We start from the raw sequence: 60,948 nt of genomic DNA on the forward strand, positions 1-60,948 counted from the left end.
TTATTTAGTTAATTCCACCGTCGCTATGCAACGCCTTATTATACATTAATCATTCTTTATAAACAAGTATTCGCCATGTGGCTGAAAGTTTTAACTATTTGCTGTTTGAATGAAGCCAAAAGTAGCGAATATCACAATGTAAAGCTGGTAAGATTTGTTAGGAGAGGCGTTCGTGCCCAGAGTGCGAGAGACAGGTGTAGGGAAGAGCATTGGCATCCAAGAGTAAATGTGGAATCTGGCAGTACGGATAGTAATGTTAATAGAAGGTAGGAGACGAGATACTAGCAGAAGTGAAGCTGTGAGGACCGGGCGTGACTCGTGCTTCGGTAGCTCAGATGGAAGCCGGCCGAAGTGGCCGACCGGTTCTAGGACTTACAGTCTGGAGCCGCGCGACCTCTACGGTCGCAGGTTCGAATCCTGCCCGGGCATGGATGTGTGTGATGTCCTTATGTTATCCGCCGGCACGGTAGCTCAGCGTGTTCGGTCAGAGGGTTGGTTGTCCTCTGTAATAAAAAACTCAGTTAATCGATCAATAACGAACTTAAACGGATGTCTTACGACGTCCGCCCCGAGCAGATGCAACGAACAAAAGCGAACAAAATGAGATTAAAAAAATAAAAAAAATTGGTAGAGCACTTGCCCGCGAAAGGCAAAGGTCCCGAGTTCGAGTCTCGGTCGGGTACACAGTTTTAATCTGCCAGGAAGATTCAGTAATGATAATGTTGCAATAGCGGAACCATTAGAGGAAGGTGCCAGGAATGAAGAGCGAGAGAGCGACGTTGTTTTTGAGTTCATGTTTGATGGAACTAAGCAACATGGACAACCCTTAATGTTAATCGACGGAGAAGTTGAGCTCCTCGAATCTCGCGCTGAATGGGCAGACGTTGAGCGCATGTGCGAACTGTCGGTTCACGACAGATTGCTTGAAGGTTCTTCGGGTTAGCAGGTAGGTAAATTTCAATCCGGAAATGTTAGCATTGTTCCAGAATTTGGCAGACGAGAGATAATTGCCGATTTGATAGCAGAGGAGGAAGCCATTCCCATAGTCGCAGATAGTGAGCCTATTGTCGAGGTGCAGGTTGGAGGAGTGGTAAGTCATGTGTTAGTGGACAGCGCATCGGAAGTTTCCGTAATTTCGGAGGAGTACTTTGCGAGTTTGCCAGAAAAAGAAGACATGACAGTGTGGCCGGTGCCTCCAGTGAAAATATTTGGTGCTACTGGAAAGTTGTCAAAGGCTATTCGACAGGAAGTAGCGATGCCAGTGCAGTTAAGAGGAGTAATGGTAGAACAATCCTTCCTTCTCATTCTTGAGTCGAATGTAGAGTTACTAGTGGGCGTGGATTTCCTGAAGGCGTATAAAGTAGAACTAAATTTTTAAGACAGTGAGTTGAGATTCCACGAAGGGTGTAGAAAACTAGTGGTCCCCTTTCTTAAGAGAAAGGAGGGATTTAATAGTCCTAAGGAGGCACAGTATGTGGTAGAGGAAGGCGTTGCAGCAGAGGTGAAATTAGTAACGACACATAGCTTGAGTCGGGGTAAGGATGTGGTGGTCCGATACAAGAGAAAATACGAGAAAGGATGTCAGATTTGGGGAGTTTGTCTGAACAACATAAAAGAAAAATGAGTGACATTTTTAATCGGAATAATGGAGTCTTTTCTGGTGCATCAGTTGAGGTATAGAATTTCGAGTACAGTTTAACTACTAAGCCACTTGAAGTCTATGCCCCCAAGACTTATGTAATACCGTTTGCCCAGAGAAAAGCAGTACAAGAAGTGATAGATAGAATGTTGTCGTGGAGGTAATTGAAAGAGCAAGTAGTCAATATATCAATCCGTTGTTCCTAGTACCCAAGAAGGATGGAAGTCTGCGACTTTTGGATGTGAGGAGATTGAATGCAATTGTGGAACGAGAGACCCATATACCAATACCGGTAGACGAACTTTTCCAGAAGTTCCATGGAGTATGGTTCTTTTCATCCATGGATGTGACCTGTGGATATTGGAATATAAGGTTAGCACAACAATCTAGGAAACATACAGTTATCAATTTTACGTCTTGCCATTTGCTCCTTACATTGCTGTGTGTGTCTTTGTAAGAGCCATGTACCAGGTGTTGTGACCTCAGCTAGTGGACAAGCTTACTGTGTATGTCGACGATATATTAATAGCCACAGAGACGTGGCGGCAGCATTGTGCGTTATTGGAAAAAGTGCTGGTGGCCACGCAGAAAGGAGCAGTGAAACATAAGTTTAGTAAGACAGATAACTGGAGGAAAAGATTAAATTTCTGGGGTATATCATTGATCAAACAGGAATACAACCAGATGGTGTAAAACTTAGGGCCATCAAGGAATTTCCTCAACCAAAGATTAAGAAAGACTTGAGGACTATGTATGGACTGTTAGGGTTCTATGGGCGTTTTGTGCCATTACAAGGATTTAATAACCCTGTATTGAATCAGTTGTTGAAAAATAATGTGCCCTGGAAGTGGTCAGAGGAATGAGAGGTGGCTTTCCAGGAACAGAAATCGCAACTATTAAGTAGCAAAATTCTGTATCATCCAGATTTCAGTAGATATTTCTACACGTCTTCCGGTGCTTGTGGCTACGGCATTGGGGTAGAAATATTTCAGAAGGGAGAACCCCGCCATCAAACCATCGCATTCGCTAGGAGAACGTTTATAGCAGCTGAAAGGAACTACTGTGTTGCAGAACAGGCTATATTGTATGGGTTTCAGAAGTTTGAGGGTTATTTGTCGGGTCATCACACAATAGTGCTTACTGAACGTCGGTCGTTAAGCTTAATGAAGAGATGTCGTTTGCGTAATAATAGACTGGGACTTTCGGCGATGTATTTACGGCAATCTGATATGGAAGTTAGATAAAGGACGGGACACCATTATTGCAGATGCCTTATCCAGGATGTCGGTAGGTGGAACAGAGCTTGAGAAAAAGTGAAACTTGGATAGTTTGCGGGTGTTGATGATGAGAGGATCGAAGCATGAGGCCGTAATTAGGCGAGTATGTAATGATTTAAGAAGACAGCAGAATCAGGACGAACATTTAATATGTGTTAAACAAATTTTAGGATCAACGCAACATCGCAAAGTGAAAATATTTTATAAAGTTCATTAAGGGGTGTTGTTTAGGAGGAGGAGAGAGGATCAGGAGGAGTGGGAACACTGTTTTCAGCAGCAATGTGTAGAGGAATTAATAGACTTAGTGCACGAAAGTTATGGACATTGTGGGGCACGAAAGTGCCTTGCAAAGCTAGAAGAAATGGTTATCTTTGAGAACATGTGCCGAAGGGTGCAGAGACGAGACAAAGCTTGTGGTCAATTTCAAAAGGTATGAGCAGTTACGGTTCCCATTCAAGGTTTGCGATAGAATCTACAAGTAGAAGGACCTCGAGAATTGATTGCGATGCACTTGTTTGGACCTCTCCCAGTATCCAGGGGTGGTTGCACCTATATTTTTGCAGTTTGGGAAACACGTAAAGTTGTACCCAATCAGAAGGGCGAATTGACTGAAAAACTGGAGAAAGATTATTTTGCGCAGGTGGGGAAGCCAGCTGCTTTATTGTCAGACAATGGTCCTCAGTTAACAGCTCACAAGTTTATAGAAAAGTTGGAGCGACATGGACTGTGACATGTTATAATTTCGCCATATTTCCCTCAGGGGAATCCCAGTGAACGGCTCATGAAGGGGTTCAACCGGTTATGTAGGACTTATTGTCACAGGAGAAATACAACTTGCGCGAACTTTATTGTAAATTTTGAAGAGATGATCAGTAATGTACGGCATGAAGCAACAGGTTTTGCGCCATGTTATTTAATGGTTGGGCATAAACCAGCGAATGATATTGGGGGCGAAGCAGTTTTTTCGGGGAGCAGAGTTCTAACTAAAGATGAAATAGAAAAGTTGGCCAGAGAAAGAAAGCGTCGACGGGCAGCTGAAAGGAAGAAAAGACATGATGCCAGGGCCCAGGCAACTGTGTTTAAACCAGGGGATTTGGTACTACACTCATACTCATAAATTAAGGATAATGCTGATACATGGTGAAACAACGCTCTGGTGGGCGGTTTGCGGGTTTAAATCACCTCAAGGTATGACCATGCGGTGCATTTGACCTGCGGTCGTCGCACGGTGACGCTGACAGCAGTCCACATACGCAGAGGTGTGTTGGTGCTTGTCAGAGTACGGTGCAGCGAGTAAGTGTGCAGACGTTTTCAGACGTGCCAATGGTGACTGCGTGTTCAAAATTGCTCAAAGAACACATATTGATGACGTTACGAGGGGTAGAATACTAGGGCGACTGGATGCTAGTCAAACGTAGCAGGTTGTAGCACGGGCCCTCCATGTGCCACAAAGTGTGGTCTCAAGATTATGGCAACGATTCCAGCAGATAGGAAACGTGTCCAGGCGCTACAGTACGGGACGCCCACGGTGTTCAACACAACAAGAAGACGAATATCTCACCATCAGTGCCCGCAGATGGCCGCGGAGTACTGCAGGTAGCCTTGTTCGGGACCTTACCACGGCCACTGGAACAGTTGTCTCCAGATACACAGTCTACAGACGACTGAACAGACATGGTTTATTAACCAGGGGACCTGCAGGATGCATTCCACTGACCGCTGGTCACAGGAGAGCCCGTAAAGTTTGGTGTCAAGAACACAGTACATGGTCATTGGAACAGTGGTTCAAATGGTTCAAATGGCTCTGAGCACTATGGGACTCAACTGCTGTGGTCATCAGTCCCCTAGAACTTAGAACTACATAAACCTAACTAACCTAAGGACATCACACACACCCATGCCCGAGGCAGGATTCGAACCTGCGACCGTAGCAGTCGCACGGTTCCGGACTGCGCGCCTAGAACCGCTAGACCACCGCGGCCGGCATTGGAACTGTGGTCCCAGGTTATTTTCACGGACGAGTCCAGGTATAGTGCGAACAGTGACTCTCGCCGGGTTTTCATCTGGCGTGAACCAGGAAACAGATACCAACCCCATAATTTCATTCAAAGGGAGGTCATGGTTTGATGGTGTGGGGTGGGATTATGATTGCTGAGCGTACACCCCTGCATGTCTTTGACAGAGGAACTGTAACAGGTCAGGTGTATTGGGACGTCATTTTGCATCAGTACGTCTGCCTTTTTCAGGGGTGCAGTGTGTGCCACCTTCCTCCTGATGGATGATAACCCACGGCCCCACCGAGCTACCATCGTGGAGGAGTACCTTGAATAAGAAGATATTAGGCGAATGGAGTGGCCTGCCTGTTCTCCAGACCTAAACCCCATCGAGCACGTCTGAGATGCTCTCGGTCGACGTATCGCTGCACGTCTTCAAACACTTACAACACTTCAGGAGCTCCGACAGCCTCTGGTGCAATAATGGGAGGCGGATATCCTAGCAGCTGCTCGACCACCTGATCCGGAGTACGCCAATCCGTTGTGCGTCCTGTGTGCGTGTGCATGATGATCATATCTCATACTGATGTCGGGGTACATGCGCAGGAAACAGTGGCGTTTTGTATCACATGTGTTTTGGTACCGTTTTCTCAACTTTACACCAATACCGTGGACTTACAGATCAGTGTCGTGTGTGTTCGTATTTGCCTACGCTATTAGCGCCAGTTTTGTGCAGTGCCACGTTGTGTGGCATCACATTCTGCAGTTATCCTTAATTTACGAGCATGTGTGTAGTTAAGACCAAAGAGCGATCGAAAAAGGCGTCCCAAGAGATAAAGAAATTTCTGCTAGTTTTATCATGGCCCATTTTCGGTGGAGACTTTACCACATATTAATGCGTATCGACTCGTCTATCCGAGTTTTTGAACTAAGGAACGTATAGAATTGAAGAGATATGCGAGTGGAGAGAGTGATAATTAAGTTTACGGAGTCTCTCTGTCTTTGAGAGACTTCACAGTTTGCAACTGTGAGCACCTCAGCAGTCTGAAGCAATTCTTCCTTTCTGTGCTTCAGTCTCTTCTACTAACCATTTGTCTATCAAAAATTCTTCACTGGGGTCTGTAAAAGGATGTAGGACCATAGTCCGAGTGGGGAGAAGTAGTTGTGGAAACGCAAAATGGCAGAATTACGTGCGGTAAAGGGATATTTAAAGTTATAGAAAAAGTTTAATTTGTAGGATGAAGGAAGATGGAGTCTAGTGCTATATGCACGGTACTGACAGAATGTGAGACGAAATGAAAGTAGACATCAAAGATGAGGAATAATGATCAGAGCCCATGGAATGCACTGATTGTTAAAGAAGAATTACGTATAAGTTTTTCTGTAGTAGTATTTAAGGTAGCAAGACGCTATGACGTAGTTGTAAGATGTGAAAGGAGAATCCTGCAAGATTCGTGGAATGGACTAAGTAGCCATGAGCGCCAGACATCATTAGAATAGTCTTGTACATATATTAGGTATATTAAAGTGATTCAAAAATTTAAGAGCACAAGAGAGTAGCTAAAGTGCGGTTCTGGTAGACATACAAAAGTAACATGCCAGTGTGAAGGTTGTGAATAAAGGGGTATTATATAAGATAAAGTAACAAATATAAGCCAACAGAAAAATAAGAGTAAGATGGGGCATGAATGATGCTGAGGCCTCAAATCCGGTTTGTAAGTTCACAGTTGGTGTGACAGACAACCAAAGACAGGAATTAGAAACTGGAGTCGCGAAATGATATTAATCATAATGCAAAGTTACTGTCTGCGTAGTATCTAATAAGAAAGATATTGGTGTCTAGTATTTACTTGACAATAACTTTAAGTGGAATGGAAATTGGTGTGTGGGGGAGGAGAAATGAGAATCAGTAGTACTAAGCTTAATCATCGAAAAGGCAGACTGAAGGTGTACCTAATGAGAAACAAAGGAGTGAAAATTGAAATTGAGTAGTCACAATGGCATAATTTCAGAGCACTACAGAGGTAACATAATTATGTGTATTGTTTCTGAAAAAGGCAAGCTTATTTTACACATACAATGGAGGCGGAGTGAAACGTGGCAATGTGCTGTGCACGAATGGCCACGCTTCAGATAAGCAATAGTTTTAAGAATTCATGTGATACCTAAGAATATGAGGTGGCTTCAGAAAGGAAGCCGGTTGTTGTACGGGCAATAAAATTAAAGTTCTAGCCGTTTTTTAATTAAGCGAGCGCCCATTAGCATGCAGCGAGATGGCAGACAGTGCCGAAGCGTTACAATAAGAGCCGAGTCGGGCGCAGTAGGCCAGCACGGTAACTTGCAAGAACGTGAAGGCGGAAGGACACAGAAAAGCCAGGGGTAGCTTAGAAATACGACACAGCATCCACAGGTGGACACCCCTTGGGGATGGAGAAGGTGGACTGGTCCGACCAGAGGCTCCCGAAGGGTAAAAATGTAGTTCGTTTGAAAAACTTTATATTAGAGCAGAGGGCCAGAGTAAAATTTGCAGAATAGTGTAAATCAAAAGTGTATTTGCCCAGAAAGCAACAGGGAAAGCATAAGGTAAAATGTGTCTGTTTTAAGGGCACAGATGGTGGCGGACGTCACAGGCGGTTTAATGGGGGAGAAGGAGCGCACAGCTGGCCATGGTTGAGCACTAGCGACTAGACTGGGGAGCAGTACGGATTGCCAATCCGGCAGTTGCGCTTCCGCAAGATTCCTAAGCACTGCTTTTTGCCTAAATCCGCATAAGACCGTGACAAAGTATCGTTCACGTAGGTGTTGGAGTTATTTTAACTGTGAATGAATGTTTATCTTAATATGCGACAATTACTGAGGTATAGACGCAAATAGTTAATTGAGCAAAGCTTAGTACATGCAACAATACGACAGTCATTTAACATGGTAAGTCAGTTGCTGTCCTTGCTCCTGCTGTTGCAATTCTGTCTTTGTTTTCTGCCCATGATCTTTATGACCAATTGATTATGATCATGCTTATTTTTGTGTGTGGTATCAAGTGTAAGTAAAACCTGAGCCCCAATGGCATCCGGTATTACAAGATCTTGGCCTTGTGCACTAAAAGACCCGCATGGCAGCTGAGTGAATGATATGAAAACGATCACAATTGGGATTAGCCTTATTGCGATAACAACAAAAGGTAATTGGTACCTGACAGTGGTGTTAAACACACTTGGAAGGTCATATCCGTCTGACAGCTATCTGACTGGAATGGTTCAAATGGCTCTGAGTACTATGGGACTTAACAGCTGTGGTCATCAATCCCCTAGAACTTAGAACTACTTAAACGTAACTAATCTAAGGACATCACACACATCCATGCCCGAGGCAGGATTCGAACCTGTGACCGTAGCAGTCGCACGGTTCCGGACTGCGCGCCTAGAACCGCGAGACCACCGCGACCGGCATTGGAACTGTGGTCCCAGGTTATTTTCACGGACGAGTCCAGGTATAGTGCGAACAGTGACTCTCGCCGGGTTTTTTATCTGGCGTGAACCAGGAACCAGATACCAACCCCATAATTTCATTCAAAGGGAGGTCATGGTTTGATGGTGTGGGGTGGGATTATGATTGCTGAGCGTACACCCCTGCATGTCTTTGACAGAGGAAATGTAACAGGTCAGGTGTATTGGGACGTCATTTTGCATCAGTACGTCTGCCTTTTTCAGGGGTGCAGTGTGTGCCACCTTCCTCCTGATGGATGATAACCCACGGCCCCACTGAGCTACCATCGTGGAGGAGTACCTTGAATAAGAAGATATTAGGCGAATGGAGTGGCCTGCCTGTTCTCCAGACCTAAACCCCATCGAGCACGTCTGAGATGCTCTCGGTCGACGTATCGCTGCACGTCTTCAAACACTTACAACACTTCAGGAGCTCCGACAGCCTCTGGTGCAATAATGGGAGGCGGATACCCTAGCAGCTGCTCGACCACCTGATCCGGAGTACGCCAATCCGTTGTGCGTCCTGTGTGCGTGTGCATGGTGATCATATCTCATATTGATGTCGGGGTACATGCGCAGGAATCAGTGGCGTTTTGTATCACATGTGTTTTGGGACCGTTTTCTCAACTTTACACCAAGACCGTGGACTTACAGATCAGTGTCGTGTGTGTTCGTATTTGCCTACGCTATTAGCGCCAGTTTTGTGCAGTGCCACGTTGTGTGGCATCACATTCTGCAGTTATCCTTAATTTACGAGCATGTGTGTAGTTAAGACCAATCTGACTGGATTCCTACTGGATTCCGGCGTGCAAACTACGATTTGCAACTTAATTGTAATAATTTGTTTCAAATTATTTTGAAGCCAATGAGTCTCTAGAAAATAATTTCTTTTATCAAAGCTGCGTTTATTTATTTAGTAGCAGTGGAATTCCTCTCCAAAACCTTGGTTCTACGTGTCTACTATCTCCAGAATCCACAGGGTGCCGAATAACATATAAGCGGCTGAACGGCAGGTAAGGGCAGGTAAGCTTACAGCTCGAGGAAGTGCGGAGACACACTATGCTGCCACTGCGCAGGTAAGTCACAAAGAGTACCTGCCATGCACCCTTGTAAATCTACCGCTTACCAGGCAGTCCAAGGGTGCACAGCATTATAAGTTAGGGGTTGTCATTTCGCAAAGGGGATGTTACAAAGTGGTACATCGGCATAGGGAATGTTACAAGCCCCTGCTGTAGTTCTCATCTTATCATGTATTTTGGACAACTACATATTTATTTAAGGGTCATTGCCAATGTATCTGCTGGTGTGTAACAGTTGGTAGTCACATTTAAATTGCATGTCCTCCCAGCTTATCCTGCATTTAGGGCAACTGTATATTTATTTAAGAGTCGTTGTCAATATTTCTGCTGGTGTCTACCACTTGGGAGTCACATTTAAATCATATGTCATGCAAGCTTTACTTGTATTATGGGGGATTCTGTATTTTATTGGTCAATGAAATTTTATTAATGCTTGTACAATATTAAGTGTTTTCCACCGGCCACAGTCAATGGCGTGACTTGCTATCTTTTCTGTATTTTCGAAGGACGTTATCCACTTGTGTAGCGTGTCACCATGCTTCGGAATTGTTAGTATACTCGTATTTAGTGGCAGCCATTGTAATTCGTTTTACCGATAAAGTTCATTTTGTTGAACTTGCTTGTAGCCATGCCTGTTTGGTGTGATTTGTTACTTCTATTTGGGGACTGTATACCACTGGTTTTGAGCCCTGCTCTTAATGGTGTATATTGTTAAGGTTTGTTATTAGTGAATTGAGCCTATTGAAGTTTTTTAAATGATTGTCAGTGTTGTTATTATTTTAACAAGTTTTTTAAATTGTAATTATAATAATGTTGTTAATCAGTAAAGTATATTCCATGAAACAACAAATGACGACATATGTGGTTCCACCTTCTATGATTTTTTCCTTAAAATTATCCAGACCCTTGTTGTGGCACATCTTGTCGGTAGTGCTGACACACTAGTCCACCAATTAGGGTATTCAAAGGTGTGTGCCAGCTGGGTTCCTCGCACGCAAATAGAAGACAATAAAGAGCAAGAAAGGACCATCTGTGCAGAGCTGCTTGCCTATTATGCACCTGATCAAGACAATTTTTTGTCAGCCATCGTCACAGGCGGTGCAACATGGGTTCATCACTTCGAATTGGAAACAAGATGGCAATTATTGGGGTGGCTCCAAATCACGTTTCTCCAAATTAGAAGTTCCAACACACAATCTCTGCTAGTAAAGTCACAGCGACAGTTCTTTGGCAGTCTGAATCACTTCTTCTTTTAGACATTCTCCATCATAGTACAATGATTAACTCTGAAGTTTATTGAGATACCCTCAGGAATTTGAAGAAACAGCTTCAGCGTGTTCATCAGCACAAAAATGCAAACTCATTCTTATTCTCCATGGCAAAGCAAAGCCTCACACAAGTCTGTGCACGGAAGAGAAGCTCACAAAACGTAATTGGATTTTTCTTCATAGTGCACCTACAGCCCAGATCTCACGCGTTCTGACTACCATCTGTTTTGCCGATTGACAGGTGCACTCTGTGAGAAGCACTAAGTGGATGACGGGAAGGTTACTGATGCAGCAGGACACTGGCTCCGACGTCGACCAGTAGAGTGGTACCATGTTGGCATACAGACCCACCCAGTAAGGTAGCATAATGTCATCGCATTGATCAGAAATGATGTTGAAAAATAGGGTTTTATAGTCAAAAGAGAGGGGAATATTATGGTGTACTGGACTCTTGAATAAAACTAACCTGCTTTCAGAAGAAAAGTATTGCAATATTTAATGAACATCCTCATATTAGTTTTATTTTAAATTTATAATTTTGCTAATACTCATTATTTTCCTTTATTATTGGATTTTGGTTTTCATTGTTTTATTTTTATAATTCCAGCTTTTTTGGTAAACAGATGTGCTTTGGCTGCCTTTGACTTCCTAAGACACATGCAGAAGCTCCAATTTCTGATAATATAATTTTTGTTAGGATTTTATTGCTACTGAATTGATTTTGATATTTTTCTATGGTAAAGGCTACCTCCAATTTGAGTTTAAAAACTCTTGTTTATTATCTTTGTGGTTTATTAATTTGGTTCTGTCAAGCTGATTTAAAATCTTTTATTATTTATTTATCTTTTTGTGATATAAGAATGGTTATTTGTGGAATATTAACAATACATTCATCACCTTGTAAGGGTTGATGGTCTTCTATCACCGGATGTAACATGCATTTGGGATCATTTTGTTGCCGGCTGAGTGACTGAGCGGTTCTAGGCGCTACACTCTGGATCCGCACGACCGCTACTGTCGCAGGTTAGAATCCTGCCTCAGGTTTGGATGTGTGTGATGTCCTTAGGTTAGTTAGGTTTAAGTAGTTCTAAGTTCTAGGGGACTGATGACCACAGCAGTTAAGTCCCATAATGCTCAGAGCCATTTGAACCATTTGATTATTTTGTTCATCAAATATTGTATTAACTTTTAAATAGATGAAGATTATTGATTAATAAGCTTATATGTAGCATGTCTCTTTAATGACATGTTCTTAAATCTGCTCCTCCCTCTTTAAATTTGTTGGTGAATTAAATTTGCTTAATATTATTATGTCTTGATTGTATTTTGGATACTTTTCATCGATTATTTATTATTTTTAGAGCTGTTTATTCGTTATATATTCTCAAAACAATTATTAGTTTTTGTGTTTTTATTCTTGTTCGCTTTTTTATATGAACATAATCATCTTTTTGCATTAATTAACTTCAAATATTATTTGTTTAAAGGCTAAATATTTTTTGTTTCATCGCTAAAAACATTCTTTCCTGAGGTCAATGACAAGGCACTATTCGTCTAGATCTGTGTATTTTTTATATTTTTATATAGAAAATTATTTTTTATTTTGATTTTTTACTATATAGTAATTAATTATAGAGTTTTATTCTGTTTTATATGTTTAATGTAAATTGTTCTATTGGAGTAATAACTTCAAATATAGAGTGAAGCTGACATATTTTCATATATTTTATTGTATACACACTAATGAGCCAAAACAGTATGACCACCTGCTGAACAGCATGTTCATCAACCTTTGGAACACATCACAGCAGTTATTCTGCAAGCCATGGCGACTAGGTCCTGGTAGGTTTCCTGAGGTATATAGCACTAGATGTCTACACACAGGCCACATAATTCTTGTAAACTACTGGCTGGTGGTTTTTGGTGCTGAGTATCCGAGATGTGTTCCATCAGTTTCAGATCAAGATGGCCAAGATGTCAGTGTGAGTTCACTATCAACCCCCTCAAACCAATTTTGCACCTAGAACCACTGGTCTTGACCCACAGACAGTTATCCTGCTGGAAGATAACACTGGAGTTGATATCAAACATGAAGGGATTCAGTTGGTCCACAACAACATTCTCATAGTCCAAAGCTGTCTTGGTGCCTCTGACTGCCACTGTAAGTTCACCAGAAGACAAGGTGAAAGTCACCCATTCATGGGACAGAGAATATTTCGAGCAAGTTTTTACCTGGATGATAAATAACCTGGGCACGACCATTGACTTAATGTGAGAAGAAATGAGATTCATTCAACAAGAGGACACATTTCCATTGATTCATGGTCCAATCTCGATGGTCCTGTGGCCACTTCAATCATAACCAATGATGCCATTGAGTCGATATGGGAACTTAACAGGGGTCATTTGCTCAGTGTGCACTGAAAGGTGTGCTCCACAACACTTGTGTCTCTACAATGTAACCTGTTATCAGATCCGCCTATCCAGCTTTACAGAGCGGACAGGCCTCCAGCCTCACATCTGACCCTTCTCGTAGTCATGGTTTCACTGTCCTTCAACAACATTCCATGGTAGACCATGAATACCTCGCCAGCTTCGCAATTTTCGACATGCTCGCTCCTTATATCTGTGTATTTTCCCATTTGTGGTCCACATCGTCACTAGAACGAAACCCGATTTGTCTTTGTTCTCCTTATATGGTCTCATTACTGCATCACGTGTCTGTGATACCACCTCATATTCAACATAGATCATTATGTTTTGACTCATTAGAGTATCTCACCTTTAGTTCTTCAACATAAAGAGGGTTATGTAACTGGTGAAAAGAATATGAACGATTTCGCTATTATTACTTCTATATTTATTCTTTCAGTGAGATCTTTGATTACTAGCCCAAATTTAATTAATATATTAGTTTAAAATTCATCCCTCATCAGCCCTCAGTCAAATTCCAATTGAGGCATTCACGAAAATTTAAGAGTTGAACTGTACTGCAATCCACTGAATAGCAAGAGGTGTACTGCCAGTCTCATGCTGCCTATACAGTTGACTATGACACAAGGCCAGTCGCCACTGCTGCCACTGGTACAGAGTGAGCTGCTTCTAGTACGAAGGATTTGAATGAGCACCTTTATGTATGCTCACTTTGTGAGCATACTATCATCCGACCTTACGCAATGTTTGAACATCTCACTAGTGCGCCGCCACTTGCAAATTGATTTGAAGCACTGTCGCCGGAGCTGGTCATTGTCGCCAGCACGGACGCGAGACAGTTAGTGTGTGTCAGAACCAACATGAGCAGCTAGAGCCAGATTGTGCCATATCGGATTGTAAATAGTGTTGAACATCAAGTGATAATGTTTGTGCTAATAATTTTTTGCAGCGTGGTTTCTATATTGTGAAGAATCTGCTGAAAGTATTTTTATAGAAGTTTGTTGTACTCACCAACAAATACAAAGTGTTGGCGTCCACAGTCTTTAAGTACACGCTAACATGAATAATTATGAAGATATTTTGTACTGTATCACTGAGAAACTGCAGAAACTTTACGAAGCTTAACTGTTCTTGTGTTTAGCAGTCCTACATAATTCTTTGTACGTATGTTACTGAGGAATCAGTTTTTATGTCATCCTTATAGTGCTATTGAGCTGATTCGCATCTGTCTAATTAAATTACCTCATCGTTCATGCCAGATTATTGATGCTCGTAGTGTGAAGTTTGATTTAGAATGTTTTCAGAGTTTGTTATAGGAATTGGAATATGACATTGAGAAGTAAAATTTTCAGATAGGCATTTCAATCAAATGAATAGCTGAACTCAAGGTTTCGCCAAGGATGACATTATGATGGCAGGAGGAATGATTCACGAAATATCAAATATGGGGATGACAAATGGAAGTCAGGGAATTATGTAATATGACGAAAAAGATTAGCGAAGTTTTACAGAAGTCTGAAATGTAGAGCAAACGTCAGTGCAATATGCTTTTAATACTTTCCACTACAAAACTCTATCTCGAAATCTGGCAGAAAATCAAAGGAGTTTCTGGTCGTATGTAAAGTACACCAGCAGAAAGACGCAATCAATTTCTGTACTGCACCATAACAATGGTGATGTTACTGACGACAGGGACGCTAAAGCGGAGTTATGAAATACGGTTTTCCAAAATCCCTTTGTGAAAGAAGATGAAGTAAATATTCAAGAATTCGAACCGAAAACAACCGCCAACATGAGTAACTTAGAAGCAGATATCCTCAGTGTAGCTAACCAGCACAAAACACTTCATAAAGGCAATGCTGGTGGTCTTGATTGCATACCCACTAGATTGATCTCTGCATAGCTGGGTGGTAACGTGCTCGCCTCTCATGCAAGCAAGGCCAGGTTCGATTCCCGGCCGGGTTGTACATTTTCTCTGGTCAGGGACTGGATGTTGTGTTGTCCTCATCATCATTTCATCCTCATCACTGGCGCGCAAGTCGTCTAATGTGGCGTCGACAGCAATAAAAATTGCACTCGGCTGCCGAACTTCCCCGGATGGGGCCTCCTGGCCAACAATGCCATACGATGATTTCATTTTTTCTCTCAGGATTTGCTGATACAATAGCTCCATATTTAGCAATTATGTACAAGCGATCACCTGTCGAAATATACGTACCTAAACACTGGAAAGTTGCACAAGTCACAACAATACCCAAGAAAGAAAATAGGAGTAATTTGCTGAATTACATATATAGGAGAGGAGAGAGCGCCAAGGATATGATATGTGAATTGGCGTGTCAATCATTAAAACAAAGGCCGTTTCCATTGTGGGAGGAACTTCTCATGATATTTCAACCACCAGCTTTCTCCTCAGAGTGTGAAAATACTTTGATGGCGTCCACCTACACAGGGAGCAATGACCATCATAATAAAATTAGAGAAAGCTGGGCACAGAAATATTTAAGTGTGTGTATATCCCATGCACTGTTCAAGGCTGAAGCAGCAGAGAAATAGCTTGAAGATGGTTCGATAAACGCTCTGCCAGGAAGTTAATTGTGAATTACAGAGAAATTGTGTAGATGAAGAGGTTGAATAACAATAATAATTACGGGAGAAGTATGAACAACTGGTGTGGTAGAGCTCTCAGTAGTCAATGTAATGGAGGTGGTAACAGAACCAGGCACTGGAGTGATAAAATATCAAGTCTGGAGACCATGTACATCAGCACGCCAGATCCTAGGAATAATGTATGGACAGGGACTATGCCACCACAAAATTGACAATTGTATCCTACACCCGCATTGGGTGCTGCCAACGAAATGAACCATGGCTATGAACTGGTGAAAATGTTGAATTATCAGGATAAGAGGGAAATTTTATTTCATGAGGAACATGAAAAGATGAATACAATAATGAGTCCAGAACTTCAGTTAGTCATCACTAGAATTGTATGAATTCGTAGTGTCTGCTCTTTTGGACTCCGCAGCAGTGATACGTATTATGTAAATTGAAGGTAGATGGGGGGGGGGGGAGGGAATAAATGAAAGGAAAGGGAAGGAACTGATAATATCAGCTTTATCGGCACTTTATTCAGAATCAACAGCTGATTGAAAATGTGTGCTTGACTGGGACTCCAACATGAGATCTCCTTCTTAGCAGGCAACTGTATCAAACACTGCACAACCCAAACACAGTGTTAATCGCAAATGCGCTAACTATCTTGGCATGCTCCTTAACTAATCCATATTCCCATCTAGCGCCTTCACATATCAACCGTCCCTGTCCACATCCCTTTCTCGTTAATTTCAGATTCCTCGTGAAGATCAAACAGAAATGTGCATCTGCCCTAATGATTGCAGATTCATAGCCCATCAAGGTGTGTACATATTTTCTCTCATCGCCACTCATTCTGTATAAAGTCCTGATGCAGCTGATAGTCATCATTTCCTTCCGCTTCCTTTCTCCCCCCTCAACCTTCAGTTTACATAATATTTATCACAAATGCGAATACCCTGTGGTGTCTGTACTTTTGGACATATCTGAAGAAACAGACACCACGTATTCACGTAACTGATATGCCTTGATGGACTATAAATCCACTACATCAGTGCAGATGCACGTTTATCTTCGACCTCCAGCAGAAGTCTAAGATTAGCGAACACACAAGACTTTAGCGAACACACAAGACATGGATGTGGTGCTAGTGGTGCTAGGTGGGCATGTGGCGCAGCTGAGGAGTGTGCCGAGATAATCCATGCATTTGTGATTAACGCTGTGTCTCAGTGTTGCAACGGTTAATGCATGCGGCTCTTAAATCTAAATCTCTATATGATGTGTTATTTTTTATATAAATTACAACAACGTCTTTCCCCAGTATAGTTCTACTGTGAGGTGTTGCTAGAGAGTAATCACTCAACCGCTTCATTTCGACCTCATCTCTTATATGATGTTCTCTAAAACATAATACATGAGCTTTGTTAATAACGTCAATATCGTTTACGTTGATGGACAGTAAATCTAAGTTGTTATTTAGCTCCATTTTGTTTTGATAATAAACACTTTCACTGTTTACACTGTTACTACTACAGTTGCTGCACTTTTTGTATAATTTAAATTCCAAGAAAGCACTATATCTGCGGCCTGACTTGTCAACACAATAACTACTGTGATGATTATTTAACTGATTCCGTATTTCACAGCCTGGATTTTCTTCAAGTGAAAGGAATTCAGCCTCATCTGAGCTACAACTTTGAACACTGAACATTTATCCTTATAAAAAGTTTCTAGGTTGTAGCGAAGGGCAACTGGACGCTCCTCATTACTGTCATTGTCGTGCAGTTGACTTAACAGGGATACTATCTTGGCCTTTCCTTATTTGTTTAAATGCAAACCATGGCTTGTGTCATCATCATGGTTCAATGTACTTAAGTCTAGCAGATCACATAGTGAAACTTATTAGATAGTTTTTTTTGTCTCAGAGCTGTAGTAACGAATTTCTTCATTAACACATGACCACTGTGGCAAGTCATGTCGCACTGACACGTTTCTGATAACGACGCTGTTGGCAACGAAAACGAGACGAAGTGTCGCAATTATGTTAAACTGTGGTTCCTACACATCTATTAGGGAGACATTTGTGCAGCATTATACTTTCTCGCTAGAGATTCGGCTGCAAAAAGCTCTTGACAAGGAGCAGTTTGGCAACCGACTGGCATCGCAAACGTTGCAAGCATTAGGTGCTCTCGTTGGTCCGGCATAGTCACTACTAATGTTATGGCTGTTCATCAAGATTTGTCATTGTGGAAATTAGAAAAGAAAGCAACTATCCTTCTGAAATTCCAGTCCGTGTCAAAATAGACAGTGTGCCTACAGTGTCATACAAAGAGTATTGCAGGAACAAAAGTTAACATGAAGGCAAAATCACATGCAACGGTCACAGATGATGCAACCCAAGAAAGAAGAATGTAACTGTTGGAATATGTATATGAAGCTGTCCAAGCAACACAGCACGTTTTGACGTCACTACGAACCTGCTCAGGAACATCGCAAAGGCAATGGAAGGAAAATTGATGCAGTTTTGACCCGACTTCATCACAATGGTGCTGGTACCACAGACATTTCGGGGAGGCAGCTCGGCAGTGAACCAATCCCTGTAGCCGACCAAACGTCCATAGACGAATGTTAGAGGATGCCAATGTTCGTCACCAGCTTTGTAAGCGTCGCATGGCAAGGTTGAAAATCGCCATGCTAATGCAACATTGTCGGCGGCTCAACGGTTGCTGACTTTGTTTGTCTATGATTATACATCTGGTAAAATTATCTCACTGATTCGCGACCGGGCGTGGGTGTCTACCTCAAATGGCTGTGCACTACTACGAACAGACTCATGCAGCATACGCTCACTGCCCCTACCGACTCCTGCGCTAACACTTATACTGAATAAACAATGACATTGGATCTAGGACTTCCTCATGAAATTACATGCACGTTTACTCTTGCTAATGTTACCAACCCTGTACTCGGCACAGATTTTTTGCTGAATTTCCGTCTGTTCCCCGGTTGGTCAACAGCCATCTGATCGAAGTACTGGTACATGAAGATTCAAATGAAACTGGACTACGGAACCAGAACGTATTTTGGCCAATGGAAATGGTCACAGCAGTTCAAGAAGTTGATACCTTCCATTGGTACCCGTCACGTCACCATTCATGGGAAGAGATACCATACGAAAGTGCACCACATTCACCCTTCACTAGGACAATCTGTGGCTGCTCGGCTGAGGACGCTCCTGCCTCAGAAGCTTCTGAGGGCAAAAGCAGGTTTCGAATAAATGCTGAAATCAGGTACCATGAACAGATCTAATAGGTTGTGAGGTTCTCCATGCCATGTGGTAGGCAAAAACGATGTTTACTGGTGATCGCGCAGGCACTGCAGGGACCTTAATGCTCATACAATTCCTGATCAGTACACCGTATCTCTCATGTCTGACTATAGCTACGTCAGCAATCACGCTCACGTATGTAGTGTAACTGACTGAAAAAATCCACATTTACGAATTCTGGTAGCTTCAGAAGATGTACAGAAAACCGCAGTAACAACACCTTTCGGCCTTTTTCAATACAACTCACGCATTATTTTGGGTTGTGAAAAGTTCCACAAACGTGACAACACCTTATACATGGCGTACGTCGCTGTTTGTCATTTCTATTTTGTTGCAAGGACGACATCCTCATATTCTCTGCTACCACAGAAGAACATATCTCACACCTAAGACAACTTTTTCAGCGTCTACAAGAGTATGATATAGTTATTAATGCAGCAAAGTGTGGTTTCTGCAACACAGAGGTCCAATTTTTAGGATATTTAGTCTCAGCGGAGCACGTCTCAACACTTCCGTTTTGGGTCACAGCAGTGCAACACATGCCTTTGCTGACAACCTACAAAGGGCTGGCCAGGTTTTTAGGGATAGCCAGTTTCCACTGCCAGCAAATCCCTTGACTGGCGAAGCAACAGGAACCGCTTAGCACACAGCTTTCTGGCCAACAAACATCTGGTAGCGCAAAACGACTTGCACCCCAACGAGTGAAGAGGCATTCACAAAGTCAGACGAGGTTAAGCAGCATGGTTGATTAATCTATGCACTAATGCATATGATCCAAACCACTATTCGAGCAGTTCTGCACAGAAAGTGGACGGCCATTGGCAACTGCTCACATTTTATTCAGAAAACCCTATGCCGTGACAAAGAGAGATCGTGAGTTGCTGTCGATTCTTGAGGTAGTCAAGGATTTCAAGTCATCAGTGAAGGGCATGCATTTTACCGTTTTTACCAATCACTTGTTTCTTCCAACGTGCAATAGATCATGGATTGTTGCATCAGTGTAGACAAGCAGAATACATTACTTAATTTACAACTGATATGTCCCATTATAAGTATACAGTGGGAGACCTAATTGTCGATTAATGTTGCCTCTTGTAGGTGCATCACCTGTCGTTTATCTGAAAATGTTCGTGATAGGATTGTATCTCTTAATAAATGAAAATAGAAGTCCAGCAATTTATTCCACATAATCACACAAAATCACTTTGCATATTTATGTACAGAGTTCGATGCCTATCGCTAAAGACCAGGCTTCATAAAAGAAAATATTTGTTAAGGTCTCTTTGTACTCACATTTCATGGATAATTGATACACAAAGTAGTGTTTCCTATACAAACTGTTTACAAGGCACACAGAATGATGATAATTATTTGTTAAGGTATAGTGGGATGTTTACAAATGTTACTTGTTAAGTCGGTCCCTGATTTCAATAGTCACTGCTCATATCCTTGAATAATCCAAGGCTAAGTTCAAACAACAGCACTAGAGCACACAGTGTAGGGACCACTTAAATCGCAAAGGAAGTTACGTACTGACCAAGACTTAAATACAAGGAAAACCAGAAGCATAATTTCGGAATGGCGTGCATTTCGTCCTTATGTAGGTGTGCACTATAATATGATGTGATTCTGATTATTTGATCCCTATTTGAAATTTCCTGAGGTCAAATAACTCCTTTTGAAATAGCTGTAATAGTTATTGTCAGACTTTATCAAATTACCAATCTGAGAAGTAGGTATTAAAACGTACAGATCCATATTATGCTGAAACTATAGGAATTCCTGACTTTTAGGTATGTCATCCATATTGATTATTTAAATTGTAATATTAAAAATGATGCAGTTCTTAATTATGGCAATCACATATTTGATATTGATGTCATTGGGTTCAGAAATTCCATAAATTTATAGGGGTTTGATCACAATAAGCTGAAAGTTTGGGCTGGTTGAAATCTTAAAACACCTGTATCTTCTGAATTAATTATGATTCATCTAAAATAAACATGTCTTTGAAATGAGCAAAGTTTGGTTAACAATTTAAAAATAATATGCTTTTCTGAATCTATTTATTAGCTCACTAGATTTTTATGGACACTTTCTATACCTAAAACTTTAAAATACAATAACTTTTGAAATCCTCGTCCCAGCAGAATTTATTAACAGAAACATACAGAACAGTGAATTGCAGAATCCGAATAAGTAGATTTCACATATAGAAATGGATTTACATTAGTTTGTACATTCATGTGTTGTGTGCTCATATGACAGATTCTATCATCTAAATTTTTGGTTAGAATAACAGGAAGAAAAGGAAAAAAACTAGTATAGATCTTAGCTATTGATATCAGAAATATAAACGAAAAGTAGGATGGTGGGGGCCAACTGGCTTTGTCACATCTGCCTCTCTCCATCCCATGGAATTGTACAAGTGAATATTACGAAATATGAAAATGGATAATTCCATAGTAAAAAGTTTCCATAAATACAATGTGAAGTCAATATTTTGAATATTGTATCACATGTTTCAGTAATTTTAAGTAAGTCCCTGAAGACACTGGTCATCTGTTTACACTTTTATACATAAACAGAAAAATTTACAAAATTCAGTCTTTCTTAATTATTGCATATTACCGAAATTTAGTTAAAAAAAGAAATTTTAAAGAATTACAAAACTCAAATTGCTGTAAATCATAATTTTACATTAACCAATAGTCATTAACAAACTTGAAAGAATTTAATAAAAGGGATTAACTTTTTCAGTAAAAAAATTATCTATCACCTTAAAAGCCACTTTTTTGTTGTCAGTTTTTAACCACTTCACTTTCTCTGCACAATGTGAGTCCTTGGTGGGAGCAGTATTAACTCATGAGCACACGAAATAAATGAAAAATAAACCCTAATTAGATTCTTATAATTAAAATCATTAAATTCACAAAATTTAACTTACACATACCAGTGCAGGTATAAATACATACATAAACGTTTTATTAGCTTTTTTCAACAATAACTATGTAAACTGTTGCATGGTTTGGTGCTGTCCCTATTTTACTGTCAGGAGTCATGTTCCTTTAATTCAAGTCTTAGTCCCAAATCATCATCTGCTCAGTGTCAGCAATTGCAGTTTTATGTCACATATTTTGTAAATATTTAAAACTTTACCTTTGCCTGTTTTTGCATTTTCTTTGTAGATAAAGCATAGAAATTTTCAGTTACCACTATCCTTTGTGAAGAAGAAAAGCCATTGACACTCATTTGGGAGTACACAGAAAATACTAACATTTTCATGACATGACTCAATAGTTTTGTACAGAGTTTCCATACCCAGCATTATACAATCACAAGATAAAATTCTTTTATGGAAATTTATTGTTTTAACATTTGAATGGTGCCAGTTCAAGTAGTTTTGATAGGATATTGCTTTGTTTTCTAATGGACAGAAAGGTAAAGATATGGTGATGCTAGCCTATCCTCCCTCTCATCCAGAAAGGATAGACTCAACAATATTACAGTAAAGTAAATAATTAAAAGGGAAAGATTTTGAAAAATAACTGAGGAAAATGCAACAGCAACCACCCACCAATATCATTTATTATTCAGATTTGCATAAATGGACAGTGGTGGTTGTGCCCCAACGGTAGCATAGGAAAATTTATCACTGAAGCTGTTTCCTGTGCTCCTTTACTGATGATACCAAATTAAATTTTAATTCTCTTGTAATGCAAAATAATTATACGTAGTATATAAACAAACAGAATCAGTATTAAGCATGGCAATAATAATAACAAAGTAAGAAAGTTCTTTCATTTAAAGAAGGGATAGTATTTTTATATAAAGTAAGCAATATTCAATTTGTTGGTAGAACTGAAAATTCTGATCATTCATGTGTAGTGACTATTGTAAGTCAAAGTAAACCATTAATTTTGTTTCATATTTGAGTAAAATTTTCATAAATGCAAACACTAATGTTCGTAGTAAGTTAAAATAAACATGCCTAGGGCATGGTTGGATGTATTGACTTGTTTGGTTTGTATGTTATCAATCTTGTGTCCACTGATGAGGTCTTTGGATAGTGAATATGCATAATGGTAACTGAAATATTTTTTGTGAACTAGTGTCTACCATGGAGGTCTTTAAAAGTGCTAGCACACATTCAGAAAATTAACTATAAACATGACCCATGGAATTTCTCTCTGTTCATGAAAACTTTAAGTGATAAGGTCATAAGTGAAAAATATTAATGGTACTACTGGCTTTCAAAGATAAAGATGACACCAAAGGAACTGCAAATGGATCTCTGAAGAGAGCGTAGGATCATAGCTAGAGTATCAAAGGAAGATTGTCACTAAATCAACAGGGAGTATAATTTATATATGTGAAAACTATTGCAAAACATCTATTAAAGATTACTGATTAATCTGTGATGGTAATTCGTTTATCAAGAACAAAGTAATTATATTAAAAAGTTAATCAGACTCCAAATTTTGTTGTTTTCTGACTAAATCCAGTGCCCCAAATCTGGATGATATGACCCATGCCAGATATTAAAAGGTGACCAGTCAGAAAGTGTGTGTGTGAGTTTGTCGAGAAAAGTGTAACTCCACAAATTTTTAGATGAGTGGATAAGAAAAGGAAGAATGATCTCGCCCTGCTTAGGAAGCATCAATGGCCAGTTTGTGTAATCACTAAAGAGTAGCGAATCCTCTCCCTAAATGACATTATGACTCTTTAGCAATTCTTTTATTCTATCAGTAAAATTATGTCTCCAATCTTATTAAGTTCAACATCAGTTTTTTTGTCATAGGAACTAGAGAAATCACATAAGGTTTCAAATCAATTACAAAAGTTTGTCTGATTTCACATAAGCCAGTTCTTAGGCATTGTTAGCACCTACTCTGGTGATTTAAAAGGAACCATGGTACACTTGTAAGAACTTCTTAATTTCATCACTCACTTTGCTGGATTTTTCTTTTGTTTTTACCGCCATTAAATCACGACATTTATAAGTAATAGATTTTACATTTTTGTCATGTCTCTTTCTGCTGTTTGCTTTTTCATCATTTATTTGTGTAACCTTATATTTTCATTATGTGCTATTTCATGTAACATTAGAAAATCTGTTTCTTCCCCAATTTTATAAGAAAGTTTTTTTTCAAATATTAATTCACATGGTGGAAACCACTAATTATTAATGATGTTCTCAAATTAGTATATGTAATTATCCCAAGCAAAGTGTTTCTTATTACAATAGATATGACATAGCCTGTTCATTCCCTTCATTACTGTCTTGCTCATACTGCCCTGAAGAAAGTATATACACTCCTGGAAATTGAAAAAAGAACACCGTGAATTCATTGTCCCAGGAAGGGGAAACTTTATTGACACATTCCTGGGGTCAGATACATCACATAATCACAGTGACAGAACCACAGGCACATAGACACAGGCAACAGAGCATGCACAATGTCGGCACTAGTACAGTGTATATCCACCTTTCGCAGCAATGCAGGCTGCTATTCTCCCATGGAGACGATCATAGAGATGCTGGATGTAGTCCTGTGGAACGGCTTGCCATGCCATTTCCACCTGGCGCCTCAGTTGGACCAGCGTTCGTGCTGGACGTGCAGACCGCGTGAGACGACGCTTCATCCAGTCCCAAACATGCTCAATGGGGGACAGATCCGGAGATCTTGCTGGCCAGGGTAGTTGACTTACACCTTCTAGAGCACGTTGGGTGGCACGGGATACATGCGGACGTACATTGTCCTGTTGGAACAGCAAGTTCCCTTGCCGGTCTAGGAATGGTAGAACGATGGGTTCGATGACGGTTTGGATGTACCTTGCACTGTTCAGTGTCCCCTCGACGATCACCAGAGGTGTACGACCAGTGTAGGACATCGCTCCCCACACCATGATGCTGGGTGTTGGCCCTGTGTGCCTCGGTCATATGCAGTCCTGATTGTGGCGCTCACCTGCACGGCGCCAAACACGCATACGACCATCATTGACATCAAGGCAGAAGCGACTCTCATTGTTGAAGACGACACGTCTCCATTCGTCCCTCCATTCACGCCTGTCGCGACATCACTGGAGGCGGGCTGCACGATGTTGGGGCGTGAGCGGAAGACGGCCTAACGGTGTGCGGGACCGTAGCCCAGCTTCATGGAGACGGTTGCGAATGGTCCTCGCCGATACCCCAGGAGCAACAGTGTCCCTAATTTGCTGGGAAGTGGCGGTCCGGTCCCCTACGGCACTGCGTAGGATCCTACGGTCTTGGCGTGCATCCGTGCGTCGCTGCGGTCCGGTCCCAGGTCGACGGGCACTTGCACCTTCCGCCGACCACTGGCGACAACATCGATGTACTGTGGAGACCTCACGCCCCACGTGTTGAGCAATTCGGCGGTACGTCCACCCGGCCTCCCGCATGCCCTCGCTCAAAGTCCGTCAACTGCACATACGGTTCACGTCCACGCTGTCGCGGCATGCTACCAGTGTTAAAGACTGCGATGGAGCTCCGTATGCCACGGCAAACTGGCTGACACTGACGGCGGCGGTGCACAAATGCTGCGCGCCTAGCGCCATTCGACGGCCAACACCGCGGTTCCTGGTGTGTCCGTTGTGCCGTGCGTGTGATCATTGCTTGTACAGCCCTCTCGCAGTGTCCGGAGCAAGTATGGTGGGTCTGACACACCGGTGTCAATGTGTTCTTTTTTCCATTTCCAGGAGTGTAGATATTTTTATATGTTTCATTTTGGATTGGCCTGTGAATTGCAAAACTCTTTCTGCAGTAAACTGATGTCCACTATCTGAAAGCAATGCAGTTGTGATACCTACTTTCAGAAAATAGCCAGTTTCAGAATTTTCAATTATCCTTTAGTGTTGGCTCTTTTCATAGGACAAAATTTAACATTTTTGACAAAAGTGTCCAGAACTAAAGGTAAAGTTCCTAGTAAACTGACTGCTATCAATTCTGTTGGTTCATGAGGTAATACTGAATGCCTGAAAACCTTTAATGGAATATTATTCTATTTTCTATTCTATATGGAATATTATTCAATTTTTCTTACTCATCTAAAAAGCTATTGCTTCTTGTATTTTAGCTCTCAGTGTTCCACACAAGTAATCAGTCAATGCATGCACATGCTACTCTGAGAAACATAATTTCCATTCCTGATTATCTACAGATTTGCTTCTGAAAAATGACCCTTTCTGAATTAGATACTACTGCTTTATTTTTGAAAAATTATCAGAACTGTAATAATGTTTTATGAGTTTTACCTTGGGGTCTTTATTGTGCTCTCTCCTCATGTATTTGCAAATTTTTTCTAATTGATTTTTCTTTCTTTGACACTGGCATATACAATATTTTGATCAAACCACTTTCTGTTTCTACCTTCTTCCTTCTTGTAAACAGAAAAATACTTCAGCAATAATATTATCCTTCCCTTTTATATATATCACCTCTGTGTCAAACTGTTGCAAATACATGGGCTACCTTCTCAGCTTGTTCTGCTTCAGTCTCCTCTGCTGCAAGAAACTCAAAACTTTGTAATCAATATAAACAATTTTTTAGTGTCCTAATAAGTATACCTCAAATTTCTGAAAACCAAATACAATGCTAATGCTCCTAGCTCTGAAACCCCTTAATTTTTCTCTTTAGAATGCATCATTCGAATGTCAAAGACTATTGTCCCATTGCAAGATAACCTTCGCAAACAAATTCTTGTGGTCCACGAAATGATAGGGCCCTGCGAGCATAAATAATTTCTAGTGGGTTGGTTTAACCAACCAGAAATAATTTGAATGCAATGGATAACGCAATTTTTTGGAACCTCTATACAAGGCACCTGTGCAGGGCTTAATAGGGAGCATAGAGCCATTATTTACTTCCATGACCTAGCTTTGAACTGTGATACTGACTTTCACCTATTCTTTATGATGGAAGGAGGAAATAATCAGTCGTAGGGTATAAGTTAATTGATATTTATTCAATACCGATTATATTACAATAACTAGCCGTGTGTCTGTTGGAATATACATCATCACAGCTGGTCTCTCTAGCTAACATGATTCTCTTTGGCCAAGTAATTATGGAATGGAGAGGGGAGTGCAGACCTGGCTTCGATGTAATTTTACGCAGGCCACAATTATACCTAAACCCATGCTTATTACAACCTATTGCTAAATGTCACGCAGAACAAGTTCAACAAAGACACTACAAGCGAACTCGTTCAGGGCAGGCGAGTATTTCTTGCTTTGAGAAACAACACCACATTACTGAGCTGAGGGGAAGAATATCTACTATCATATGGCATTAAAAATTTGCAAGTCTTTATTCCATCAATAGGCATTAAAATCTGAACTTTTCTGGATACAAGAGTTTAACGATGTATCTTTAATGTATTACGCAACATTGCCAGCAAATCAAATAGTTATGGGGGGGGGGGGGGCACAAGAAACATTAACTAATTATCACATTAGTACTATTCTACACATGTGGCCAAGTTGCACTAGCCAATAGAAATGCAAAAAATACGGACTCACAAGATTATTCCTTCCCTATCTTACACTCGCCCACTACTGTATTGTTATTCACTCGTCTACTACACATTTTCAGACCAAAACTGCACTTTACCAATGTGGCGGTTGCCAAAACCAAGCATGTGGCGAGAAAGCAAGTACACAAGGAGAAAATATGAAGAATAAACAAAAAAAACCTCAAAATATCACTGTAAAGGAAAGACCACATTTAAAAAAAGTAGATGAGTGGACTTTCATTAAAGATAGAGCACTAATGCGACTGTGAGCTTAAGGCCCATAGTGTGTGGCCTGATCAAGGCATAAACGCGAATTTCTACTGAAATTTGACTAAATTATGAAAATAAACTCCTTCTGGGGGTTTAGTGGTAATCTCACACCTGATTTCAACATCTAGGCTTTATTATTAGAAGTTTTGAGACATTCTGATACCTTCATTAACATTACCAAAATCGAGAGCTGCGTCTCCACATCTGTCGAACGCCGCTACCCAGGAACAAGTGGGCCTCCGAACATCTCGCCTGACAATTGTTCGTTCAAAACGTGGTGGAGGGGATGGTTCGCCAACCTGACAGAGCCAATACTCATCCCTTAGTGACCTTTCTGACCTGACTTGTTGCACACTATCTTTGACAAACTTGTTCCTGTTTAAGGGTTGGTACTATCCTACCACAGAACCACTCTACTCATGCAATGCTATAATCTCTGACCAAAGCCTTCTGCTACTTCTCATAATATCTCATTCATGCAGTCCAAGGTCGCATAAGGAAAAGGATGCAAGGAAATGTAGCGTACACGAAATAAAAATCAATGAATAAATAAATAAACACCACTTGGTCCATTCTCTACTGCTTGTTACCCACGGATTTACTTCTGTGGAGTTACACACTATCTCTATAACTCTCTTGTATCGGAATTTATTGAGAAAAATATAGAACAGGACAACAAGTTCCTTTTCACAACATTGAATTCCATTTTCTGTTTTGATGAGTCCAGAAATTTCTACCCCCCAACCCATGACAACTAGCATCAGTACCCATACAGAACAGCAAAGAAAAGTCTGTTTGATAGAATATTTCACTATTAACCATTTCATCTTTTAATTTTTGAAAAGCTTCCATATATTCATCTGTCCAGTTTCAAATTACATTTTTCTTTAATAAATTCCCTAAACATGAGTGATTAACTGACCAATGACTTACAAATTTACAGGAGAAACCGAAAAAGCCCAATATGGCTTTCAATTCTTTTTTAGTCCTAGGAGGTGGAAAATCATCTACAGTCTTTAATTTCTTGGAACCTGGATAGATTCAATTTTCAACTGATGTATGTCCCAAAAATGCAATCTACTTTTTAACCAACTCTGATTTGCTGATGTTTAATTTCATGCAAACGTTTCTGAATAGCCTGTAAAACTTTATCCATTAAGGTACAATGCTCGCACCAGCTTGAATATGCAGTATGTCATTTACCTAAACATTTATTCTATTTAGTAACACCTGATCCATAGCCCCGATGAATACATAAACTGATACATTCAGTCCAGAAGGCACCACACAATAATGATGGCATGTACTTTCATGCAGGGAAGCAGTACAAGATATAGATTCCTTAACCAACCCCCACAGGTGACATCAAAAGAAGATAAAAATCTAGCTCTATAGAATTTGTTTAGGATTTCATTTATATTAGCAGGCTTATCATTTTCAATTTACACAATTTCATTTAGTCTTCTGGTATCCAACACTACTCTCACACCCCCATTTTTTGCCAACTATTACTAAATGGTTATTATACCAACTGTAAGATGTTTCTATAGTTGTCCATGAAATAATTTCTTCTATTTTTCTTTTAATTGCCTCTTTTATTCAAAATGCCATTAGACAAGGTTTCTTGAAAAAGGGTTCATGACCTTCAAATTTTGATTTTCATTCAAAGTTTTTTACTGATTCAGGTTTTTCAGAGAATATTTTAACTAAATCATGTTTTTGTTCTACAGTTAAAGTCTCAATATGTTCTACTTTTTCCCTGCTGAATACAATAGTCTTTTCCACTTCTTTTTGATTATTTCCATTATCTGCAGCTAGATACCTTACAGAAAGCTTTCCTTCCATATGACTCACATTACCCAGTTTACCAAGAAAATTTACTTCATTTGCATTACATTATAATCAGAACAAAATTTTCCAGTTACAAAATCAATTTTGATGTTCCATCTGCACAAAAACTCAATTTCAAAAAGTACATCAATATTAAGACTAGCAATAATTAAAAATTTACAATTTATCTTTTGGTTGGCCAATTTTGTGGTTAACAGTACATCTTCTTTACTGGCTTTTGAGATTTTTCCAGCAGCACCCATAACACTAATTCCATAAACCCTCATAGCAACTAAGCCCTATTTGTTTCTTATACAATCAAAAACTGATTGAGATTCTCAATTCAGTTCACTCCCACTGTCTAAAAAGCACTTAACTACTACTCCTTGTACCTTAACTATAACCACAGAATTATACAGGGTGATTCAAAAAGAATCCCACAACTTTAAAAATATGTATTTAATGAAAGAAACATAATATAACCTTCTGTTATACATCATTACAAAGAGTATTTAAAAAGGTTTTGTTTTACTCAAAAAAAGTTCAGAGATGTTCAATATGGCCCCCTCCAGACACTCGAGCAATATCAACCCGATACTCCAAATCGTTCCACACTCTCTGTAGCATATCAGGCGTAACAGTTTGGATAGCTGCTGTTATTTCTCGTTTCAAATCATCAATGGTGGCTGGGAGAGGTGGCCAAAACACCATATCCTTAACATACCCCCATAAGAAAAAATCGCAGGGGGTAAGACCAGGGCTTCTTGGAGGCCAGTGATGAAGTGCTCTGTCACGGGTAGTTGACGTTCATGTAGTTACGGACAGATAAGTGCCAATGTGGTGGCGCTCCATCCTGCTGAAATATGAATTGTTGTGCTTCTTGTTAGAGCTGAGGGAACATTCAATTCTCTAACATCTCCAGATACTGTAGTCCAGTTGGAGTAGCACCTTTGAAGAAAAAGGGACCAAAAACTTTATTGGCTGAAATGGCACAGAAAACGTTCACCTTAAGCGAGTCACGTTCATACTGAGTTGTTTCCCGCAGATTCTCAATGCCCCATATACAGACATACTTCATTCGAAATGCACGCTGAACAACTGTCGTCGATTCACTTACGCCGTACTCAATAACACAAAAAGCTTTCTGTTGAGCAGTCGCCATCTTAGCATCAACTCACGCTGACGCCTAGTCAACAGCGCCTGAAGCGAACAAATGTACAACTAAATGAAACTTTATAGCTCCCTTAATTCGCCGACAGATAGTGCTTAGCTCTGCCTTTTGTCGTTGCAGAGTTTTAAATCCCTAAAATTGTGGTATTCTTTTTGAATCACCCTGTATATTTCATTATTATTCTCTGAAGTGTCTGGTTTCCTACAAGTCCTCATCTGTTTTTGTTCTAGAATTTTTCTTTGCAACAGGATTTCAGCATTCCTTTGTGATCCATTTGAAACCATGGGCACATGTGGATCACCAAAATTTTTTCAGCTAAAGTCAAGTGATACATAGTAGTATCCTTCTTACTACTTATGTCTTGTATACTCCTCTCCTCATTAATAATCCCATTTTTCAGAACTACTTTCCCTTTACTTTTTCATTATAAACAAATTCAAATACTTCTTCACTGCCATCACTACTTGGTGATTCATCATTCACCTCATCTTCTGAACTACTATTGTTATCACTACACTATCATTATCATTCAACATTTGGTTAACAATTTGATCTTTTCCATTATTATTATTAAACCGGAAGCCAGAGATTTCAAAGTTGATGCTCATTGTATGGACCTACCTTCTGGTATCTCCTCTTGATTGTCATTGATTTCAGTTTGTAACAGTGGAACAGCATTTTCATTTTCAGCTTAACTGTTTGATCAGACAAGTTTTCAAATGAATTTTCAACACTAGTACTACTGGAAATTGCGCTACTTAATTCCAGACAATAGATACTAATTTCCTGTTTAATGCTGTTTGCTATTTCTGTGTTATTTACCTCTACTGATTCATTTTCATACTGATTTAGCACATAATTTGGTTCCTCGCACTTCCTTTCTAGTATACAAAGTGCTTTCCTACCATATCTATAATTTTGAGGCTACATATTGCCTTATTTATAAAAAATATTTAATTCCACGTCTTTTTGGTACAAAACCAGTGTTATATTTGATATTGTATTGCTGTATGCAGTCTTTCTCCAAAGTTCGAGCCTCAATTGATGTAAATCTTAGTTTCCCTGAATCCTGAATTGTATGACCATTTCTCCTTCCATTCCAGTTACGTGAGTTTTTATATTCATTCCTACCACTTCTGTTATTTTAACTTCTCCAGTTATCCCAGTGATTATTTTGCTTATCTCATCTATCAATCCTATTCATTTGGTAATTATTTCTACTCCCATTTTTCCTTGCTGAGGTCGCTTTGTGTACCCAAAAATAGGTTTAATTCTTTCTACTCTTCCCAAATAAGTTAAAAACTCATTTAAATTTCCTCTTGGAGCAGATAAAATTATTTCTTTCACTCTTTGAGGCAATTTGTTTTTCTAACATCAAGATAATTGTTTCACTACCCAAATCCTGATCAAGATATTTCACTAAAAGTAACTTCGCTACTTTACATTCTCAGCGCTCCCTTGCTCATAAACACAATGTCAGTTTTTATATTGGTCCTTACACGTCCACAGAAGTATATGTAAATTCCATTAGTGCCACGTTCCATTAAAAATCACTTCTAAACCTTGTTCTTAGTGCTCACAATGCTACAAACATACACTGTATCAAGTCTGATATTGATCCTCACTCAGGGCACCAGATGTGTGGTTATGGGAAAGGGGGGACCTACCTGTAGATTAATGTTGCCTCTCAGTAGCTGCACCACTAGTCCTTGAGCTGCAAATGTTCATGTAGGATTGTATCTCTTAGTAAATAAAAAAGAGAAATCTAGTAGTTCTTTTGACATGCTCACACAAAATCACTTCAAATATTTATTCATGGAGTTTGATTCCTATCGCTAAAGACCAGGCGTCGTTGCAGATCAAAACTGTTTATGCAGGTCTCCTCTTTGTACTCACATTTGATGCATGACTTTAATTTATATTTCCCAAAAGGATGAGAATTGTGAATTAATTGGCACACAAGGTAATTTTCCTAGAGCAGATCAACAAATTGTCTACAGCACAAGCAGAATGACGATAATAGTTCACTAAGGTGTAGTGGCATGTTTACAGATGTTTCTTGTTAAGCCTCTCACTGATTCTAATAGTCACTGCACATATCCTTCAACAATCCCAAGGCCAGTTCTAATAACAGTTCTAGAGCACACAGTGTAGTATCCCAGAACAATCTACAAACAGACCAAGACATAACCACAACAAAAACCAGAAGCATAATTACAAATGCTCATTTCACCTGTATACAGAGACACTCTAAAGTATGATGTGATTTTGGTTACTTAATTACTGTTTGAAATTTCCCTAGGTCAAATTATTATTTTTGAAATAGATGTAATAATTACTGTCAGACTATGTTTATCAAATTGCTGATCTGAGCAGTAGCTATTAAAATGTACGGAACCAAGTTATACTTACACAATGAGAATTCCTGACTTTAGATATGTCATCTATATTGATTATTAAAATCTGAATATAAAAAATGATGCAGTTCTAAATTATAACAATCGCATATTTGCTGTTAGTGTCATTGGGCTCATAAAACTTAGCCTGTTAACAGCATGTTAACATATTCCATAAATTTACAGTGGTTTGGTTACAATAAGACCTGAAAGTTTGGGATGGTTTAAATCTTTAATTACTTATATCTCATACCAAGCGAGGTGGCGCAGTGGTTAGACACTGGACTCGCATTTGGGAGGACGACGGTTCAATCCCGCGTCCGGCCATCCTGATTTAGGTTTTCCGTGATTTCCCTAAATCACTCCAGGCAAATGCTGGTATGGTTCCTCTGAAAGGGCACAGCCGACTTCCTTCCCCATTCCTTCCCTAATCCGATGAGACTGATGACCTCGCTGTCTGGTCTCCTTCCCCAAAACAACCCAACTCAACTTATATCTTTTGAAGTAATTATGTTTGAGCTAAGGTAAACAGGTCTTTGAAATGAGCAAAATTAGGCCTACAGTTTAGAGATAATCTACTTTTATGTTTTCTAGATCAGAGATTTTGAAATACAATAACTTTTGAAATATGTTGAACATGTATAACTGGATGAAAGTATCCCACACTCTAACTTCTGTTCAATCAAAAATTCACATTACTACGTTAGGTACAGGCCATGTTTCTTCAACAGAGTAAAAATCAGTAGTTGCTCTGCTATTCTAAGAATAAATGTGACGCATCGCTACAGGTATTTCGCCACACTGCAAGCAGTGATAAAGCTCAGCACTAGGACGACATTCTTCTGTCTTGGCCCCCATCGCGAACTGTGCTGAACAGCGTTTGAGATTGGTGCGACTGATTATCCACGCGCTACACACTGACCACAGTATCAGTGTAACAGTCATTATAAAAGCTCCCTTGGCCAGAGCCGAGCATGGTCAGTCTTCTTTGTACTTGGCGGGAAAACGAACATGTCTTCCTGAACGAGTGGTGCCTTTTGGTTCATGTTGAACCGGTTGAGGTAGTGGTGGAGTGGGAGGCTGGACTGTAGCCCCTTCCTTCTCCTCTTACGAAATCCTTGGCATTGTAGATGGTGCCTCTTTGAACATGTAGGCCACCATAGCCATGTTCACTGAAACTGAGCTTGTTTGCCATTCATGAGAGTGTCCGTGGCATGGAAACTCCTGTGCATAACGCAGTATGGTACAGTGTAAGGTGGTTGCACTGATGGTTTGACAGAACCTGTGCAAAGCACAACGTGAGTGCACATATCGAGATTCTTATGTGCGGACATTATGTGCTGTACGTGCCTAGTAGCTCTCACTGTTTTCATGCTGTTACTCATCTCATGGAGAGGATGTAGGAATTGCACCTGATCGTTAACATTGCATACCTATGTGGTGTCAAAGAATTCATCTGGCAGCCACAGTGACTTTCTGTATCCAAGCTCTGCTGCTGAAGCCCCAATGTCTGGTTTGAGTGCAGTCCTCAGACCAAGTAGGATGACAGGCAGTGTAGAAATCCATGTGGTCCCATAGCAAACCAGTTCTGCCTTCAGTGTGTGGTGCCACCTTCCCAGCATACTATTACTAGCCAAATGGTAGGCCTGGTCCTATCCACCAAACTTGGCTTGCTACATGAGCAATTCAGACTCGAATTGCCTCCCCCTGTTGTGTTTTATATGGAGAGGGCAACCAAATCTGGATATCCATGCTGACGTTAAAGCTACTGCAAGCGTTTCTGCCGAAATGTCGTCAGTAGGTACTGCTTCCAGTTAACACATGTGCCTATCGATCATCGTCATTAGATAGTGATGGCCGTCTGAGGGAGGCAATGGTTCTTACACATCTAGGTGAATGTAAGCAAAACGTAAAGTGGCATCTGGGAACTCTCCTATCGGAATGTGCACATGTTGGGCAATTTTGTATAACTATCAGTGCGGGCAAGCCCTAGTCTAACGGTCCATACCTGGCCACACACATCTCTGTGACATCAGCTTAACAATCACATGCACGCCAGAGAGACATAGTGTGTTGAGGTTATCAAACACTGTGCAGCAGAATGCAGTCAGTGTGTACAGTCATGAAGTGCCATGCAGCATGTCTCAGTACACATTGGCAGTTTCATCTGGAATGTCGACCAGTAGTAATTTTAGCGAAGTTTTGTCGTCGTGTAATAATACTTGTGGTGCAAGGTTTTCTCACAGCGTGACTGCTAGCTCTGTCACGTTCAGTGGTTGTGAAATAACTGATAATCTGGATTATCAGTCGGCCACCACGTTGGGCAGTTTGGAAATGTGCCACAAGTTCGTAGAGCATTGGTTTGTAAACTCGAGTTGCATGTTAAAATCATGTCGTGGTCACCACTGACTATATGAGAGTATCCTGCATTAGAACTTTCGTTAGATCAAAATGAGGTGGAGCTTCAACAGATTTATCGACTCTTGAAACCCCATTACTAAGTTAGATACAGGTATTGTTTTTTGAACAAGAGCAACAGAACATTCCAAACAAAGAGTAAAAATCAGTAATTGTGCTGCTGTTCTAAGAATAAGTCTGGCGCATCACTGCACCGCAAGCGGCGAAAACGCCCAGCGTCAGGACGACATTCTTCTGTGTTCGCACTCACATGCAAACTGTGCCAAACGACATTAGAGTTTGGTGCGAATGACTATCGCACACATTAACAGCAGTCTCAGCGTGCAGCAGTCGCTACAACATCATTTCCAGCAAGATTAATTTTTAAAAAAAATAACTTTCAGAGCAGTGCACTGCATAATCTGAATAAATAGGTGTCATAGGGAGAATCAATTTACATCACTTTCTAAATTCATGTAAGGTGTGCTTAGATAACAACTTTTATCATCAAAATTTTTGGGAAGAATAACAGCAAGAAAAGAAGAAAACTAATATAGATCCTAGCTATTGTAATCAGGAGTAGAAAGGTGGGCGCCAAGCCTGCTTTGTCACACAATTTCAGACAGTCATAAAGTTGTCACCGACTGCTTATTGCGAAACTGTGCATATGTACAGGCAATGCTACAGAATGAAATAGCAGCAACACTGCCAAAGGACGAAATGCTACACGACTTACTTCCGTGTGAGTAAATAGGTTTGCAACTGAAATGGTTTCCAGTAATGTACTGTGCCATGGCAATTTGGTGTGCAGAACAAACAACGCACATACATACCCATAGAATATCAGCCTGTAGTGCTTTGAGTCACACATAATCCATGTTGCAGGGCAATATCTAAATTAGTAGCAGAAAAGGTAGCGTGCCCAGAGACACAGAAGGACTGCAAAGCATGGCCACACTCCTGTCTGGAATTTCAGTACAAGAAAATCAGCTGGCATGCTTTCCCTCCATTGACACAGTTCCCATCACCAGTGACAGTATTTTCACACATACATTTTGCCAATGTCAGGCCATTACTCGGTTCAGATGGTATCTCTGTTTAGTTACGATGTGGCCTGAAGTTATTCACACACCAGGCACCGCCACTGAGACAGTGGCAAAGGCGCTGATATTCACATGGTTTTCGAGGTTTAGCATCCCACGACGATTACAATGCAACATGGACGTTAGTTCAAGTCGCAGTTATTTCAGGAGCTCCGTCGGCTATACCTTAGGAACCTCCATTGCACCACCAGCCACCACACTGCCAGTAATGGAATGGTGGAGAAGCTACACTGCACACCAGAAGGATGTGCTACCCGTCTGCATAGATGGACATCAGTCACTGTGCACACAGATGGGGTGAGAGACAGAGAACAGATATTTGTTGTAGCAAAGAACGTTTATTATCATTTTAGAATTCTTTTCATTATTATTTGGTTACTTCATTACGGTTTGAGTTTCAATAAAGACACTTACTGGTTACTTGTGTGAATTTATGTGGTAGTTGCACCCAGTGGCAGCTCGTGAGCATACATTCTGGGTGTTCACAAACTTTTATATTCAGATAAAAATGAGAGAGTGAAATTAATAGCACCTCCTGTATAATAGCTATGGTTACCAACATATTTACATAACTAGAGCCACTGCCAGCAACAGTGATAGTAACAGTAATAGTAATAATAGTTATAGTAATAATATGTGTAACTTGTCTGAAAAAATGAAAGAATTGTTTGTAGGTAATTTTGTTATTTTGTGCATAATTAAGTACAGTTTATGGCAAGAACGAAATAACGTGTAAGCTTTCGTTACTTTTAGTGCATAATTAAGTACAGTTTATGGCAAGAACGAAATAACGTGTAAGCTTTCGTTACTTTTAGTTTTGCATTCTTGTGTAAGTGAGAGTTTTGTGCTCTTTTATTTTTTCAGGCAAATGTGCAAGATTCCTAAGACATGCACTAGTTAACAATTTAACCTGAAGGCTAAAAATCAGAAAATCTTAAACTGCATCCACGCAACAACTTATAGTTATTATACACTTCTTTGTTCACTTATAGTCTGCTTATTTGATTTCGTCACTTTCTCAGTCAGTGGATCTAGTCTGAGAGGCCGTAATTTCTTTGTGGCTAACTTTTCCTGCTAATTTTCTTTTCTGTTAGCTCTTAAAACAGATTCAACAGAGTTCATGTTGACACTACACATGAAAGCAGATTCCAGCACAGTAAACAAATAATTACGAATACAAGCTTCCATTTGTGGAAATGATTAAATTCATGTAGTACTGTCTACCAACACGATCACATAACTAGAATAGAACTGAGGTGCTGAGAACTATAAGAGCCAAAAGCACACTGTCATCAACCTCACATTTAACTGAATATCAAAGAAACCAGTAAGATAGTATTTTTGTTAATGATCATATACACAATGTGGGCCTACTACAGCACAGATGAACCTGACCCACCAAAAGATCAACAGATATAAGAAGCATGAATAAATGCTACACTCTCACAGTGTCTCAAATGGATTACTGTATGATAAAGTCCAAAACTTAATATACTATATCTCGTTCACAATCCAAGAATGCAGGTTTTTCTGTCAGTATAACTACAGCACTTATTGATGTTCGACCTAATTTTACTATATAGTGATTGAATTGCCATATCTGAGGAGTGTGCTACTGTCTAGTAGGATTTATGTGAACTGAACAGGGATAAAAGTTGCTGCAGTTTGCTATCACCAGGTGGCATTGTTGTAAACTGGTAGTTGAGTGGTAAGGGCTAGCCATGCACACCATGAACTATGTACATTATTTATCTATTCCATATGTATTTGGCCCATAAAGCAATTACATCGCTCCAACTGTGCATGCCCAAAAGCCCCTTAAAACGTGCACAATTGAAGTTGTGCTCACGATCCTCATACCAAGATTCACAGAGTCCAGAGGAGCAGCAATGGAGCATAGCATGGTATATTTATTATGTGTATTTTAGATTACTGCATCTACATTACGTTCAACATCATTCAAAGAAAAATGACCAATAACTCTGAAAAGTGTCGAAGGTTAGGATGTTTATGTTCTCTTCAGCTCTTGTGCTCACTCACAGGCACACAGCCTACGTAAAAAAATTATTTCCAAAGTGTCTTAAATCCAAACGTATTGAATTTCAGTATTTGTCTGTGACAAGTGTTTTATACTGTCAGGTATGATGTTAACACATAGTTATATATTCTGTGTTGAAACGGTTGGAAAATCGCTTATATTTCCAAGTGTCTTATTTCCCAGCTGTATTTATTTCTAACATGTCTTGTATCCATTTGACCAATGCCCTACTTGTACAAAGCACGTGATTCATCATGGGCACTGCTATGACGCTCATTGTTATTTGGCAGTTAACAATAGTCGGCTATGAGTTTGTGTGTTGTTTCTTGTGCTTATTTGTGAGTAGTAAACAGAAGGCTAGTCTTGAAGAAGATGTAGTAAGTCTGTCCATGGTGGACATCGTCAATCTAAAACGAAATCAATAAATTATCGTTAGACTGTAAAAACTTACCTGAAACTGCCTCAGACCCACTTCCCAACTGTGATGCGGCAGCTACGAGGTCGTGGTGGTGAAGTGGGGCCCAGGCAGTTTCAGATAAATTTTTACAGTCTCACGATAATTTATGGATTTGTAGTTTTAGCTCGGCGATATCCACTATGGATAAACGGTAGTTACTTTTACTCTGAAGAAGATTGGGTTATCCCGACTGAAACCTAGGTAAACTTTGCAACTTAGTCTGTTGGTTTTTTAAAATTAAAATTAAAGTCTAGTTATCTAACCCACATATTAGTTGTATATGCTCCTCTAACTAAAAAGTTACCACTGTTGCAATGTGGATTTGTTATTTCATTTCAGACTGCGAACAGAAAATATGTACCATCCCAACTATCGATCAAAGTAATGTACAAGTTATTCCTTGAAGCTAATATAGAGAAAAAAGAAGTCCAGTCCTACAAATACCACCTCTATTGCAAGTTTTCCACTTGTGAGTTTAGCCTTGGATGTGGAACACCACAAGCAGATATACAGTAAGTAGTTATTGTGAGGAACACCAACAATGTTTCAAGTTTGAAGAGAATGAAGAGAAATGCAAGACAATAGTGTGAAAAATTCTTGTACACAAACGCCATGCAAAGAGATTTCATGGATTCTTGAATGCAACAATAACATGTGATGATACAACTTGTTTTGTATTTGATATGATACAAAATCAGACTACGCCTCTTACAACTACATGTGAGGTGTTTCGCGGTCGCCAGCTCTGTCATTGGCCACTGTTCGTGGCTCCAAGTCAAAACAAGATAAATCTCATGTATCATTTTACAACTGGGGTGAAAATGATGCTATGTGGGGAAGTTCACATGTCTGCAGTGCAGTATTTCACTATTTGTATGAGTTCTGAACTGTAAACCCACAATTAAAGAAAATCAAGCTGTTTTGTGATGGATGTATAGCACAGAACATAAATTATATCATGTTAGTAATGCTTAGTAAACTCGCTTATATGTTTTCGCTCACTATTAATATAACCTTCCCTGTGTAGGGGTCACAGCTGTTTGCCGGCAGAACGATGTTTTGAGCAGGTGGAGAAAATGTTGCAGAAAAGGGAACAAACCTTTTTGTCGACAGAATGCCACAAAATTTTCATCGATGTTGGCAATGTATTCATTCATGTGGAAGACTGATATTCCTACAAACTTTATTCCATGAACCACAAAAAATCAACAGACGTGAAAAGCATTTAGTAGATCGCAGCAAAGTAACTTGCCGAACAACATATTCTAGCATAAACATGTGCTCTCGACACTATTGAAGAGGGACAAATTCAGGTGAACGCCAAAGCTAGTAAAAGAAGCTTTGGGGCATCCAACAGAGGAGGAGAAGATGAAAGACATTAAGTCACTTTTAAGTAAGTTAGGCATTACCGAGCACCGTCATGCAAATGCCATTCTGGCAAAAAGTGTTGTCATGAAGCGAAACCGATTCCATAACTGAATCTTCTGACGATGAGCTCTGAAACATTGTATTACCATCATGCAAGCAACCCCTAAACTTATTAAACTGCATACATTATTAAGTATTAGCCTTTACTTTATCCTAAAAAATGCCTGAACTCCAATGCATATTACACTGTTACTGTCACTTTTAATGGTAGAGGATTTAGGAGAATCAGTGCCAAAGTCGACAATGTAGTTATAAATGAAATATCTTATAATGGTAAGTCTACTTCAGAATTAATTATCTGAAAATAAAAATCGTCACTCTGATATAAAATATCTTATAATGATAAGTCTACTTCAGAATTAATTATCTGAAAATAAAAATCGTCATTCTGGAGTGGACGTGCATGGAATGAAACTTATGTTAAGTAATTAAAATCGCAGCGCTATAAAGGTTGCATGTTATCATTTCCAGTTACTTCTCCCTAGAAACGTATCTGCATTGCAAGGAAAAAACATATTTCGCAAAAACTGATGAAAACTTGAGCTTCAAATATTTTACTTTCCGACATCTAGTTTTAGTCACAGTCTAACAAAGACTGACAAAGACTGTGGTTTGAGTATAGACCTTCGACCATAGATATTATATTTATGGTCGAAGACATGGAGGTAAGAATTACCTCCATGGTCGAAGGTATAGAAGGACGGTGGACACTTCGCGGTCAAAGACTTACTGTAGTCGAAAGATCGATACAACCGTGACGATCATACGGATTTAGTAATCGAGAATAACTTCGAGTCTTCGACTATAACGATAAAAACACAGAAAAAATTGTGTACTATTCGAAAAAGGCCTTTAAAATGTTATCTACCTTAGTTAAAGAACACCAAGCCAAACAGACTGCTCGAAAGGAAGCGCAGGGTAAATGCATGAACGTCGGAAATCTGTGCTTTATTTTAACGTACTGTAAAAGTTTACAATATAAACTTCGCATCTTGCCGGAAATAGCCACAAGTAATTGTTTATTTTCTTTCACACTAGAACAGAAAAGAAGAGAAGCTGTTGCTGCGGCAACCAATTTGACAGAGGCTTTAGTTGACCACTTAAACGTAGGGTATGTATAAATTTCAAATTGAAATGGACAATAATTTACAGCACCCTCTCAAAAATGTCAGTTTCTTGTATAACACACCACTTAATACGCATTTTAGCGGAACCACACTTTTAGCCTAAAACAAAGTTTAATACTTTTTAGCTAAGTGTTGTTCAGGGATACGTTTCTACACTTCGTTAAGCAGGTTTTGAAGCAGATGCTTCAAAGCTGCTTCAAAGTTTTTGCAGTTTGACTGCTGACACAAATTTGTGAGTACTGGATTAAGTTAAACACTAAGAAACTGCAATTTACAGTCTCTGTTTCATTCCTGGTCCTTTAATAATGCATACTGTTAGTTGTCATAATGATCAGCGCAGAGTTAATCATAATAAGATTGCGAGAGAATTGCTTCATTAAAAAGTAAATATGGAAGAAGTACTTCGTTGTATACATATTATTGTAGATACAAATCAAGGTGGCACAGTGGTTAAGGTACTGAAACACATGTGGAAACAGCTGATTTGAAATCATCATCTTGCTATTTGTATTCAGTTTCTCTGTGGTTTCCACATGTTGACTATGACAGAACTGTTCATTTGAAAAGGGCCTCATGCTTGTTCTATCCTCCTCTGATGACATCTTGATTCATGAGATGTGCAGCACTTATCTTCTTACTTCTGTTACTGTTGATCAGTTTTGTGATACATAATATACTTCATAATGTTGTATAATTATAGACTGTGCATAGTCATATCATAATTAGTGGCACAAGCTGTCACAGTTGAATTACAGAAACAAAAACATTTCAGTAACCATGTATCCACAAATGGAACATAAGATAATTACAAAGATGTGGATACCAGTTGCAGTGGACGTAATACTTGGTAAACATTTTCCTGTTAAGAAATGCAATGGTGATTGAGGAATGTTATTGGATAACACAGTACAATTGCTTTTAATGAAAGGGAATGTCGTGAACGCCCCCTTGGAACAGTGTTATAGTGTCCTATACACGCAGGGCAAAGCACCAACTCATTCAGTTTTTATGAGATGACATATAATGCACTGATACACACAGTGATGCATAGTTCAGGACTGGCCGCTACATTAGTCTTGCAAAATCACCTTATCTGCATCTTACAGATTTTTGTGTATAGAGTCACCTTAAAAGTGTCATGTACATTGCTTCTTTAACATTATTGAAGAACAGGAGTTGAGATTGACAACAATTATGAAATTATCTGAATCACTCAGAATTCAATATTGAAATGAGTACAGTAGGCCTACTGCAGTTAGCTTGGAAGATGACACTTCAAACACTACCTTCTAAGAAGTGCAAGTTCACTGTAATTGTAACATGCAACTGAAACATACAAAAGTAGAACTGTACTTCTTGCTTGTTAAGCAAGATTTTACAATTATTCATAGTGGATTGTCCTAAGCCTTTCAGATAAAATGCATTGAATCTTCATTGATCCATTATGGATTGTGGGACGATGGCTGGCATGAACTTCTTGATGCAATAATTTACCAACAGCCTCATGTATTGTAGAAATTTATTTTATTTTATGAACTTCTATGTGCTACCAGTTTTGGCATTTTACTGATGCCATCTTCAGGCCCCTGTACGATGAGTAGAAGAAATGTACTATTATAAAAAATATTGAACATACGTTAACAATTGACAGGTATCATGTTAACTTACATTAGACACTGGATGATGTACTTAAGATCTGGATAATCATCTCATACGCTATTACGCCTGGCCTTAATGCAACCTGAGAATGATTCAACGTGGTTATATGTGATACCCTCAGTCTTAGGGATGGTATACATTTCATTTTGAGATTTATGTTCAGACATATAAGTGGCCTCCTACATTTTTCTTCTTTTCATTATTCTATCGATTCCACCGGGTATAATTCTGCATAATTGTATAGGACTTATATGTAGGGAGATAGACATTTTTGATATACAGAGATTGAGAATCTTCTTTGTAACCACGTCTATATGAGGCAGTTACTGGCATTGAATTAATCCACTCAGCACAATGTGGAGTTGTCCTACATAAGGGTCCTAATGAAGTATTTACGATGACCAGGTTTTTGATGATTTTATAGTACGACTGCATTGGTTTACTTCGTGAATGCAGTTGCATTTTAAGACAAACTCTTTTATGCTTTTAATCGTTAATATTGCGGCATCTGTTTGTCGTACCACACATAATACGACCTAGACCACACATATGTAACTTATGTATTCTGACATGGTTGTCACATTTTCTTGTATTTTAATATATTTTATTGTCATCTATATTAGTTGATTATTATATTTTTTAAAAATCTTCCACTCTTCCACTGGACATACGACTGTATGCAGTACATTTGATGTGTTGCATGGCCTATTGCAACTGTATGAATAATAGCATATACATATGTTCATATATCATGTTATATTTGAGTAAAACTTTGAAAACTATTAACAACAGTATGACATTGGCAGAAGCATATGTGCACTAACATTACATATTGTTTTAGTGATATACAATATGTCTTTTTGAGCTACTTAAATAGTTAAAATGATACCTGTCAATTGTTAACGTATGTTCAATATTTTTATAATAGTACATTTCTTCTACTCATTGTACAGGGGCCTGAATATGGCATCAGTACAATGCTAAAACTGGTAGCACATGTGTTGTTGTTATTGTGGTCTTCAGTCCTGAGACTGGTTTGATGCAGCTCTCCATGCTACTCTATCCTGTGCAAGCTTCTTCATCTCCCAGTACCTACTGCGACCTACATCCTTCTGAATCTGCTTAGTGTATTCATCTCTTGGTCTCCCTCTACGATTCTTACCCTCCACGCTGCCCTCCAATACTAAATTGGTCATCCCTTGATGCCTCAGAACATGTCCGACCAACCGATTCCCTCTTCTGGTCAAGTTGTGCCACAAACTTCTCTTTTCCCCAATCCTATTCAGTATCTCCTCATTAGTTACGTGATCTACCCATCTAATCTTCAGCATTCTTCTCTAGCACCACATTTCGAAAGCCTTCTATTCTCTTCTTGTCCAAACTATTTATCATCCATGTTTCACTTCCATAAATGGCTACACTCCATACAAATACGCTCAGAAAAGACTTCCTGACACTTAAATCTATACTCGATGTTAACAAATTTCTCTTCTTCAGAAACGCTTTCCTTGTCATTGCCAGTCTATATTTTATATCCTCTCTACTTCGACCATCATCAGTTATTTTGCTCCCCAAATAGCAAAACTCCTTTACTACTTTAAGTGTCTCATTTCCTAATCTAATTTCCTCAGCATCATCTGACTTAATTCTACTACATTCCATTATCCTTGTTTTGCTTTTGTTGATGTTCGTCTTATATACTCCTCTCAAGACACTATCCATTCCATTCAACTGCTCTTCCACAGTCCTTTGCCGTCTCTGACAGAATTACAATGTCATCGGCAAACCTCAAAGTTTTTATTTCTTCTCCATGGATTTTAATACCTACTCCAAATTTTTCTTTTGTTTCCTTTACTGCTTGCTCAATATACAGATTGAATAACATCGGGGAGAGGCTACAACCCTGTCTCACTCCCTTGCCAACCACTGCTTCCCTTTCGTGTCCCTCGACTCTTATAACTGCCATCTGGTTTCTGTACAAATTGTAAATAGCCTTTCGCTCCCTGTATTTTACCCCTGCCACCTTTAGAATTTTAAAGAGAGTATTCCAGTCGACATTGCCAAAAAATTTCTCTAAGTCTAAAAATGCTAGAAACGCAGGTTAACCTTTCCTTAATCTTTCTTCTAAGATAAGTCGTAAGGTAAGTATTGCCTCATGTGTTCCAGTATTTTTACAGAATCCAAACTGATCTTCCCCAAGGTTGGCTTCTACTAGTTTTTCCATTCGTCTGTAAAGAATTCTTGTTAGTATTTTGCAGCTGTGACTTATTAAACTGATAATTCGGTAATTTTCACATCTGTCAATGCCTGCTTTCTTTGGGATTGGAATTATTATATTCTTCTTGAAGTCTGAGGGTATTTTGCCTGTTTCATACATCTTGCTCTCCAGATGGTAGAGTTTTGTCAGGACTGGCTCTCCCAATTCCGTCAGTAGTTCCAATGGAATGTTGTGTACTCCGGGGGCCTTGTTTCGACTCAGGTCTTTCAGTGCTCTGTCAAACTCTTCACGCAGTATCGTATCTCCCATTTCATCTTCATCTACATCCTCTTCCATTTCCATAATATAGTCCTCAAGTACATTGCCCTTTTATATAGACCCTCTATATACTCCTTCCACCTTTCTGCTTTTCCTTCTTTGCTTAGAACTGGGTTTCCATCTGAGCTCTTGATGTTCATACAAGTGGTTCTCTTCTCTCCAAAGGTCTCTTTAATTTTCCTGTAGGCAGTATCTATCTTATGCCTAGTGAGATAAGCCTCTACATCCTTACATTTGTCCTCTAGCCATGCCTGCTTAGCCATTTTGCACTTCCTCTCGATCTCATTTTTGAAACATTTATATTCCTTTTTGCCTGCTTCATTTATTGCATTTTTATATTTTCTCCTTTCATCAATTAAATTCAGTATTTCTTCTGTTACCCAAGGATTTCTACTAGCCCTCGTCTTTTTACCTACTTGATCCTCTGCTGCCTTCACTACTTCATCCCACAAAGCTACCCATTCTTCTTCTACTGTATTTCTTTCCCCCATTCCTGTCAATTGTTCCCTTATGCTCTCCCTGTAACTCTGTACAACCTCTGGTTCTTTCAGTTTATCCAGGTCCCATCTCCTTAAATTCCCACCTTTTTGCAGTTTCTTCAGTTTTAATCTACAGGTCATAACCAATAGATTGTGGTCAGAGTCCACATCTGCCCTGGAAATGCCTTACAATTTAAAACCTGGTTCTTAAATCTCTGTCTTACCATTATATAATCTATCTGATACCTTTTAGTATCTCCAGGGTTCTTCCATGTATACAACCTTCTTTCATGATTCTTAAACCAAGTGTTAGCTATCATTAAGTTGTGCTCTGTGCAAAATTCTACCAGGCGGCTTCCTCATTCATTTCTTAGCCCCAATCCATATCCACCTACTACGTTTCATTCTCTCCCTTTTCCTACACTCGAGTTCCAGTCACACATGACTATTAAATTTTCATCTCCCTTCACTATCTGGATAATTTCTTTTATTTCATCATACATTTCTTCAATTTCTTCATCATCTGCAGAGCTAGTTGGCATGTAAACTTGTACTACTGTAGTAGGTGTGGGTTTCGTATCTATCTTGGCCACAATAATGCGTTCACTATGTTGTTTGTAGTAGCTTACCCGCATTTTTATTTTCCTGTTCATTATTAAACCTACTCCTGCATTACCCCTATTTGATTTAGTGTTTATAACCCTGTAGTCACCTGACCCAAAGTCTTGTTCCTCCTGCCACTGAACTTCACTAATTCCCACTATATCTAACTTTAACCTATCCATTTCCCTTTTTAAATTTTCTAACCTACCTGCCCAATTAAGGGATCTGACATTCCACACTCCGATCTGCTGAACGCCAGTTTTCTTTCTCCTAATAACGACATCCTCTCGAGTAGTCCCCGCCCGCTGATCCGAATGGGGGACTATTTTACCTCCGGAATATTTTACCCAAGAGGACGCCATCATCATTTAATCATACAGTTAAGCTGTATGCCCTCGGGAAAAATTACGGCTGTAGTTTCCCCTTGCTTTCAGCCGTTCGCAGTACTAGCACAGCAAGGCCGTTTTGGTTATTGTTACAAGGCCAGATCAGTCAATCATCCAGACTGTTGCCCTTGCAACTACTGAAAAGGCTGCTGCCCCTCTTCAGGAACCACACGTTTGTCTGGCCTCTCAACAGATAGCCCTCCATTGTGGTTGTACCTACGGTACGGCTATCTGTATCGCTGAGGCATGCCAGCCTCCCCACAAACGGCAAGGTCCATGGTTCATGGGGGGGGGGGGGGGGGGGGGGTAGCACATAGAAGTTCATAAAATAAAATAAATTTCTACAATACATACGGCTGTTGGTAAATTATTGCATCAAGGGAAAAAAATGTGTTTAGTTCAAAACGCGCTGTGCTACAAATTAACATTATTATCACTTAGCTGAATGTTTTCTTTAATATATTTTTCATTGTTTAAAGTTGTCAGCCACAAATTAAAAAAAAAACTCTATTTTTGAACCGTAGTTTTCCAAAGAAAGATTAATTTCTCAGCTTCAATATTGTTTCTGCTATTACACTGTGTAGTATAGTTGCTTTTTACTGAGTTTCAATGGTGAGCAGCTTACAGTTTAAAAAAATACACTATTTTAAAAAATGAATTTTTAAAATTTTTCCTTTTTTGTAGTCTGCAGTATCTTTGTTGGGGGACCAGATAAATATCTGAAAATTTCACAGTTAATAGACTTTTGCGATATCAAACTTCAGTATGAATTTCAACTTTGAGATTCAGTTCTTACCTTTCAGTTCTTACCTTTAACTTGAACTTCCAAAAAGTTAAATTATTTCATGTTCTGGTACACTTTGGTTAAAAACTATTAAAGACAGCGAGCTGAAATTTTGTACACTGTCTTATAACATGTTGAACTGAACAGCAGGCTTCTCTTGTGACATAACTTTATTGTGACATAACTTTAAAAATAAAATGCTTTTTTTGTAGAAAAACTGTAAATTCATTTCCAGATTTTTTTAATAATCATACTTACATTTTTTTGTACCTCAATTTACGACAGTACCATCTTTTCAATAGTCTGCTTTAAAGATGATAGAGTGAGGGATACACAGGAAAAAATAATCCTTCTGCTTTGTTTGTATTTTGCGTAATATGTACCTATGGTGTACATAAATAATCAGCACAATTTATTTCACTTGCAACAAAAAAAAATACAATTAAAAAAAGTTAGAGCTAAAGCTGTGGTTCATATATAAGAGGGTCAATCCATACAAAGTGGTCCAAGAAAAAAATAATTGGTTGCTTGATCAGAGTGTGTTGAACTAAATGTATTTTATCTGAAAGGCGTAGGACAATCCACTACTGAATAATTGTAAAAAACGTAGAATCTTGCAAATACGAAAAAACGCATGTGGCCCGGAATAAATATGGCCACCATTTCAAAATAATAAACAATAAATTTAAAAAAAATATATTTTTGTGGTTACTAATCATTGGGGAATTCACCAAGCAAAAATAAAATTTTTCTGAGATGGTCAAGCAACCAATTTAATGTTAAGCACAAGAGAACAAATGTTAGCTGTAATCCACAGACAGTGTGTACAAAAAATGTTTAGGAAAATCTGTAGCTATTCAGCCTTTTCCACTCCTTGTTCTCACTTCTGTTGTGTCAGGGAAGTGATCAGAGGTATTTGTTGGGTCATTGCGTAACTTCAAGTTATTGTTGAATAATAACTGTTACTTTCCTGTTAAAGGTTTCTGCAGTTACTTTTAGATTCCCTTAGAAGGAATACCTCAAGATAAGTGTATCAGGATTGTGCGCACATTGTTAGAGAGCAAAATACACTATCGTTTGTGGAAATTGCAACACCAAGAAGGAAACGCATGAATTCAATTAATTCAACACCACAGGTTAGGTACATGAAAAGTAACAAATTATTACCTTTTCAGATCTGTATATGTCCCTTGAGCCCTACTATTCAGTATGTCATGTTGGCACTATGTGCTGTAATTAGAGCTGCTATTTGCCGTCACATTGAATCAGTAAGGTTCTGAATATGTTCCTGAGGGATTTCCCTCGATGCAATTTGTGTCAGAGCCCACAAATCTGTGACACCAGTTACTGGAGGACTGTGTGCCGACAACCATACCCCCGAAACGTTCGATGGGCGACATGTCTGGCGAATGTGCTGGCCAGGAATGCTATGGTACCCGTCGCTCTTTGAAGAAGGCCTGTACGTTCCTGGCAATATTTGGCCGGGCATTGTCCTGCTGAAATGTGACCTATGGAGATGCCTGAAGCGGGGAGTATGTCAGGATCCACGACCTCGATTAGGTACAGGTTGCTGTTCAGAGTGCCCTCAATATGTACACGAGGTGAGATCTGTTGTTGTAACCGATGGCACCCCAAACCTTCACACCTGGTGCGTGTCCACTATGCTGCTCCTCAATGCAGCCCTCCAGGTTGCACTCATCACAGTACCTCTGGACACATACACGGGCATCACTGTAGGACATGTTGAAGTGGGACTCATCTGAAAAGATTACACGTTGCCACTCAGCACCACAGTGATGGTGTTCACGTGCCCATTGCAGTTGGAGGAGGTTGTGGTTTTCTGGACAAAAAGAAGCCAAGGTAATGACATGCATGCGTCCATTCCAAACTGCAGCAGACGGTGGCAAACCATGGATGCAGAAAAGTTCATACCTGTTGCAGTGCTCCAGTGACAAGCCAACACTGTGGATGACGCTGTATGGTGCGTAATGGCCATGCGGACAAGATGACAGTCATCCTGTGCTGTGGTCACGTTTTGTTGTCCAGTTTCCGCTCGTCGCTGCATACGACCTTCCTCTATCCCCTGCTTCCACACACGCATCACTGTCGTAGCAGTGTGCCCTGTGTGAGCCGAAATGTCACGGTACGATCCACTCGCATGCCAATACTGCTCCCATTGACGTCGACAAGGCTTACTGGCACTCTGTATTGTTTCGACCTTGTGTGACAGCTCTGCACCAACTAGACTAGGCACAAGACCAACCCTGTTGGACCATCTTGAGAGGGCTGTGCTCGGCACACGTGTACCCCATCTTGCTGCAAAATGTATCACGTATTGCTTGCACACCCGTTGCCACTTCCACCAAGTGTTGCGCCATTCGGGTAATTCCTTCTCAGCATTGCACTTTACACAAACAGCAGTGTAGCTTATAGCTTCATGTTGGTTACATATCATGTACATATGAAGTCGAACCTTTGCATTCTTCACTACAAAGTTATATGCTAATTCCATTTTCTTCAATCTTCCTTTACTTGTGATATTGTCTAGTCCATTTTATTATATCTGCTATTGTAAATAGTTAAATTTATCACCTCTTTTGATGTTCCATTTTGTCATACAATATTTGTAATCTGGTTTAGCTGCAATTTTGGGAAGTATTTTTGTCATTATCTTTGCACCTGTTTTGTCCTTGGAGATTACTGCAATATCATCAGCAAAAGTGACACATTTCACCCCAGATCTTCAGCTTCCTTGACACAGATGGATTCCTTAGATATTTTTCTCTTGCAGTTCTTTATTCTACTGTCTTACGATTTTGTTGATTTCCTTAGATGTTTTTCTCTTGTATCTCTTCATTCCACTGTCTCTTGATCTTTAATAAGACCAAATTGAAGCAAATCGGCGAGAGCCCATCACCCTGCCACACAACTGTCTTAATTCCGAGGGTTTCAAAAACTTCTAGGAATTTAACTTTCAAAGTTATCTCTCTGTGTGTCTGTTCAACTAATTGTCTGCTGGTTTAGTTGATACCTGCTTCCTTCAGTATTAGGAATACTGTGTGCCCGACTACATTATCATAAGGCATTTATTAAGTAAATGAATAAGACTACTGTGTTAAGGTTCCACATAGTTTTGATTCTGAGGATTGTTTCCAAGTTAAAAATTTGTTCCGAACCCAATCTATTTTTCTGAACCCTGCTTGGTGCTCATCAATTGTGGGGTCTGCTTGGTCTTTTCTCTTATTCAGTGGAGTTTTGGATATAATTTTGCAGGTGACTGGAAGTAAAGATTTGCCTTGACAATTATTGGTGTCTGTTCTGTCACCCTTCTTATGTAGCAGTTGGATTACGGCTTGTTTTTTGTCATCGGGTATTCTTCCTTTCCCCCAGAAATCTTTAATAACCTCATAAATATTTTCATCTTCTTTCTTCCCTCCTAATTTCCCCATCTCAGCTGATATCCCATTGTCACATGGTGTTCTGTTGTTTTTCAGCTGGACAATGTATTTTAAGTCTGATGCAGTGACAGTGTTTCTGAAGGTGGGTTTTCCATTTGAGGCTATTTGGAAATTAGTCATTGTGTTGGTTCTCATAATTTATAAGATTTTTGAAGTATTTTGTTAGTGACTTACAGTTGTATTTGTTGTTGGAATCAGTTTGCCTGTTGAATTGTTGCAGTGTGGGCTCACTCGCTAGCTTGTACCCTGATATTTCTTCTTTGAAGACTTTGTATAAGTCTGTAGCATTGCTCTGTCTGTTACCTATAGTCATTTTTGTTATATTTTAGCTCCTCTGTTTGAATATTATTTTATGTCTGTCTTCTGATCTCAGTGAATGTGTGTCAGTCTCTCTCCTTTTAGCAGCTGTTAGTCTATGTGCTGCCACTTTATCACATATCTTATTCCACCATCTTGTTTCTTTGTTGTTGTTGTTCTTTCACTGTTTCCACTGTGGCATATCTGCTCTCATCCCAATTTCCCATTTCCTTTGTGTGAAGCTTTTTAATGAAATCATTCCTTTGAGAGAAAAGTTTTGCAAGTCTGTGGACTTTTTTTAATTTTGGTTTTTTTTTTTAGGTTGAAAGCTGTTTTTGATTTCTGTCAAAAAGCAGTTCAAATCTATACGTAGTTCTCTTCTGACCAATAAATCCATAACTTTTGTATTTATTTGTTTGATTAATGCCACGTTATGCAATTGATATGAGCCTGAAGGTGTATTAGGATAAGACAAGGTCTTCTTCCTCCATGGTAATTTTCTGAAAGAGATTGGCATTAGTTTTAAATCAAACTGTCTACAGAAGTTGATGATCCATTGCTATTAGGAAAAATTCCACTAATGCCTTGTATTTTTCTTCTCTGCCAATCCATGTATTGAAGTCCCCAAGAAGTACTTTTATGTTGTGCTGTGATATTTTTTGATGGCCCACTTTCTAGCTTTTCCCAAAACTATTCGACCTTTACTGGATTTTTTTCCTATTGTCATTGTTGGTAGGTGCATGTGCATTTATGACCATAGAGCTCTTGTTTGCTGATCAGAATGAGAGAATTGATATTTACTCTGATAGGGACGCAAAATTTGTTATGGATTCTGTTAGATTCTATTCCAAGCACAACTGACTTTCTGTTTATTCTTTATGGCCAGTTTATGTTCATTGTGCCTAGCAGATGTTTTTTTCTTAGATCTTATGTGAGATGTTCTAGGAAGCTCCAACTCTTTCTTACATGATGTTCTATGTTCTCCAGAATTTGATGGCCTAGTTGCATCACTGTTTCCAGCACTGGAGTACTTTAGCATTCAGTGTTTATAATCATGTCTTCGTTGAAAGTAAATTAGGAATGGGTGTTAACCCCTTTGTGGGATGTTACATCTGTAGTCAAATTGCCAGATGGGTCTTAACAGGCCACCAAGTATGAGTACTGATGCCTTTTGTAGCCAAACACTTTGGTAACAGTTGCTATTGATTTTTGCAGCCACCATCTCAGCATGTAGACAGATGCTAATGATGTAGTCACTTGTTGGAAGTCAGATACGATATGAATTTTTGTTCTGCTTGGTGCTTTGCCTCTTCTGCTGTATCTTCTGTAATGAGGTTCATCCTTTCCACCTTTACTACCCTTGTGGTAGTGACCAGCTCTTAGAAGTAGACTGTTTTGCTTTGATCATTCAGATCATTGACTGCTGAACCCCCCTCCCCTCCCTCCTCCCCAACATGTAAAAGCTTAGTCTTTGTGGGGGAGTCATCTTTATAATATTTCTCATGGTCAGTACTTTCAGTGATGATGTACAAACCCACCAAGACTTGATACATGGAGTGGGGGGGGGGAGTGATGGCATATGTAAATCATTAATGGTTATGAAATATAAAGAAATAGATAGCAATTTTTATGTGTGTTAAAGTCACAATTGTTATGTGAATTTCGCAAGACTAACCTTCCTTAATTGATTAAATACTTTTTAATATTTCTTTCACTCTTTCTTCTACCACTAACAAAACATATATTACACCTAATTGTTGCATGCAGGGACCTATTCATGAATTTTTTTGTTAATGTCCAAAACTAACAAAAAATGAAACACAAAATTAAATCGACAACCATAAGCACCACACAGCACTAATAGTTCCAAACCAGAAAATGAATGTATTTCCCATAACTACCAACATCAAAATAACTTACCTACAGATTGTCGTGAACCCTTTCAATATTTGTCTCACAAACAGCACTCAAGAAGTCCAGCGAATCATTAACAGTACTCCAAAAAACATCCCACACTAGTGTGTGCCACCCCATACCCCAACATGCCCTCTGCAAACACAGTCCATTTGAAATACACTGCAACAGCATGAAGCACCGTGAGACAGTTACATCGCAGATCAAAGCAAAAGGACGGTACTTGAAACTATAGTTGATTCTGTCCAAAAAATGTATTGTGTTGTTATATGTTGTATTTGACTCTCAACATTTTACCTGTTCCTGCTTCAGGTTTTTACCTTTCATAACAGAATCTACTAAACTGTGTTGACAATGTATAATCTGAAAGGAAAAAACTCTCTCCTCCCACCTGTTACCTCTACACTTTTTACCAGTTTATATCTGTCTGGTTGAAAGCACATCATATCAGCATTTAGAAGGATCCATATATATATATATACTCTGCCTTGTTTTAGGATTCATATTCATTTCGAAGCAAATATCACAAGATATCTATAAATAAAACTGAAATGTAACTGCTCTGTGATTTCCTTTTACAAGCTTTCAAACCTCTGGCACAACATGAAAATTGAGTCAGCATTGGAATCTGACCAGAAGCCTATATTTTGGAATCTGACCAGAAGCCTATATTTATTGGAATAAACTAAAAAGACCAAAATGTTTCCTCTACAACCACCACATCTTGAATTTAGGTAATTGTGGTTCTTCAAATCATAGCTCCCATTTAAGTGTTGGAAGGCAAATGGACACGCATGATAGCTGTTTCATTTTCAAGAGAACCTAGAAAGATCCAAAGGTAAAGAGCTGCCATAATCCTGGTGTCATTCAGGACTATTAAGATATTTAAGCGTCTTGTCTCATTTTTTTAAAAAAAAAATTGTTTTGAGAACTGGATAATTTCATCCTATAGTGCCTGCATCAGTTTGGTTCTACATTTCATTATACGTGAATTCATTGACAACTGAGTACTGTGAGTTGTGTGTTTTGATAAAATAAGTCATACAATACTCATGTTACCAAAATAATGGAAATGAGTTGGACGTAAACAGCAGAATTTTGGTATACAGTAGAAAAAACTTAGGAATGTGGCTTAACAGATGATTGATTTTCATGTTTCAGTGTTGCTCAAGCATATCTAAATCAGAAGCGTTTGGATGCTGAAGCAAAGCAGCTTCATCACAGTGCCACTAATTTTGCTAAACAAACACAACAGTGGGTGAGCCTAGTAGAGAGCTTTAGTAGTGCTCTGAAGGAAATAGGAGATGCAGAAAATTGGGCAAAAAGCATTGAAACTGACATGAGAACCATTACAAGTGCTTTGGAATATACATATAAAGGTTGGTTTTATGATTATTTTATTTTGAGTGTTTGTCCTAATCACTCAACTTTCATGTGAAATGCAAATAATAGGAACTGAGCAATAGATACACACAAACACAAGATGTTGCACAAAATGCAAAAATATTTCCACACAAGGATTCAGTTGAAAAATAAAAGCTTTATTCAGTACGGACTTGTGCAAAATAAAGCATTTATTGAAATGTGAACTGTTTTTGTGCAAATGTTATTTTCATTCTGTTTATTAATTTGTGGTGCCCAACTAGAAAATAATCCGAAAGCTGGACATTGCAGCTCGGCTTTCAGACTTGCATTGTTTTTCAGATCACATAGCTACATTGTTTTAACCCAAGTGAGTGCAGGGAATACAAGGGAGGGTAATGGAGAGGGACAGAATAGAGTACTGCTGAGAAGACATTGTGGTTTAGAGTCTGCGCACCTATAAATCTGACCAAAGTGGCGAGCAGAAAAATGTAGTAGAGATGATTTGGGGGGGGGGGGGGGGGGGAGGAGGCAGCACAAAAAATGGGGTGACAGCAGAATTTTATGTAGTTGTAAGACAAGGATTAGTGCTAGAAAAACAGTGAGTGTGAAGGATGTGATGAAGAAACAGTTCCTACCTGTGCTACTCAGGCAGCATGCTCTGCGTCTGGGCCCTCAAACTTACTTTTTTTAATGCAGATGTATGTAGTTGATCATGACTACATAGAAACCAATTCAGTTAAACTAAGGTGCAGATACTTTTGCATGTGTACAGACACAGTTCTGTCTACTTAGGCTGAAAACTGCTTCCTCATGATGAGTGATCTCTGGAAGCCCTCAGCTGCAAATAGAAACTATGAGTATCTCTTGGGATATGTTTTTTAATGTACATTCTGCTTTATTCATGTCCATGGATAATTTTTTCACACTCCATATATCACCTCTTCATGTCGTGGATATGCTTTTACATCCCAGTCTGATCTTTCTTCTTATCGGAAATGATATATGTAATCAATCTTCAACCAACCTGGACAACAAGTAAACAGTTTTCTGTTTAAGTGACTAAGTTATAGCAACACCCATCATGCAGAGTTTCGATATTTCTAACTTTTTTTGGCATTTGTTTCTCCTTATTTTGTTGTATATTTCATCACTGATTCTTGTTTTTTAGCAGAAAACAGATGTGTATAAAACAAAACTATATTCAACACAAGGTGTTGTCTAGGAAAATGACAGCAAATGGGAGATTATTTTTGGGGAATTAGTGAACATAGTCACTATTTTCAATTTTGTTACTACTAAATGGAAGGAAATTGCATCATGTAATATGCAGATGTAATTATTTTTATTTTTACAGTCAATTTTGGTCAGTCTGATCATCCAACAATCATAACAGTTATACGTGACTGTGCATTCCACAATTGTAGTAATTAATCAAAATCTTAAAATGCTCCATTTTGGTGTAACTTGTGACATAACTAATCATGTTCTCCTTTGCTACAGTGGACACTAACAACATGCCTAAAACAACTCTAGTCAGGGTTGACTTCAAGATTTTGATTAATTATTGTAATTTTGGAATGCATAGTAACATCTTCACATTGTGACAGAAATCAATTGTCAAAATAGAAGTAAGTGCAATTGTGTATTGCATGATGTAGTTCCTAAGCTGTATTAAAGCTTTTCAACATCATCTACTACACATATTTTAGAACAGCTTAATTGGGAAAAAATAAGTAATTTTAATGAGCAGTTGGTATTAACAGTACAAATGCAGTTCTTAATAAAAACCATATATGTACATTATTATCTGAAGTTTGACCAAAATATGATAAATGAACTTAGTTCACATCATCATGTTATATTCCAAAGCCCATTATTTACTTCTGGTACCCATTAGTATGAACTGAAAGCTCTGTATTTGATAAGAATCAATAAATTAATGCTTTTGCTCTCAGCTTGGTGAAAGCTTTTCACTTTGATATCACTTCAGCACATTACAGTTAATCTCAATGCTTATTTTCTGAGACAATTTCTTCATTTGATCAATAGGTGACATAAAATACCATTCCAGACTTTCCCACAGCAGACTAAAATTTTACATGCCCACCATGTATCAAATCAGTATTGTCTGCTGTAGTAGCCAACAAATCTAACAAATGACAATGAAGCATGCTCAGGATTTATAGCAGATCTTCCATGTTGGCACCAGTCAAAAGATCAGGCTTATTGAAGTGACAGATTTTTTCTTCGTGCATTGCGTGGGGCTACCAATCCCCTGACAATATATATATATATATATATATATATATATATATATATATATATATATATATATATATATATATATATATATATATATATATATATGAAGCCCAAACCTCTGTTTATGAATCAAGCTATTGCTCCACAAGGCAACTAGTCAAAACGTCTTTTGATCCCCAGAATCATAACGGTAGAAACATATTTATTGTCTCAGGAGCAACAGAAGCTACACATTATGAGATAAACATGGATTTCTTGAGCTTTCCAAAAATATACCTGAAAGTAAGTATGTCCAACAATTTTGCCACATAACTGATAAAAGTAAATTCTCTGGTTTCCTAGCCATAATGTTAATAATAATTGATTTTTTTTCTCCTGTAGCTGATCACTTCCTGTTGTTGTATAGGAACATAATGTTAAAATAACTGATTTTTTCTCATGTACCTGATTACTTCCTGTTGTTGTATAGGAAATAATATTTTTCATGATAGTTTCATACAATTAATCACTTGCTCCTCTGTTTCAGTCTCCCAGGAGTCCTCATAGAAGACGGAAGTATTCCACTACATTAAAAATTGTAAATAATTTGTCTATGTGTAATAGTTTATGTCATTACATATTACATGTATACTAATAAAAACTGCGTTGTAAATATATGAGATTTGCTGAAGTGCTACTGGAGATACACCTCATTTTAAAAAATACACATTCCATAATTTTTGTTCTGTTTAAAAAAGCAGTCTGCAAAATTAGCTCAAATTAATCAATTTCTTTGCTATACCAAAAACACAGTTTTCAATTTCTTGTATCATCCTGACTTGCTTTTTTTTTTTTTTATGCCCTGGCTGTCTGTTGTGGACTTAAGTCCAATAAACTGATATGCAAACATGACAGATCTACTTTTCTAAGTGCAACATAATCTGAAAGCATCTCCTGTACATCTTGCATTTATTTGGCATAAATAAATAACAACATGCTTTATTATAAGTAATCTTCCATTATGTTAAAATTTGTAGAATCAGGGAAAAAACACAATGTTAAATGCTTACTATACTGTCAGTAAATCAAGGCTTACCTTACTACTCTATGCAGCTGTGCATCATTCAAAATAAAACAGTTAAAATATTTTATGGGCATCTGCATGTTGTAGTCCAGTAAGAAAAGGCTGGGCCTTTCATTTTGCTTGGCTGGGGAAGTTCAGAGATGTGCTTCAAAAATTTGCTTATTTTCAAATGTTGATCCTTATGCAACCTTTCTACTCAAAAAAGGCAGAAACAAAAATCTTGTAAAATGACTAGTTCATCATTGTTTGAACTGTAACTCAACTGTTGTTATTGGGTCTTTTTGCTACCATAGTAGATATTAATTGCTAAAGAAGAAGCTAATGTAAGGAAATAACATTTAACATGAACTGAGACAAGAAGGCAAAAAATGAAACTGTTATACCCTAGCAAATTTTTCTATACATGCTCCTGTTTGTGTGATTGTATAATGCGTAATTTTAATTTTTGGATCTCTTCTGACATTAAAAATGTTGTTACGGAAATGAATCCAGAACTAGAATATATTTCGAGGCTTTTGCAAAATGTCTTGTTCACTATTAAACCACACCCTATTCCAAATATTCTCCTCTCCACTCTATTTTTATATTATGCTCACAGTTTCTTCAGAACGGACCTCATGGAAGACACACTCCCAGGATTGTGAAATATGTGGGTATTAAAAAAAGTAGGTAAAATTGGGTTTTATTGTTTTTTATTACTAATTAAATAATTCAAATATAATAGAGGGAAACATTCCATGTGGAAAAATATATCTAAAAACAAAGATGATGTAACTTACCAAACGAAAGTGTTGGTATGTTGATAGACACACAAATTAACACAAACACACATACAAAATTCAAGCTTTCGCAACCCATGGTTGCTTCATCAGGAAAGAGGGAAAGACCAAAGGATGTGGGTTTTTGGAAGAGGGTAAGGAGTCATTCCAATTCCGGGAGCGGAAAGACTTACCTTAGGGGGGGGGGGGAAAAGGACAGGTATACGGTCGCCGCCCCCCCCCCCCCCCACCACCACCACCACCACCACCACCACCACCACCACCACCACACACACACACACACCTCTTTGACGAGAGCTGTTTGGTTGAATCTGGGAGTAGGGCTGAAGGTGAGGCTTTTGGATAGGACCTAGGTTTCGGATTGGGAGAGAGGTTTGGAGGAAAGGATAACTACTGAATTAGGGTGTTGTGGTTCCAGATTGTGTAGATTAGAATTTTGAGGTTTTGGGGGGAGTGGAGCTGGAAGTGGGAGATTGAGTAGATGGGAGAGACTGGGTCTGTGTGCAATGAGAGGAGGTTGAGGTTTGCTGGAAAGGTTGTGGACGGTGAGTGAGTTGCCATTCCGGAGGTGGGAAACCAGGAGATTGAATAGTTTTTTGAGGTGAAGGGTGGCATGCTGTTCTAATTTGCGGTTGGCCTGTAGGAGGATGGTCTGAACAGCTGGTGTGGATGTGGGAGAGGAAAGATTAAGGACTTTTATTAAGGATAGGAGTTGTCAGGTGTGTTCATTGGCTGAGTTGATGTGTAGGTGAAGGATTAGGTGGATGAGGGCTATGGATTGTTCAGTTTGGAACTGGTATAGGGACTGATGGAAAGAAGGGTTACAGCCAGAGATGGGAACTTTAAGTGTGAGGCCTTTGGGGGTAATGCCAAATGTTAGACAAGCCTCAGTAAATAAAATATGGGAGTGTAATCCGGCTATGGATGGATATGTGTGTGTGTGTGTGTGTGTGTGTGTGTGTGTGTGTGTGTGTGTGTGTGTGTGTGTGTGTGTGCACGCGCGCGAGTGTATACCTGTCCTTTTTTCCCCCTAAGGTAAGTCTTTCTGCTCCCGGGATTGGAATGACTCCTTACCCTCTTCCAAAAACCCACATTCTTTCGTCTTTCCCTCTCCTTCCCTCTTTCCTGATGAAGCAATCGTGGGTTGCGAAAGCTTGAATTTTGTGTGTGTGTTTGTGTTTATTTGTGTGTCTAACAACATACCAACACTTTCGTTTAGTAAGTTACATCATCTTTGTTTTTAGATATAATGAAATAATTCAATTTAAATTACTATGATTAATTTATTCAAGACACTAATCCTTTCTTATAACTATTTTATTAGTGCCTCTTTTCTTGCCCTGCCAGTACTGTATCCATTAAGAGACTCTTCTCCACCTGCAGGCTTGTTTGGTCAAAGTAAGATGTAATTTAGGAGAGACCTGAGAAATTAGTGAAGATCTATGAGGTGTGATCAAAAAGTAATGGGATTTTGTTATTTTCAAAGGCATTATGCATCTGACTTTAAATTTACTTAT

General features: G+C 39.1%; 1 protein-coding gene across 1 annotated transcript; it reads left to right on the top strand.

Annotated features, from left to right (window-relative positions):
* The first annotated feature begins 41,391 nt into the window (after window positions 1-41,391).
* LOC126355254 (biogenesis of lysosome-related organelles complex 1 subunit 1) lies at window positions 41,392-59,175 on the top strand. Its single transcript, XM_050005537.1, has 4 exons — window positions 41,392-41,637; window positions 41,758-41,830; window positions 55,124-55,341; window positions 58,116-59,175. Exons 1-4 carry the CDS (start codon window positions 41,577-41,579, stop codon window positions 58,133-58,135), a joined length of 372 nt encoding a protein of 123 aa, XP_049861494.1. The 5' UTR covers window positions 41,392-41,576; the 3' UTR covers window positions 58,136-59,175.
* The last annotated feature ends 1,773 nt before the right edge of the window (window positions 59,176-60,948 follow it).

The sequence above is a fragment of the Schistocerca gregaria genome, chromosome 3 (assembly GCF_023897955.1).
Source record: "Schistocerca gregaria isolate iqSchGreg1 chromosome 3, iqSchGreg1.2, whole genome shotgun sequence".
Taxonomy (NCBI): domain Eukaryota; kingdom Metazoa; phylum Arthropoda; class Insecta; order Orthoptera; family Acrididae; genus Schistocerca; species Schistocerca gregaria.

What these genes read in the sequence shown, in the direction of transcription:
- LOC126355254 (XM_050005537.1), top strand. Translation starts at nt 41,577, where the DNA reads ATGTTATCTACCTTAGTTAAAGAACACCAAGCCAAACAGACTGCTCGA. An exon ending in TGCTCGAAAGGAAGCGCAGG is followed by an intron (nt 41,638 to 41,757) that starts GTAAATGCATGA and finishes CTTTCACACTAG; the next exon opens with AACAGAAAAGAAGAGAAGCT. An exon ending in TTTGGAATATACATATAAAG is followed by an intron (nt 55,342 to 58,115) that starts GTTGGTTTTATG and finishes CCTCTGTTTCAG; the next exon opens with TCTCCCAGGAGTCCTCATAG.